This window comes from Diospyros lotus, chromosome 8 (genome assembly GCF_014633365.1).
Source record: "Diospyros lotus cultivar Yz01 chromosome 8, ASM1463336v1, whole genome shotgun sequence".
Lineage (NCBI taxonomy): Eukaryota > Viridiplantae > Streptophyta > Magnoliopsida > Ericales > Ebenaceae > Diospyros > Diospyros lotus.
This window is the reverse complement of record NC_068345.1, coordinates 3,760,025-3,821,196: the sequence shown is the minus strand read 5'-3', so window position 1 is coordinate 3,821,196 and position 61,172 is coordinate 3,760,025. Positions and strand designations below refer to the sequence as shown.

General features: G+C 37.2%; 3 protein-coding genes, 1 non-coding gene and 1 pseudogene across 6 annotated transcripts; 3 read left to right on the top strand and 2 right to left on the bottom strand.

Moving 5' to 3' along the window:
- Positions 1–3,116: 3,116 nt before the first annotated feature.
- On the top strand, positions 3,117–5,644 carry LOC127807421 (60S ribosomal protein L3-1-like; annotated as a pseudogene).
- Positions 5,645–7,076: 1,432 nt separating this feature from the next.
- Positions 7,077–11,052, top strand: LOC127807419 (60S ribosomal protein L3-like). Of its 2 annotated transcripts, none has more exons than XM_052345256.1 (6): positions 7,077–7,142; positions 7,497–7,594; positions 8,246–8,356; positions 8,932–9,236; positions 9,970–10,379; positions 10,515–11,052. In XM_052345256.1, exons 2-6 carry the CDS (start codon positions 7,510–7,512, stop codon positions 10,771–10,773), a joined length of 1,170 nt encoding a protein of 389 aa, XP_052201216.1. In that variant the 5' UTR covers positions 7,077–7,142; positions 7,497–7,509; the 3' UTR covers positions 10,774–11,052. The 2 variants fall into 2 exon arrangements, with proteins under 2 accessions (XP_052201216.1, XP_052201217.1); XM_052345257.1 differs by having other exon boundaries at positions 7,084–7,150.
- Positions 11,053–11,918: 866 nt separating this feature from the next.
- On the top strand, positions 11,919–18,969 carry LOC127807420 (5-formyltetrahydrofolate cyclo-ligase-like protein COG0212). 2 transcript variants are annotated; one of them, XM_052345258.1, is made up of 6 exons: positions 11,922–12,449; positions 12,520–12,610; positions 15,309–15,535; positions 17,342–17,417; positions 18,007–18,132; positions 18,563–18,969. In XM_052345258.1, exons 1-6 carry the CDS (start codon positions 12,051–12,053, stop codon positions 18,709–18,711), a joined length of 1,068 nt encoding a protein of 355 aa, XP_052201218.1. In that variant the 5' UTR covers positions 11,922–12,050; the 3' UTR covers positions 18,712–18,969. The 2 variants fall into 2 exon arrangements, with proteins under 2 accessions (XP_052201219.1, XP_052201218.1); XM_052345259.1 differs by lacking the exon at positions 17,342–17,417 and having other exon boundaries at positions 11,919–12,449; positions 15,309–15,530.
- A 403-nt stretch (positions 18,970–19,372) lies between these two features.
- TRNAN-GUU (transfer RNA asparagine (anticodon GUU)) lies at positions 19,373–19,446 on the bottom strand. Its single transcript has one exon. It is a non-coding gene; the product is annotated as a tRNA-Asn (tRNA).
- A 712-nt stretch (positions 19,447–20,158) lies between these two features.
- Positions 20,159–56,687, bottom strand: LOC127807828 (protein LIKE COV 2-like). Its single transcript, XM_052345956.1, has 7 exons — positions 56,490–56,687; positions 30,690–30,742; positions 30,496–30,605; positions 28,291–28,458; positions 21,911–22,008; positions 20,894–21,020; positions 20,159–20,608 (listed from the first exon to the last, which is right to left on the bottom strand). The coding sequence occupies exons 1-7, from the start codon at positions 56,607–56,609 to the stop codon at positions 20,508–20,510; spliced, it is 777 nt and encodes a 258-aa protein (XP_052201916.1). The 5' UTR covers positions 56,610–56,687; the 3' UTR covers positions 20,159–20,507.
- Positions 56,688–61,172: the final 4,485 nt, after the last annotated feature.

Sequence of the window (61,172 nt, the reverse complement as noted above, 5' to 3'; positions counted from 1 at the left end):
TTTTTGTTTTGGTAGTTTATTTTTAGAAAATAAAAAATACGTTCTCTTTGTCATTTTAAAAAATTATTTCTCAAAATAAAAAACTAGAAAATGCATTCTCTTTGAAATTTTGAAAATAAATTTTTAATGACATTTTATTAAATGAATTTAATTATCACAAAAATTAAAATTATTTAATTTTAAATAAATTAATTAATTAAATTGAAAAAAATAACAAGTGTGATCATAATGTGATTATAAATAAGAAGTATTAAAATAAAAAATAAAGATGTGAACTAATATTACATAATGTGATTATAAATGATAAGATAAGATTGCATCATTAGAAAACGCGTTTATTGATAAAAATTATTTTATAATATTTTATTTAAAAAATTTAATTATTAAATGATAAAATTAATTTTTTAATAAAATTTTACTATTAAAATAAAATAATAAATTTTTTACATCTAAGTGATAATTTATATTAAATATTATTATATATAATATGTGTAATATACTTAATAATATACTATATGTTATCCTATATTTTTAATTATAATATAAATATACTATATTTTTTAAATTTATAAATATATAATTTTATATTTAAAATTTAAGAATAAATTATTTTTTCCTTTTTTTTTCTTTTTTTCCCTTTTCTTTTTTAGAGCTAAAACATGAAAAATAGATTGTGTTTTCCATGTTTTGGATTTAGAAATTGTTTTGTTAAAAACAACCAAAACAACATTTTGAGTTTTTTTTTTATAATTTTTTTTCTTATTTTCGAAAATACATTTTTGAAAATGACAAAGTAAAAATATTTCCATTATTTTAAAAAACTGAAAAGTAAAAACTAAAAATAGTCTGAAAACAACAAAGAGAACGCAACCTTAAGTTTTGAAGAGCACTAAGGTATTTCAATTTTACCTAAATAATCTAATTTAATTTAAATAGTTAATAATCGAAATTTAATTATTTATGCAATGATAATTAACCACACAAGTCAAATTTTTACTTTCGTTCCCATTATATTCTTATGGTGTTTATTATTTAGATCAAGTTATAGATTTTTCCTTTTATCTAAATCTATATCAACATATCAATAAAATATTAGTCAAGTATTTGATAGCATTAAGCACAATAATAAACACTTGCATAAATAAAGAAAATCAATTTATGAAAATCAAATTATCATATTTAAGTTACATCAAAACACCCTGGTTATAAAGTTTAGTTCATATTATAAATGATAAAATTCATAACAAAATAAATGAACATAAATATAGAATTTAAAGGAAATGGAAGAATAGAATAAACTCTTTTAATGTGTAGGATTTCTTTCTCCAAAAATGTTGTCATCAATTCTTGAAGAAAATACAAAAAATCTTCCGTCAAGAATGCTCTAATTTTCCAATCAAGCTTTCTCACTTCCAACTCTCATATTTTTCCAGCCTTTCTTCTCAATTTATGCTCATCAATTTCTTTTTTTCCTTAATTTTCTCTTTAAAATATGGGTCGAATCATACCCTACCTTCATAATTTCCTCCTCAATGTTTTACTCTCTAATTTTCTCCATCATATTTCATGTCACCCATGCCCACTCAAACTTTTAAGTCCCACACTCCAAGAAAAATATAAAATAATCCCTCATAATATCAAGAATTACAATTTAGAAATTTTTGTAATATATAAGCTTAATTTGATTAGACTTTTAGGCTAGATTATTTTTTGGTCAATTTGGACCTAATTCTTCATGAAATAAACAACCCAAATAACCCTTAAAAACCTCTTAATCCATCTACAAATCAGCCTAACTTTGAGAAAATAGAATGAAAAATTTGTAGGTAATGTTGATTTTTTGATAGTTTTGACTTTTTGTCACTCCAACAGTCATAACTTTCTGTAAAAAAATTCAGATTTACGCATCGTTTGAAGCATAGAAAAGTAAGCATATAGAGTTTTCACATATATTTTTTTCAAAATTTTTTGAAATTCCAATTGGTCTAGTTTTTATTTTTAATCAGACCCTTGAGCAGCGAAAATCCATGACTTTTGCTCTTTTTTCTCTCTTTTCCTTCAAATCCTATTAACATAATAAATTTAAAATTAATATAGAAAACATATAAAAATATGAGAATTAAGCACAAAGTTAAGTAAGAATGATATAAAAAAATTAAACATCAATAATTAATATTAATTTAACACAAATACATAACTTCTCATTTTATTAAACATGCATTCACCATTGATTTGGATAAATAATTATTTAATTTGTCTTATTTCAATTAAATAAGAGTAGGTGAATTTGTAATTTGCACAATCTTCAGGGGTAGTTCATGCTAATATAACCACTATGTGAAAAAGTTTAGAATGTGAAAGGTAAAGCCAAAGGCTTTATTAATTTGCCTTTTTAATCTACATATTTCATTCTTTTTATATTAATTAAATATATTTTCTATATTACGATAAATTAATTAAAAATTCGTAAAGACATGATGATTCTATAATTTAAACGATCTTCATATTAGCTTGGGCTAGTACAACTACTATGCTAGGATTTTGCCAACCTTGTTGAAAGGCCGCTTATCGCTCGAGGACTCGGGTTTCTGTCTCTCTCTCTCTCTCCTCCCCCCCCCCCCCCCCCCCCCCCCCCCCCTTTCTCTCCTTTATACCTGAGTATGTTTGTAAAATTAAAGTTTGTTTTTGCACCTTTATGTTTAATGGACCTTTGTTGTGTTGATGTGGAGTTGAAGTTTGAATAACTAACGTGTATTTCATATATATACATGCATTCGTTTGACCTGAACAAGTTATACGAATTTATTTGCAGATTTCTGGTTAAGACCTAAGAAATAGGAATAATGCTTATGAATTTATAAATCCATGATTATGTTTGAGAATGTTTGATGATCTATTTGATTGTCGAAACGTTTGATGAGATTTCAACGTTTGCTATATTCTATTGTTGTTGTAGTCACATGTATCTAAGGTTTTATTTATAATTTGTTACATCTTTAAGGTTTCTTTTGATTTTTTTCATGTGGAGTTGATTGCGACGATCTTTATTGTTGGTTTTTGAGTGATGATTTTTTTTTTTTTGCCTATTCATTTAATTGTGAAGGAGAAGGAGAAGGATGTCTCATACGAAGTTCGCGCATCCCATGCACGGTTCCCTTGGATTCCTCCCAAGGAAGGGAGCATCTCGCCACAGAGGAAAAGGTATGCCTGGTTTCTGTGGTCATTGTTATTGAATTAGCAAATAGGTTGTTTTCCTGCAGAGCATCATGTTGTTATTGTTTGTCGAGGCAATGTTGAATGTGATATTTGCAAACAAGTCTCATTTTGGATTAACATGTCACAATATGCACTCATGATGAGAGAATTGCACTTTGAAAATGGAGCAAGATACTAGTGGTGACAATTTTGGAAACACAGATGTTGGGGTATACAAGATGATAATGTAAAATGCTGATATGGTTATTTTCATACACGATCACTATCTGCCAAATAGAAACCATATCTGTGTTTTGTGTTCTTAGGCAAACACAATGAGTTCTCATTCATATATCTTTTCGGATTATTGAGAAGTACCCAAAAATTTAAAATTCTTTCTTTATTCGATTTTTTCCCGAACAAATGTTTTAGTTTGTTTATTGCTCATAACACATGCTGTCGTCTTCTCCATCTGATTGCATTATTTCTTAAATACATTCCTATGAATTGTATGCAGTGTAAAGGGTAATAATTGGTAATGCTAATTCGGTTGTCATTGTCCTCTGCTTATACAGTGAAGGCTTTTTCTAATGATGATCCATGCAAGCCTTGCAAGCTTACTGCCTTTCTTGGTTGTAAGGCTGGGATGACCCATATTGTCAGGGATGTTGAAAAGCCTGGTTCAAGTAAGGAACTTTCTTTCTATGTATACTGGTTGTATCATCTGCTAGAGATAGTTTCGCAACAACATTTTGACTCTAATTTGATGATTGGTTTTTGTTAATACGGAAAACCTTCATTTCTACTGTAAAATCGTTGTTAAGGCACTTGAGAATTATGCTCTTATTTGTAGTAGAAAGACTAAATTTTAAGTCGTGTAAACATTTGGTGATGCCATATATGTGTTGCTTGGATTAATGTACTATGTTTAAATTTTGACTAATATGTTTGGTTGGCTTTATTGTTATGTTATATTTTGAGACCTTTCTATTTTGTGGGACATAGAATCAAGTTGAGGTCCTTGTATGATGTTGTTCGAGCTGCCTGTATGATGAAAAACTCTTATTTTCTCCAATTTTCATGGTTTATTATAAATGTTAATTCTAATTATGTGTATTCTTGTAGAGCTTCACAAGAAGCAGACATGTGAGGCTGGAACAATTGTTGAGACTCCACCCATGGTGGTTGTTGGAGCGGTTGGTTATGTGAAAACCCCATGTGGTATGTGTCGTTCATTGAACATTGTGTGTGCCCAGCATCTGAGTTAGTAGGTGAGAATGTAGTTCTACAAGAACTGGTGCAAGTCCAAGAAGAAGGCTTTTACGAAATACTCCAAAAAGTATGAAAGTGATGAAGGGAAGAAAGATATTCATGCACAGCTTGAGAAAATGAAGAAGTATGCAACTGTTATAAGGGTTTTGGCTCACACTCAGGTTCAAAATTGTGATGCATAAATTTGTTACTACTATGCTATTGTTAATGTTGGCAGTTTGATTTGCTTGATTTCTTATTCCTTTGCACCTTTTGCTGTAAAAGATGATGCAGTCCTGGCTAACTAAATATAAATTTAGCAAAAAGATAGAAAAAAAGAATCTAAATTTGCAGTGTCAATTGGGTGTCCACTAGCATTGTAATTATACTAGATGCATCACCTATGTAAGAAAATGCATTTAACTCTCACAAGGTTTTTGGTCTCATGTGATATAGTGCAGGATCTCGTGATTAATTATTAAGTTAATGAGGTATTTATGCCTGTAGGGCTGTGCCAAGATTTAAAATTATTAGTCAATAGGGGTGTTTGAGAGCCTATTGAACCTACTTACTAGTTTTTGAGCTATAAAGTGGCATTTGCCTTGATCATAACATGATTTGTTACTACACCTCCTTTTAGATAAGGAAAATGAAAGGACTGGAGCAGAAGAAGGCATACCTGATAGAGATCTAAGTTAATGGTGGGACTATTACTCAGAAAGTGGACTATGCTTATAGTTTCTTTGAGAAACAAATTCCTATTGATGCTGTTTTCCAGAAGGATGAGATGATTGACATCATTGGTGTGACAAAGGGTAAAGGTTATGAAGGTGTTGTCACGCGATAGGGTGTGACCCGTCTTCCACGTAAGACTCAAAAGGGGTATGAGGAAAGTGCATGTATCGATGTCTGGCACCCTGCTTGAGTTTCATTCACTATTGCCAGGGCTGGTCAGAATGGTAGAAAAATATTATTGATATATCTTTGTGTATATCTTGAGCTATACAAAGGTATATCAATGACAAAAAAATTCATTGTGAGGCACATAGAGACGCATGGAAACGAGTGATATTTTGATCATAATATCCCTTTATGTAGTTCAAAATGTACAAAAATGATGTACAAGTTATATGATTCGAATGGATATCACCACCAAACTAAAATAAACAAGAAAATCTACAAGCTAGGTAAGGGTTGACAGAAAAGTCACATGTCAGTTTGTTGACATGTGATAATATTATTGGTTAAATTACATATTTTGTCATAAGGTTTGAAAAAGGATGAATAAGGGGAATTAAGTATTATCATATGTGAATTAAGGGGTCAAATTACAAATGAAACAAGTTTAAGTTATCTTTTTGTGAATTTTTTTAAAATTTAAACACCAAATCTACATCATGTTTAAAGAAGTAACTATCCAAATATAAGGTTAATGCCACATTTGAAATGTTTACACATGCAATATAAAATTAATCTCAAACTAATTTATTTTGTATTAATAAGACAAAATTACATCCCATGGTCATGAATAAATTAGGTTGGGCTAGAGGATTAAAATGTGAAACACGTGAACAATTTTCTTACAAATTACATATGGCATCCCTTCTTTTCTTTGCCCTTTCTCCATTTTCTCGTCAAATATATCTTTTTTCTTTATCTCTCATATTTTCACTAGTAGCATCTTTACTCTCTTGTCATCTACGTTGAGACACTATGATCTTTCAACACCAACATATATGTAGCATCCTTGCTCTCTCGTCATTTACGTTGAGACACTACGATCATTCAACACCAACTATACATATGTATATGCTCACGCAAACATTCATGTTTATTAGTTTGTTGAAACTTAGCATTGGGGTTTTATAGCTCCAACCACACTAATAATTTTTTTTATTATTTTAATATAATTAAGATGTATATAATTATGTTTGAATATAATCTAAAAGCATAATTATATATGTAAATATATAAAAATATAATTATATGACAAGTGGCTAGTTTAGTCATTTATCATTTAACATCATGTAATGCCTCCTTAACATTTTCAAACATAAAACATAATATAATAGTTATAATCTCAAGTAATATATCATTTACTAAACGTGAAATAATATTATTTAATTTAATCATTATTTTATTTTGTTCTTAATTTAATATATAAATTGTTTTTGTGTATTATTGATAACTTAGGATAATATATTTTGTAATTTATAGTTTGTATATATTTTATAACTTTTGATTTGTCAATGTTTTAAGACAATAAAAATAGTTTTGAGGTATTGCTCAATACAAAAAAATTATATTATATAATAATTTTAACATTATCTAAAAACATTATGTAATATTAAGAATGATATTATTAATTAATAAAAAAATAGAATGATTTTAATAAAATGAAAAGTTAATAGAACATTACTTTTTAATTTTGTTAAAAATAATTCAAACAAGTTGGCCTAGCGGGCCGGGCCAGCATGGGTCGTAGGTTGTCCGGGCTGTTTGGGTGGGCTGATAGGTTGGAATTGGATCAGACACAGACGCCTTTAGTTAAAAATTCGTAAAGGCGGGTGATTCTGTAATTTCAACGATCTTCAGGGGGAGCTTGTACTAATACAGAAACTATATAACAAGGGGTGCTAGGGTTTTCTCAGACCTGTTGGAAGGCGAGGGCCGACTGCCGCCAGAGGAGTGCTTTGGTAGTTTGGTTTGCTTCTCTCTCTCTCTCTCTCTCTCTCTCTCTCAATCTGAGTTTGATTCTAAGACACGTACATATATATATATGTATATACACGTTCATTAGAACCAAAACTGTTTATTCGAATTTACATCTGCACATTCCTGGTTAAGCTCTAAGCGTAAGAAATAGGATTAACGTTTATGAATATGTAATCGCATGATTATGATTAATAACGTTTTGGTGATCTGTATGGTTGCTAAAACTACTGATGAGATTTCAGCGTTTATGTACATGAGGTTTTATTTGGATTCTGTTGCAATGTTCTTTACTTTTGTTTTGTTGAGTAATGATTTTTTCCCCCCACCCATTTAAGGAGGAGGAGAAGGATGTCTCACAGGAAGTTCGAGCATCCCAGGCATGGTTCCCTTGGATTCCTCCCGAGGAAGCGTGCATCCCGCCACAGAGGAAAAGGTACGCTTTGTTCCCTAGTTATTGTTATTGAATTAGCAAATGGGCTGTAGAGCTTCATTTTGTAGTTATCATTTATTGATAACCATATGATATCTGCAAACCATTCACACGGTAGATTATCTTTGCAAGATATGCACTCGTGATGTGAGATTTGCACTTTGAGAATATTGGAAATATTAACGGTTGGATGGGGCGGGCAATTTTGGAAATATTGTGGTATTGGATATGCTGAAATAATTAAATCTAACTCTTTTTTTTTTGTTTTTTTTTCTTTGCATACTTGTAGCAACTAGCAACTGTGCCTTGGTTTCTTAGGATCAGTAATTCATGATCATTTTCTGCCAAATAGAAGCCATTTCTGGTGTTTTTTGTGACTTGTGCAAATATAATGTTTTCCCTTTCATATAGCCTCTTGGGTTAGGGATAAGTAGCCAACTTTTTGACCTGTTTCTGATTAATTTATCCTACAAATGCTGTAGCTTATGTTATTGGTCGTTCTATGTGATGCTAGGATTACTGATACCACCAAATTCTACAATAATCCATGATAGATCTCATTACTTCTTGAATACGTTGCTACTAGTTGTATGCAGTGTAAATTGTATAAATTGGTCATACTAATGTGATGGTCATCCTCCTGTGCTTATGCAGTTAAGGCTTTTCCCAAGGATGAACCAAGCAAGCCTTGCAAGCTTACTGCATTTCTCGGTTATAAGGCTGGGATGACCCATATTGTCAGGGATGTTGAAAAGCCTGGCTCAAGTAAGGAGCTTTCTTTCTATATATGCTGGTTTTATCTTCTGCTAGAAAAAGAAAACAGCATTTTGATTTTAATCTGATCGTTGGTTTATTAAAATGGAAAACATCATTTGTACTGTAAAAGCACTATTGATGTACTTTTTTCAGATGCACTGTTAGCGGAACTTGAGAAGTATAAATTCTTATTTTTGGTAAAAGACTAAAGTTTAAGTCATTGAAACATTTGGGATATCAAGCACGTGTTGCTCGGATTTAATTTGCTATGTTTAAATTTCGGCTGATATGTTTGTTAGACTTTATTCTTATACTATATTTTGAAACCTTGCTATTTTATGGGACTTGGCATTAGGCTGAGATCCTTGTATGATGATGTTGGTTGATCTCCGTGCATGATGAAAATTTTAATTTAGCTATATGTTTTTATGATTAGTGACTTTTAGAGTACTACTCTTATGGGTCTTCTAGTTGAAGTAAAATTTGTTCTTGGTTAGCTTGTAGAGTGTCCTGTTTTGCAGTTATTGCCATTAGAATCTTATCTTCCCCAATTCTCCAATACTAATTATGTTTAATTTCCCTAGAACTTCACAAGAAGGAGACATGTGAGGCAGTAACAATTATTGAGACTCCACCCATGGTGGTTGTTGGAGTGGTTGGTTATGTGAAGACCCCACGTGGTCTGCGTTCATTGAACACTGTATGGGCCCAACATCTGAGTGAGGAGGTGAGAAGGAGGTTCTACAAGAACTGGTGCAAGTCGAAGAAGAAGGCTTTTACGAAATACTCCAAAAAGTATGAAAGTGATGAAGGGAAGAAAGATATTCATGCACAGCTTGAGAAAATGAAGAAGTATGCATCTGTTATAAGGGTTTTGGCTCACACTCAGGTGCAAAATTGTGATGTTGGAATTTGATACTAGTATTTTATCCCAAACTCTGTTATGCCTTATTTTTGTTGATGTTGGTAGTTTCATATCCTTGATTTCTTAACACCTACTGCTGCAAAAGATGATGCATTATAAGTTCAACAAAAAGAAAGGAAAAGAACTTCAAATTTTCAGTGTCAATTAGTTGTCAATTAGTATTGTAATATGTATTAGATGCATCCACCTCTTCAAGAATATGTTGTGTCTTTAAATAGAAAAAGAAATAAAGAGAAGATGATATACATTTAACTCTGACAAAGTTTTTGGTCTCATTTGATGTTATTGGTCAGGATCTCATGATTATTGGTCAGCAAACTTTTTGCCCCTAGAGGGCTGTTTAATTTTGACAAAATTTCTAGATTTGAAATTTGTCAACATGTTTTTGAGAGCTGCTTGGACCTACTTTCTAGTTTTTGAGCTTTGATAGAACTCTTTCCTTGCAGCTTATGGCTTGAATCTGATGCTTCTTTTTTTTTCTTTTTTTTTCTTTTTTTTTTGGGGGGGGGGGGTGTCTCTTGCTGGTGCTAGTTTTTTTTTTTTCGGGGGGGTGGGGGGTCCGTGTTGTAGAGGTGTGTGCGCATGCGTCTCCCTTTTTGTTCCTAGTGAAATTTTAAGACTCTACGTGTTCATTCTGCATATTCCATTTTGGCGTCTGCCTTTAGATTATAACATGGTTTATTACTGAACCTTTTAGATCAAGAAAATGAAAGGACTGAAGCAGAAGAAGGCACACCTTATGGAGATCCAGGTTAATGGTGGGACTGTTGCTCAGAAAGTGGATTATGCTTATAGCTTCTTTGAGAAGCAAATTCCTATTGATGCTGTTTTCCAGAAGGATGAGATGATTGACATCATTGGCGTGACAAAGGGTAAAGGTTATGAAGGTGTTGTCACGCGATGGGGTGTGACTCGCCTTCCACGTAAGACTCACAGGGGTCTGAGGAAAGTGGCATGTATCGGTGCGTGGCACCCTGCCCGGGTTTCATTCACTGTTGCCAGGGCTGGTCAGAATGGATATCACCACCGAACTGAAATGAACAAGAAAGTTTACAAGCTTGGCAAAGCTGGGCAGGAAGGCCACACCGCCATCACTGAGTTTGACAGGTCAGTACTCGTTATGTTAGTTAGACATCCTTTTGGTGCTCCTGTTTTGTTTTGTTCTCATTTCTGTTTTTTTTTTTTTTTTTTTTTTGTGTTTCCGCCTGTAACATGGACTAATTTTTGTTCACTTAAAATCAGAACCGAGAAAGATGTGACGCCCATGGGTGGCTTCCCGCACTATGGTGTAGTGAAGGATGATTATTTGATGGTAAAGGGATGCTGCGTTGGGCCGAAGAAGAGGGTAGTTACGCTTCGTCAGTCGCTGCTCGCACAGACTTCTCGTTTGGCCCTTGAGGAGATCAAGCTTAAGTTCATTGACACATCTTCGAAGTTCGGACATGGACGTTTCCAGACCACACAAGAGAAGCAGAAGTACTATGGACGCCTGAAAGCATAATATTCCTGGTTAGTGAAATGGGGCTTCTTCTTGACGTCTCCAAAGGCATGCATTTATTTGGACCAGAAATGTCTTTTTGGATATTATTGAACTGCCTTGATGCAAGTTTTGTTTCGTTAAAGAGATTTTGAGTTTTGAATATTTTGGATGGTAATTTTTATATTTACTGTTGCTTGCCAGTTTGTTCGCCAGAATGATCGTAATTTTTGGTCCATATTGGTGAGAGGTGATTTGGAATGTTAGTATATGATATTGAGGAACTCGTAGGTTTCTTCTTAATTCTCTGCCTGTTGCTGATGCTGATGCGCGTTGTGTGGGTGTGGAAAATAGGAATGGAAGTAAATAAAAAAGAAAAGAAAAATAGGAACGATCGACCAAATACAGTCATTTTTTCAGCCAGCAGAGTATGTAAATGAGGAGGAAAAGCAGACTGTATTTCCCCTACTACTTCTCTAACACTATTGGTGTGCTGCTGCTTGGAGTGTTCATCATTCTTTTCAGTCGGATTTTATAGTAATCTAAACTGAGACAAATACTAAATAAGTTGTAAAATTGACCGATTCGGTCCTTAAATAAAACCAAACTAACCCAACTCAACTAATTTCGGTTAGATCTCGGTTTCAATTTTATTTGAACTGTCACTTTTTTTGGCTTCTAATTTTACCTTAAGACAATTTAATTATGATGTGCTTTGGTAACTTCACATTTCTTAACTTGTAGAAAAATACAAAAAGAAAAGGTTTTTTTATACGTACAATAATACACTCTTTTTTATTATATTTATATATATATCATATTTTTTGCTTTATAAATAGTGTTATTTAAATCTTAATCAAATTAAATTAAGCTAAGTTGTTACAATTTTAATATTTTACGTATGAATGGGGATTTTAAATCTTTTATTTAGAAATCCTCTATGTATTTATTCATTATTACTACTACTTTTATCTGTCTTTTGGTTTCAACCCACGGGTTTTGTATTTTTTTATTAAATTTAATTTAATTTAATTGTAAATGAAGTATCAGTGCAAAAAATATAAATTTTTATACAAGTTATTAAAATCACAAAAAAAATATAAGCGAGTTGCCATTATTATATATGATAGCGCTTGAAAACAAAATCTTCAAAAATATGCGAGCAAAAATAGAGTGCTTGCCGGCCAATCAGAATAATAGTGCAACCGTAATCAGAGCCGTCGATTCCTTATCTCCTTCCGGGTCAAATTGCCCGCAGATGGCGGTCGCGACGCTTTCCCTCCAATCTCTGTGCTGTGCCTATGGACGCCATCGCAATTCGAGCTTCGCCGACCCTATTCACCGCCAAAACCCACAGATCCCTCTCCCTCTCTTCACTCTCTCTCTCTAGAAACCAATTAACATTCAAGGTGCAGGGCAAAGGGCGAGGAGACGACGTCGTATTCAACTCCGCAGCTTACGAGGCCGAGAGGCTCCGACTCGACGACGAGGCCCGGCGGTCCATGGCCGAGACGTCAGCGAAAGCGAGAGAGGTCGCAAACGGGGACGACCCGGACCCGAACCCGAACCAAAGTGTTTGGAAGTGGGCGATCCGGAACCGGGTTTGGGACGCTATGGAGGCCCGGAACATTGCCCAGTTCCCTCGGCCTGTCCACCACCGCATTCCCAACTTCGTTGGTGCCTCGGTCGCTGCTGATAAGGCACGTATAGTTGTGTAATCGAGTGGGGATTTTCTGGTTTGTGTTTGTTTGATGGGAAAATTTTTGGCAGTTGAGTGGGTTGGAGGTGTTCCGGGAGGCCAAGTGCGTGAAGGTGAACCCGGATTCGCCGCAGAAGCAAGTCAGATTCCTCACACTAAACGGTCAGTTATAGTTGTGTTATATACATTCTGCTCATTTGATTACCCTAAACAACTCTAGTTGGTCCATGACAAAGACGATTATTGATGCTTGAAGTAGAAAAACTTGGTGTGTGTTTGTTTTTTAATTTATTTGCGTAGAAAGCTGAAAGTATTTAGAAGGTAACTCAAAAGCTTTTTGAATCAAGAGAGAATAAAAAGCTCGTAAAATAAACACCACAACACACGGGTTAATTATATTGACTACCCCTGAGTTTTGGTCTAAAAATAGGGAGTATTATCGCGCTTCAAAGATTATATTGACCATCATATTTTTACAAAGTTGTAGGTTTCCTACCGGAGTGTGCTTTTTTTTTTGGGGGGGGGGGGGGGGGGGGGGGGAGGGGGGGATGGTATGGCAATGGGTAGGACAGTTATCCCCGTTTTGTAAAGGCACTAATAATGGAGTGGAATGGGATGAAAATGGATAGATGGAAACCCTTTCTGTCTGTTCTTCTTGGAAGCCCTATTTTTCTCTTTTCTGAATTGGGAATGAGTGGAAGGAATGAAAATTGATGGAAAACTTTAGTTTTATGTTTTAGCAACATCAGGCTTAATTATTGTATTTAAGTTACTTTTCCCTTGACAAAACGTTATCTTTCTATTAAGATGGCATTAATTATTATCTGTTGTTTAGTATTTTTTCCACTTCATCCATTTCACAGTAGGATAACGTTTTTTATATTACTTTCTGTTCCCCGTTCTTTCAAACAAGAAAAAATATTTTACATTCCATTTTACTCCAGTGCATTCCATTCAATTTCATTGCTAACTTTCTCCCAAACAAAGTCGTATTAGATTTTTTTTCAAAGAGCATAACGCCCTCCAATGTTCAAATTGCCAAAATAAATTACTTACATTATTTGATAAACCTTCTTTCTTTCTTGGTTACCCAACCACCTTTTCATTTTTGGTTGGAACTCATGGTTCTTTTTCTTCAAATTTCAAATTTCAAGTATATTGGTATAAAAGGAGAAGAAACTGTACATTTATAATTTTATTGACATTGTTAACTTGAGGGCACTGAGTTAAAAGAAGCAAAAAGAAAAAGGGCCATGTTTGTACATTTTTAAGGATCTAAAGGATGTAATAGTCAGCAAACTCATTTTAAGAACTTTTTTATCTATGCAACTCATATTTTGTTCATGTGACCAAGTTCAAATTAATTCTAGGAACTATCCTCTAGCTCTAAAGGAAACTTTATACAATTTTCAAGAAACAAGAGTGGTTTTTGTTCATGAGGGATACTTTTTATTTATAGGCTAAACTCCACAGATGGTTTGTGTAATCTTCCAAAAGCACAAAAAGTAATGCTTTTTTTTGCCTTTTGCCACTATAATAAAAGAGGTAAGGTATATTTTGCATTTTTATATAATTTGTTTTTCAAGATAGAGCTAAAAGGGAAGTTTTATCGAATGGCTATAAAACCATCTTCGTTGTATGGCTTAGGATATTGTGCTGTTAAATGTCAACGTGTGAGTGCAACTGAGAAGGTGAAAAATGTTATAATTTTATTTTTTACTTGAATTTAGATTCTAATTTGGTTGAATTTAGATTCTAAATGTTATAATTTTATTGGAATATATATATATTTCATCCCACAACTGTAAGAATTATATTGAATACAGATTATTGGAGCGTTATTCCCAATTTTTCACTCTCTCTCTAGTTTTCTCTGTTCTCTAATTCTTATATCTTTTCAACCTCATTGTTCCAATTCTTTGTTTCTTCTCTGAGGTTTCTTCTACTTCTGTTTTCTGTGTTTCACTCCCCCTTCCCCTGTCTGTCATGTCCAGCACTATCAGATTCTACACCTCCAATCTGAGATGCTTGAACCCCCTTTTCTGGGATGCTTGCAATCGGTTATCCTGGTACCTCTATCTGTACTTGTGGCCTTAAATGCACCCATCACCAAGTTGTTAAACAATCAGTTTCCTATTGCCTTAGGTGCGTGCAACCCCAACAGGTTCCAATGAATTCCTTCTTTTGCTACAACCTTCACTATTTTTTATTTTCTCTTTCCATATATGTGTACTGTCCAGACGATTTTGATTAATGGGATTTGATAGGCAGGTTCTAATATCATGTATTGGGATGTTCAAGATGATGATCCCATGAATGCAATGGAAACAAATAAACAAGCATAATAAAGATAGAGAGAGAAACAAAAAGTAGACAGTATTTAGATAATTCTTTTGTGATGGTCTTTCACCAACCCAATTAAGTCTTCAAAATGTGTGATAACTGTTATTAATGATGGTAGTCTACCAATGTGGGTTGGATCCCACATAATAATCTGCATCTGGAGTTGATAACATTCTGACTGGACCCAACTATACTCATTATTCTTTTGTCCTGGTATTTCACCAACCCAATTAAGTCTCCAAAATATATGATAACTGTTATTAATGATGGTAGTCTACCAATGTGGGTTGGATCCCACATAATAATCTGCATCTGGAGTTGATAACATTCTGACTGGACCTGACTATACTCATTATTCTTTTGTCATGGTCTTTCACCAACCCAATTAAGTCCCCAAAATATATGATAACTGTTATTAATGATGGTAGTCTACCAATGTGGGTTGGATCCCACATAATAATCTGCATCTGGTGTTGATAACATTCTGATTGGACCTGACTACACTCATTTTGTGTAGGTGGGAAGAAGTTATTAACCCCTCAACCGCGTCTAAGGACAGGGTTTTTCTCTGTACTTGAATCCAGTATGTTATCTCCTATTACCATCAATGAGGCATGCACCTCAGTTGGTGTTGCCAAGTATGGAAGACCAATTGGATTGGATGAAAAGATAAAGGTAGATATAATTGTCATTGGCTCAGTGGCTGTTGACCCAAAGACGGGTGCTCGACTTGGCAAGGGTGAGGTACATCTGATTCCTACTTGTATATTTGTGCACATTCACATTTGGAATGATTCAGCATTTAACCTCCTTTGGAGGATTTGTGCTTCTGACTGGTCAAACAATTGGGTTTGTTTTGCTTACCAATTAAATTGTTTACAGTTTGTAGAATATTTCTGCAGCTAATATAGTTTCATGAAGTTCTTGTTCAAATATCATTCATACAATAAGGAAATACCTTTTATTCTTCCGTGGGTAGGAATCTTGTAAAAGTATCCTCAAATGGGAGATTTTTATGTCTTTACCTTTTAGGTTTAAGAATCTGTTCGTGTTACTATAAGGATTCTACTTTTGTCATGATTATTATTCATTGAGATAGAATCTTTAGGGAAACTTCTCATGTTAGTACATTTTAAAAATGGTCATGACTTCACAGAACAAGGTTTGATCTGTCAAACGACAACAGACCAAGCCTTATTCCTACTAGTAGGGTTGGCTACATGAATTCTAGTTTACCAATTTTTTTTTTTAATATATATGATTGTATCTTATGTAAATTGTGTTTATATGTTGTACAAGTTAATTTCACGATATCAACCATGTAATGGAACACGATCATTTCAATTCTCTTCATTCACTACAATCTCATGAAACTTTTTCATATAAATATGGTTTTGGAACTTTATCTTATCATTCTCTCACTAGAGAGTTGTGCCAAGAAAGGCATCCGGCATAATATTTTGCCACATTGTTCTGTTGTGTAGATTTGTATTGTCAATATGACTTTTAGAAGTCAATTGATATTATGAATGTTGTGCCACCAACTCTTAACTTTATTAGGATGAGGTGCAGTTGATGTTGATAAATTGATGATCATATTTTTTGTAAGTCCATTATATCCCAAGTCATGTATAAGAGTTTCTCACCAAGTTTTGCTTGGTCTTCTTCCCTCACCCTTTTGCTACCAATTTTTTTCATTCTATCTACTCTCCTTATATAAGCTTCTACTAGTTTTCTTCTTACATGCTCAAACCATCTTTAATCACATTTTTTGCATCTTATCCTAAATAAGAGTCATTCTAATCTTTTTACTGATAACATTATTTCTAATTCTATCTTTTCTTATATGGTCACCATGCACTGTAATATCCCCATCTCAATTGTGCTCTTATTTTGGACATGTTGGTGTTTATCCCCAACATCACATGATGTAAAATAGATCTGGTCATATTGTTGTTTGATAAATTTTCCCTATTAGCTTTAAAGGGATTTTACACTCGCATAAATCAATCAAAATATTTGTTTTAAAATCATCTTGCATTGATTTTGTCAGGAACATCCTCAATAATCTTCTTATCTTTTTTGGATAATGGATCCTTGATCCTTTTACTGTTTTTTTCTTAGAATGACTTAATTTTTAAGTCTTATTATAACATCACCTACACCTCTATATTTACTAAATTTACATTCCGTATATTTTGGTTTTCAATTTACTCATCTTCAAGCCTTTGGATTCTAAAGGCATTCCGTTGTACCTCAAGTTTAATAGCCATGCCTTGTTTGGTCTCATCTACCAGTACAATATCCTCTGCAAATAACACACCAAAATTGGGGTTATATCGGGTGAGCTCATTAGTCACATATACCAAAAAAAGAGAAAAACAAAACGAAAGCTGATATCGATTTGTAAAAGTCCATGGGAATCATTAGACTATGTTTGTTTTGGGAGTTGGTCACACCGGCCCTCTACAAAAGGTGTAAGGTACAGTACCATGTTTTGGAGTCTGGGACATTATTTAGGTTCTTTTCTAAAGCAAAAGAGATCTGCAGGGATTTGCAGAATTGGAGTATGGAATGCTGAGGTACATGGGTGCTATTGATGACCTGACACCAGTTGTCACATCTGGTGAGCACCAGTTTCTTTTGCTTTCAGAAAGCATGCCTTATGATGATTTAAACATGGTTTAAAATGGTATGTTCCATGATTCTCCATATTTGAGCAAATAGATGATGGGAAACTAAAATTTGAACGCTACCTTAAAAAGTTTTCCACATGAACTATCACAAAAACTCTTTTTGTGCTCTTATGAGCACATATTTTATTTTGAGGTGGTATTCACCATGGTAGGACATTATAGGCCTTAGAGTTTGATAATTAATGCAAAACATTACTGGTAAAACTGTAAACAGGATCACGAGGATCATGCCTGAGCAATGGTTTATCAATTGTACTAAGAAAACAAGCCAATTGGTCTAGCACCACTCTTTATGTGTGCTATGCATTTGAGGAGTCTGTCAGCAAGAGGAGAACATAAATTTGAGTTAGTGGTTTGGCCACTATTCCATTATGGATTTCAGGATATTCAACCTTGTCTTCTCCATTGCTTTCCATTCTATTTGATCATGACTGTAACTGTTTGTGTATTTTCTTTCTGTATTCACATTTCCATTGTTGCTCTTTCTAGATTGTTTGAATGTGTGAACTGCATTCGCAGTGCATGACGAACAACTGGTAGATGATATTCCAGTTGAGAATCTATTAATCCATGACGTACCAGTTGACATCATCTGCACTCCAACACAAGTAATCTTCACCAACACATCGATTCCAAAGCCTCAAGGTAACCACAACTCTGCATTCGTCACTTCATTTTGCTGCCCTCAGAATTTTTGTTTCAGTCTGTTAAGAAAGGACAGACCTGGCCCATGACAGATTTTCATAGAAGATAAGGTCACAAATAAAAAAGACTAGCGAGTTAGAATTCAACCTGTCGATCCCACATAATAGAAATAAGGCTCGATATGTTGGGTATATTTCTTCCTTTGCTTCTACAAATCTTAGCTGCAAACATAGCAGGTGATTTTTTAAGAGGAACTTCATGACGAACTTTCTTTAGTCGACTTAATCCAGATAGAATAAGATTCAATTAGAACGTTCTTATTCGCTACATAAGCCTGTCTGACTCCAACCTGTTATCTTTGTCAGTAATCTACGCTTGAGATTGATAATGAAATCTTCTCTTTGTTTTTTTTTTTTTATGGTTTTACTAGGAATTTATTGGGACAAATTGTCGCCGGAGAAACTGGGCCAAATTCGAATACTCCGAGAGCTGAAGAACAAAGTTGAAAGGGAAACTGGACAGAAGCTTCCTTGTGGCCCGCCGGAGAAACTCCCCCCTGTTGCTCAACGCCGGTCCTAGATTTTGTTCTTTTCCTGAAGGAGAAGTAGTTGGACAAGTTGGTAGTTTTGAATTTCATGTGTGTGCCACTATAGTTTGTAACCGAGTGATAAGAGGAGATAACACTCACGAGCTCAAAATTCTTAGTTCGAATTTTAGGAGTCTCAACCATTCTGAAATTAGATTTTTAGTGTATAATTCTACTTATCGAGAAAATGAATTTCATGTATATTTGATTAAAACAAAGAGTAGAAGAAAATGTGAGCTGATTTTTAGTGACGCAGGTGATTTGGGAGAGGTTCTAGTTCTATTAAAGCCAACAAGAACACAATTAGAGTTGAGCTTTTATGTTTGATTGGATGTTTCTGTTTTAGAAAATATTGAACATCTGTTTAACGAAAAGGGGACAAGAAGTGTTTTTACAAATTTAATTTTGTTTCAAGTTTTTGGAATACCGTGACACACATGTGAAGGGAAAATTGATTGAATTTTGGTTTTTTGACTTTGATATTTTTTGAATTTTAAAATTTTAAGTCACGAACTTTTGAAAATTAGTTACAATACTCTATTTAAAAGGTTAAAGTTTTGCCAGTATTACGATTAATTTTAAAAAGTATAGAAATAATTAGATAAATTTAAGAATTTAATGGTTATTCAGTCCAAATGAGGAAAGGTAGGACGACGCTAGAGGAAGGGCTTGAACCTTCGACCTTGTGGTTAACAGCCACACGCTCTAACCAACTGAGCTACTCCAGCTTGGCTGTTTACGCTTTCTTGATTGTTTACTTTAAAGTTTTTACTGCGGCCAAGTGCAGGGGCTTTATCCATTGGTCTCATTGAACTCATTTCATGTCTTCCATGCCCTAGACAGAGAGGTCTTGGATGACTGGACGCTTATTTGTTGCCACGTAATCATCTAGATTCTAGTTGGCTATTATTTGATGTCATTTTAATATTTTAAATGGCACAAATTGAGGATGACAATGTTATTATACAATTAAAGTCTAAAAGTAAGTTGGGTACATTACTAAAACAATTAAAAAGTTTAATATTTATTTATTTTTGATAATTTACCAAAAAAATGCAGTCACTTTGAAAGTAGAAAGCAGAAAGCTTATGGTAAGATCTTAATCACTATTGTATGCTGAACTCATCAATAGAGTTTGAGATTTTGGATTTTAGCCATTTTGAACTCTTCCAAGTCATATGATTAATGAATGTAAGTGAGAATGACAACTGATGATGATGATGTTATTAAAGATGGTCAGTAACATAATTAAGAATAAGTAAGGTACAGCATTTGAAAGGAATAAGAAAACCCCAAAGCTCATTAATTGTTGGTAGAGCGATCTAGCTAATGTTATATCTAGATGTTGAACTCAGGGAGAGAAATATTGAAGGGCAATAAAATTCAATCAAAAATTCACTCATGCTATTTCTATGCTTCTTACCAATTAACAAACCCAAAGGCCAAAATAGACTACCCATGGATCTTGTATAAAAGGATCTTGAAAGATTAATAACAACATTTTAGCTCTCTAACACAACAACAACAACATACCGACCCGATTACCGATACGTGATACCGGGGCTACATGACCAAAATAAATAAATAAATATGTAAGAAAATCTAAGGAAAATGCACAAGATTGTGATCTAAACATGTAATGGTTCAGCCATATTAAACTAGACAAGCACTGAAACCAGCTATCCTTTAGACAGACAATTCCTTTCAATATTACATGTCAATCTACAAGGTTGTGACAAAGCTAGGTACGGTATCACCAGTTCTGCATGCCCTAAACAAATTCGGCTTCTTATATCATTCTGTTCAGATGGATCCTATCGTTCTCGCAAGGAGTCCTTTCTATTGGAGCGATGACCTGAGGCATTGTCATACCCACAGAAACTATAATCTCTGTAAGATGACAAGGTGCAAAAGGAAAGGAAGGAAGAGGTTAATAAGAGATCACCAAAATGCAAAAAGAATTGTACCATTGTTTTGGTAGAGAAGAAAATATTATTCTCAGCCAAAACTTCAAATATTGGGATTATATGTATCATTCGGCTAATTGCTGAATGTTAAGCAGATGGATACTTTATGGGTTAAGCACCAAACCTTACCTTGTAGGCCTCATGGGTAACAGGAGATGCATACATATAATATGTGTAACGGTAAATGTACGTGAAGCAGCGAACTCACCTATTCCTTCTCGAATAGACAAGTTTGGTCTAATGATCTCCTTAGAATTAACCAGAAATATGTCGCCAATGTATAAATGGTTTGTTGGGACATAAACACTGCATAATTCTTCATCCTCGTCATCTTTCTGCAATAGAGCAATCAACAATCTTATTACATTGGATCAAGCATAACACCAGAAGATACAGTCTCCATCATGAGCTGATCAACGGGCAACATGTTTATCCTGTAAGAGTACAAACTTTTAATTGCTACCCCAAGTACTATACTAGCAGCCAAGCATGATTTCCGACTAACAAAGGTACATGAGTATTGCACCAGCAGAGTGATATGATTACTGATGAAGATAAGAGGTACCTTTTTCTAACCATGGAAAAAAATTCTAGTAGCCAAGCTTAGGTAGTCCTTTTTTCTGTTCTGTTTTCTTAGATCAGTAAAAAGTCCACAAAAAACTGCAACATGGGGGCAGAAACCATTCAATATACCCCAACTGAAACAAAAACTTGCCCTTAAATCTCTTGAGAAACTAGCAAAAAGGACCACGTTGAAATGATGACCTTACTAATAACTGACAACTAGCAACTGATTGCTTCAACTGGTAAAACCAGGCTAGATTGCTTTAAGGACCTTACAGTGTTGCACTCAACACAATAAACAGATGTGCAGCATGACTAACAATGGAAGGTACTGTAATCCCAGGGCAGAAAATGCATTTCTGCAACAAGAGGTGATAAACATAGTTTCCCACCTTGTACAAACAGTAGTTTAGACCGCAATCAACATTAATTTTCTCATGATCTATAAAACCTGTTGGCAAGAGAGACAACAACCACCACTTCACATGTAAACCAACCCTCTGCCCTCCATGGCTCCACTATCAGAGAGCATGTGGAATGGCCACCATGGCCCCAAAAGCACAAAAACGATAGCTTGTTGTACATAACAATGATAATTGAAAAAAAAAAAAGACATGCTGTTCCTGAAGTAGGAACTGGCAATGAATGAAAGAAAAAATACCTGAAGAACAACAGATGATGTGATAAAACCAAATGCATATTCACCAATACGAGGATGGCGTATAATTGCAACCTCTTTAAAAGCAGTGGTATTCTGGTCTGTAAACAAAAGATGGCACACATTACAGTGTCAACTAGAATGTTGAAGTTCTTTTTCTTTTCAATGTTTAAAACAAGCAAAGTTCAACCAGAAAAAGTCTTTGAAAGCTAGGAATTCGAAGAAAAGGACAAATTTCAAATTTTCAGCCTCATATAAGAGCATGAAGACATATATACAGGCACATAGTTAAGGACCACAAGAAGCTTTTGTTCAGTTCAAATGCTCAAACTACCTAACAATTAAATAATTTCGTTGTTGAGAACTATCTTCTCCTTTTTGTTGTTATAACAAAAACAACTAAAAGCTTAGGCTCCTTTGACTAACCAACGGTTGCGGATCAATCTGCTCTGTGAAAAAATAAGAGCAAGTCCAACAAAAGGTATAAAATGAGAAGCTGACAATTAAGCTGAATGAATGCACTAATTTGATTTGTTCACTAGTAGTTAAATAATTCACAAATTTCCATTGTTTTCATCAGCAGGCACAAGTAGCGTAATAGTAATGTGTTGGAACAGAAATTCTCCCCTACAATATCCCAAGGAGATGAAAAAGATCCATCTCAATCAATGACCCAAACACACTGTTTGGAGGAGGGTTAAGCAATAAACAAGAAGCATTTAATACAGAATCCCATGATTCCTTGGCTCTAGGAAGAACTACCAGGAGATGAGTTTTCATTTTTATTTTATTTTATTTTTTTTGCTCAGCTGCTGGAGATAAGTTTTCATGAGTAGTTTCTTTGTCCAGTATAATGTCATAAGGTTTCAACAGTAAATGACTAGGCTACAGGTAAAACATCTGAAATATCCCAACATCTCAATAAAAAGATTGTCACGAAAGAAGGATAATGGAATTCTTCCTTATCATCTTATTCACCTCCAAAGAGGCTGATTTGATTTATACACCAGCTTCCTATTAGAATTAGGAAGTTGCCAAAAACATTTAAAGAAAGATTCTAAAACCTAGATTAGGAAACCTACACAACTTTAGGATACAGCAACTTATAGAAACAAGTAATCTAAATCTACAAGATACACAAGATACATTCCTTATAAATAAATCAATCAATCAATCATAATCTATAGAATTGGAAACCATATCTGCTGATACTCCCCCTCAAGATTGGAAGTAGATATGCTTCATCCCAATCTTGCTTGTCATCTTCTTGAACATGGCTGCTGGAAGGCCCTTGGCTTGCATATGTGCAAGCTGATCTCTGAGGAGATACAGGGCGTACAAATCATCCCACTATCCAACTTCTCTTTTATAAAATGTCTATTCACTTCAACATGCTTTGTTCTATCATGTTGAACTGGATTATGTGCGATACTAATGGTTGATTTGTTATCACAATAGAGTCTTATTGGTGTTGTCCACTCAACCTTGAGATCCTCCAATAATATTTTTAACCATAATAGCTCACACATACCTAGGGCCATGGATCGAAACTCGGCTTTAGCACTTGATTGAGCAACCACATTCTGTTTCTTGCTCCTCCATGTGACCAAATTACCCCCCAGTAAGGTACAATAGCCAGAGGTTGACCTTCTATCCACCATGGATCTGTAGCTGTCAGCATCTGTGTATGCTTCTAGTAACATAACTTCACATTTTTTAAATAGAATGCCCTTCCTAGGTGTGCCCTTCAGATAGTGTATGTAGGATTCTATAGACAACTTTCAGATGAGATTCCCTTGGGGTATGCATGAATTGGCTGATAACTCCCACGGCATATGCTATGTCTGGCCGAGCACCCAACTAGCCTTTTGTAGGCCTCTTTATCAACCAAATCATCCTCTAATGCCTCACTTAGCTTATGGTTTGGATTGATGGGGTTTTCCATTGCTTTACAACCAAGAAGCCCTGTTTCTCTTAGGAGATCCACTACATATTTTTGTTGAGAGATAAAAATACCTTTTTTGGAATGAGCCACCTCTATTTCCAAAAAAGATTTCAACCTCCCCAAATCTTTAATTTCAAACTCTTTCACCAAACATTCCTGTAGCTGTTGTATGCCCTCTTCATTGTTACCTGTGACTACTATGTCATCCACGTAAACGAGCAGAACTGTGACTTCCCCTGTGGCTGAGTGGTGGAAGAAAAGAGTGTAATCGCCTTGACTTTGTTGGTACCCCATACGAAGCATCACATTGGTAAACCTCCCAAACCATGCCCTTTGTGACTATTTTAAGTCATAGAGGGCTTTCTTGAGGCGACAAACAACAGGTTCTTTTGTTGTAGCAGAATACCCTGGTGGCACTTCCATGTAGACTTCTTCCTTGAGTGTACCATGCAAAATCTTTACATCAAATTGATGTAAAGACCAATCTAGGTTAGCTGCCAACGAAAAAATCACCCTAACTGTGTTGAGCTTAGCTACGGGAGCAAAGGTGTCTAAGTAATCCACTCCATACACCTGTGTATATTCCTTAGCCACCAATCTTTCCTTGTATCAGTCTAAGGTCCCATCAGATTTGTATTTCACTATATAAACCCACTTACACCCCACCGATGCTTCCCCTTAGGCAATGAGACTAAATCCCACGTCCGATTTTTGTCAAGGGAAACCATCTCAGTTTCCATGGCATCCTTCCAATGCTTATCCCTCTTATGGCTTCAAAAAAAGTTTTTGGAATGGTAACGGTATGAAGATTGCTAAGAAAAGTTTTATGGGCTGAGGAGAGTTTAGAATATGAGAGGAAGAGATGTAGGGGATGTTTAGTGTAGGTTCTTGTCCCTTTTCGAAGAGCAATAGGCCAATCAAGATCACTATGAGATGTATTAGTTGTGGAAATAGGTTCAACTGACTTCTCAAAATTATCAAAAACATAAACATATGAGGAGTTAGAGATGGAATTACTTGGAGAGGATTTCAAAAAAGAGACTAAGTTGTTAGTGCCTTTCTCGCCTGTAAGTGGAGCAGAGCTAGGAGTGGATGTTGAGGCTCGCATAGGACTAGGTTCTGGCCTCTGCCTCCTTGAGTATACTTGTAGTGGTCTAGGAGAATTTGGGGACTTTTCTCCCGATGTCAGTCCTAAAGAGTCCTGCAGGTTAGTAGGTGGTTGAAGAGATGATAGCACATCCTGGTTTGAGAGAATGAAAGGATACTCCTCAATGGACAGATTGAAATTTTGTTCTTGACTAGTAGAATTTTTAAAGTAAGGCTCATTCTCAGCAAATGTCACATCAACAAACACAAAAAACTTTATGGTAGGGGGATGATAGCCGCGATACCCTTTCTGGGTTGGAGAATACCCAGTGAACACACATTTTAGGGCACTAGGGTCCAACTTCCCTCTATTGACAGCAGGTATATGGACATAGGCTGTGCACCCGAATATCTTGGGTTGCCAATGACTAGTTGTGTGAAAATCAAGAAAATAATCAATCAGGAGTTGAATTGGACTACGAGATGCTAGGGTTTTTGAAGGAAGCCAATTAATGAGTAGTGGCAATAAGTGTTGCTTCCCCCTAATAGTATTTAGGGACACGGTGATGAAAAAGAAGGGCTCTAACCACAGTTAATAGGTGTCCATTTTTCCTCTTTGCTACCCCATTCTGTTGGGGAGTGTAGGGACAAGAGGATTCATGTATAATACCTTTTTTCTGGAAAAACAGCATGAGGGATTGATTAAAAAAGTCTTTAGCATTGTCAAATCGAAATCTCTTTATCCCTACACCAAATTGGTTTTGAATCATGTTATAGAATGTTGGAAAAATTTGGCTAACTTCAGATTTTGTTTTCAACAAATAGAGCCAAACAACCCTAGTACAATCATCAACAAATATGACAAACCATCTTGCCCCAGAAATGTTGGGGACATTTGATGAACCCCAAATATCACTATGGATTAGAGAGAACGGAGAATCAGATTTTTTATTTGACAAGGGAAAAGACACTCTTTTATGTTTTGCAAACTCACACACAGCACAGTGAAAGTTTTTTATTTCTAGATTTCTAGCTAAATCAAGAAACATCAACTTAAGGGTATGAAAATAAGGATGACCAAGCCTATAATGGTGCAACCAAAACTAATCTGAATCAGACTGAACCAGGCATGACACCCGAGAGAAAAATCTTTGTTTGTCCTGCCCATCAGGTTCCTCAAGATAGTAGAGTCCTTCTCTAGCCCTAGCAAGCCCAATCATCCTCTTCTTGCCTTGCTCCTGAATCTCATAGATATTTGAATGAAACAAGACATGACAGTTAGTATCCTCAATGAGTTTTTGGATAGATATTAGGTTGGTGAACAGCTTGGGGACATGAAGAACATTTTTTAAAGTAAGCTCTTTATTAAGGAAAATATCCCCTTGGCCTGCAACAGTGGTGAGAGAACCACTTGCCATTGTAATTTTTCTAGAACTAGGACATGGGTAATAGGAGATAAACAGATGAGGAAAAGAAGTCACGTGGTCCAAAACACCAGAATCTAAGACCCAAGAATTTTGGTGCATAATTTCTAAAGCTTGTAGGGAATAAGAAGAAGAAATATTATCTGTGATAGCAAGAGAATAGGTGCCTTTGTCAGTCTTCTTGTCAAGGGATCCCAAGAAACTTCTCAGCCGGTCAATTTCTGATTTTTTTAGCTCCTGGACCTCTCTTTGTTCTAAATCTCTTGGTTCAGGTGATTGGGAATTGGCCATGTACCCCTGTCCCTGCATTGAACTTCTTATCGATCCTCCCTTAGGTTGTTTCCCATGTAGCTTCCAGCATTTGTCTATAGTATGCCTAGGTTTTTTGCAGAAAGTACACCACAAAGAGTCCTTATCTACTAATTTCTTTTCTTCTCTAGGCCCTCTACCAGGATTATTAGCCTTCAAGGAGACTAGAGCAGAACCTTCTCCAAAAGGGGTTTCTAGCATGACACCCCTTCTTCTGCTCTAATCAAAGATATAACTTCATTCAAGGAAAGCAAATCCTCCTTACCAAGGATTTGTACTCTTACCGCATCAAATTCGAAGTTGAGGCCGGCTAGAAAATCATAGATCCTCTCTTTCTCCACAAATCGTTTGTGTAGGGCTGCATCCTCACTACACTTCATCTTCAAGCATTGGTAGTGGTCAAGTTCCTGCCATAGTGTTTGCAGCAGGTTAGCATACATACTCGGTGATGGTCCTTGTTCGCTATTTGGTTGTTGTTGCCTTCGCTCTTATTTCATAGATCTGGGCTGCATCACGGACTTTAGAGTAGGTGAGATTTATTGCATCCCAAATATCCTTAGCCGTAGTCAAGAACATAACCTGTGTCATTGATCTCTGGAACCATTGAGTTCCAGAGTCAAGACTAATCCAAGGAGTCTTTTTCATCCCATGCTCCAAATGCTGGATCAGTCTCTTTAGGACCTGTTCCCAACAAGTGGTTGAGTTTCCCTTTAAGAAATGTGCGGATTAGCTGGGACCACTTTAAGTAATTTTTACCGTTCAATCGATAAGCTACTCGAAGGTTTTTTTAATTCCCCCCCCCCCCCCCCCCCCCCCCCATACCACTGCCATGAGTCCCAGCAAATTGAGTTTCAGTAGATGGAACCTCAGTCGCATGGCTGGAATCTCCAGATTTGGGTATAGGATCATGCATAACAGACATGATGACGAGAAGGAGAAGGAAGAGGGACAATCTGACAAAGGAAGATTGAAAGAACAGGCAATGATCGAAGCTGAATTAGTGCTTCTTTGGCTCTGATACCATGTCACGAAAGAAGGATAATGGAATTCTTCCTTATCGTCTTATTCATCTCCAAAGAGGCAAATTTGATTTATACACCAGCTTCCTATTAGAATTAGGAAGTTGCCAAAAACATTTAAAGAAAGATTCTAAAACCTAGATTAGGAAACCTACACAACTTTAGGATACAACTTATAGAAACAATTAATCTAAATCTACAAGATACACAAGATACATTCCTTATAAATAAATAAATCAATCAATCATAATCTATAGGATTGGAAACCATATTTGCTGACAAAGATGACCCTAGAAGTTTTCTACACCAAATGAAGGACCCTGTCAACTAACTAAAACTACAGCTAAGGTTTTCACCTTTATGTGAATTGCTAACTTAACCTATTGGAATAAATGCCTGAGGCAAACAGTGAGGATTACAAACATGTTGAACGGTATTAACATCCATTTTACATTTTTGGGGCAAAGTCAACAGGATGAATTCCAAACATTTCCCCTGTAACAATGATTCAAATAAGGGCAGATGCAAGAAACAACTACCAGACATTTGCATGCATTATAATATAATCATTGGACAAAAAACTAAATCAGCGGAGACTACCTGGGGAAATAGCAGCACTAATTTGCTTGGAGGCAGAGTAAATGTGTTTTACAAAGGGCATTCGTTTTATGAACCATTCCCCGAGCCAGAAAACAGTGCCACCCACCCATGATGAGGCAAATATACCAACAAAGAATATAAAAACTAGTGATGTTAAAAATCCAAGGCCTGCATAGTGCACAGGAAAAGCATGGTTATAGAAACAATAAGACAAACAACTGGAAACAGAAAGAGAAAAGATGTTTTGCTAAATAATTCATACAAGTAAATATTAATGAAACCATCAATCATCAAAATAAATCATTACTGATTAATATAGGAAATCCTCCCATAAAGTTCAATTCAAGCTCATCCCAAAAAAAAGGGAAAAGAAAATTAAGAAACAAGATTGCCCAGTAATCTATCAAAACCATAATTACTAAGATCCTTGGCAATTGAAAAATCAAAGCTTTCAAAGTTCAAACTTGGTGCAAGAGAGTGATAGAGCCCAAACAGAATAATAGAACCAGTTTTGATGATATCATTGTAATCCAAAGAGCAACAGCGGTAGTGACAGTGAAGCTCTTGCCTTTTTGTATGTACCATTGGACACAAAGCTATCAACTACTTGAGTTTTCCAATAGAAACAACAGCTAATACATGCCCTTTAATATCAAATGGCATCAAAAGTTAGTAGATGAAAAAAAGTCACTAGTACTAAGAAAAAAAAAAAAAAAGCCACTAGTTCAAAGTCATCTGGTGCCATGGGCTAACTTTACAGCTCAAAAGACCTACTGCATAATTAAAGTAGCAAACTTAAAAGTATGACAACATCTCACCATACCCTAGATTCCCCCGATTCTTCATATTTGGAATTGTATTTTGTGGTCACTTGCATCACTATGAGCTATCAAGCACCATCAGTGATCCAAGTGAGCAACTTCACAAGCTCTACTTCTAAGGTAGTAGTAACCCATGCTTGCTGAATTGAATCAATTTTGAGAAGCCCCTCTTGGTTTGGCCACAAGACTTCTCTCACCCAATACTACCCACTCTATAAATATGCTCACAGTGCCCATTAGCTCAGGTGTAAAAATTTTATGCTCGGGCACCTTACTAATTGCCACTGGGAGCTCCTTGAAATACAATCCCCAAGCATACTTCATGGCTTCTACAGGCTGCCCACATGCCACTCCTACACTCCATAGGCCGCTCCTGCATACATGTTATAAGCAGCCCCATTGGTTCCTATGTCTTTCAATCACTCCCAACAGACTTGACAGTTCCGACAACCAAGGCTAAGGCAATGTTTAGGGTTTTCTTGAAGTGGGACCTTGAGGGCTTTGTGAAATGGAAGCTTGAATTATGGGTTTGTCAAGGATAGATCCTTTGACCCAAAGGGTCAGTTCAAAGGGAGAGAGAACTGAAAAGATGAAGAACGTGCACAAACCATGTATGGCCTAGATCACAGTTGCATGATCTCATGACCTTGCCCCTTTGATGTCAGCTCTTTGGCTTGATTCCTCCACTAAAAATATGGGGTTCAATCCTTCATTGATGATTGATTGAAAATAGACCTAAAGAAATCCCAGTCACTCCAGCTCAAATTCTCCACTGCTGCTCTCTCTTCTTAAATTGCTTTTAACTCTCCCCCTTCTAAACTCCATCAATTCCACACCAGCTCATCACTCATTATAGTTCCTAGAAAGCCATCAATGGACCTCGCCTCCCTGACAGACTCCCTCAGATTTTTAAAGCTATTACCATTGAGAGAAAAAATAAAAACATGAATAGTTAAAAATAGAACAGAACCCATCTCACTTTGAAGAAGGATATTCATGATTTAGACCATGCTTCATGACTTTTAGATATAACCTTTAAACCTAGAACTCCTCAATCATCAGACAGAATCTAGAAGATTTGATGACAAATTTATTCCTGTGCAGTAGAAAATGCAAGTTTTATCCTAAACTTTTCATTTTTCCTTGTTTATATTGCCCTCATACCAATTTCCTTTTGAGTCCACAGCCCATAAGTTTACCACCTCGAACATATTAAGAAAATGGCATCTTACATCTTTGCCACTAATGCCTGTGTAGCAGTTCAATTTCATTTTTAGGTCATTCTGACATGACATACAATTTGAAGCTGAGAACAAAAAGTAAAAGTTTCGTTGTGTCCCAAAAAACATGGAAGGATGAACACAAACCATGTGTGATGACTTACCAAAAATGTCGAAGCCAAGCCTTTCATATATGGGACTGAAGAAACCATCAACAAACTGAATAAACCACCATGTAATGAAAAATGTAACAGCTACAGGAAAGAGAACCATGCTGCCATTTCACAATTTAAAACCATAGTTACAATAAAAGAAAAGGTAAATATAACAAAAAATTATGATTGTTAATGTTGATTACCATCCAGTCATGAACTTCTTTGAAACCCAACTCTGGAGAACGGCATAGCAAGCCTGATCAAGTATTTACAGTCAATACCATATGAAATGCATAAAAAGTCCATTTTCACAGTATAGCTACATGGATGAGAAACAGATAACCAAATCCTTTTACTATTTGGCTTAATGCATGCTTATCCAGTACCACACTTTACATTATATGTATGGGAGAATGGAAACATCAAGATAGGAGGGAAAAAAACAAGAAAAACAACAGCAGCAGCAACAACAACGTACCAATCCTTTATCCCACTATGTGAGGTCAGCTACATGAATTCTACCTTTCCATCCATTTTAAAAACAGAAAGGAAAGAAAAAAACAAAGGTGGCCATTTTAGGTTATCCCTTTAGCAAAGCCACAGATCTGCTAAAAGAGACACTTGTATCTCGTTCTTCTAACCTAGCATTTAATCCGAAGTCCGAGCACATAATTAACCTAAAAGAAACAAAAAGTCTAATATGACCTAACATGGGATCCAGCATAGTTCTGAAAGACGCGAGGCGCACCTTTGCGAAACGAAGCGCACCTTTTAGAAAAAAAACTCAAAATCTTGTAAAATCATAAAAAACTATCAAATTATCAATAATAACACATGCATATCATTAATGATTCATTATCTTCAGATTCTAAACTAACATCATCAAAGTTGATTCATTCATCATGCAAAATTCTAAACTAGAAACATCATCAAAGTTCAAACTTAAAGTCTCAAACTCAAACAAGTACCAATCATCATGCAAAGTTCTAAACAAACATATAAACACTACAAGTCCACAATCAATAAAGAAGTTTTAATCAATCATCATCAAGGAGATCATCAACATCAAAGTCAATATCTTCATCATCCCCTTCAATCAAGAAAATGTTTTTTATTTTGAAAAATACTATTTTTCTAAGTCTGGAAGATTAGCACATTATAAGGAGACATATAAGAAAATGTTTTCATTTTGAAAAACTATCTCCTGATATTTTGATAGCTAATATTCATTGTTGTTAAAATAATTTTTAATGAATTTTTCAAGAAATAGTAGGTATGTATTTTGGGAATAGTAAAATCGTTAAATCCTGAGTTTGTACTAAAACCAAAATTCTATTTTCTTATTGTTATGGATTTTGATTTTTTAGATATTTTTATTAAATCCAAATGAGAGGTACTTTCTTATTTACATTTATGTATTAAAGTAAATGGAAGATAAATATAAATAAAAGAAAATGTGGACATTTACTTAAAATAAAGAAATTTAAATATGTTATAATGTGTACATGTTGGAATTGAGAAGAGAGGAGGAATTGGACTACCTAGGTTTTAATTAAAACCTAGGTTTCATTAAGGTTTCATGAGGCGCGCCTCTCGCCTCGGTGCCTCATCGTGTAAGGCGTGCGCCTCACTGAAATCGCCTCGCCTCGGCCCAGGCGAGGCGCTGAACTGGCGCCTTGCGCCTTTAACAACTATGATCCAAACAAACTAACAATAGATAGCAACAAAATTACTATGTCACAAAGAAAAGCCAAAAAAGGCTGAGCATTGGTGGCAATGGTTAGGTTGCTCTTTTGTGAATGGAAGTGTCATGAGAAGAACCCCAGCTTACCCAAAATTTTAATTTCTTTATGGTGGTAACTTTTGTTATTTCTTTACTGTTGTAATTTGTTAGTTTCTCTTGCTGTCATTCTTTGTTAAGAATTAATTTAGCCTATAGGGCCCACGTGTAATGGCTGGAAAAGGACAAAAAAGTTGGTTGCAACAGAAAGAAGGAATAGGATTTGTTGCAGCGGGCCTACCCTTCCACCGTCGAGTGTATATTCTCTCCAAGGCTCTCTTGGGAGAACCATCGTGGAATTGAATTCTAAATTTATCCCTACTTCTAATCTCTCTCTCTTGTTTCTCTCTTCTCTTTCTCTGCTCTTGTTTTGTTCTTGAATCTTCCTAATTCACATTGAAATTAGGAGGGCGACTTTATCAATGCCAGCCTATGACAATTTGGTATCAGAACCACCATCCTCGACCGAGCATTGGGATAAAGACGATGGCGGAGGGAACTCGCATGAAGGCCTTAGAAATCGCAATTGCATCAGTTCAACTTGACTATGGTCGACACACAAAATCGGATAGAGCAATTGGAGTTAGGATGACGCAGCGTATAGCGCGAGTGTGAAGAAAACACACCAAAATAAACCCTTGAAAGAGCAAACTTCAATGACCGAAGCTTGGCTTTTAAGAAGACGAAAAAACAAGACTGTTTTGCTAAGAAAACCCAAATAGGTTGCTGAAATTTGATTAAAAAAAACTTGATTACAAACTCTAGATTCGAGGCATATTTATAGTATTTAGCTAATCCAAATCCATCTAATACTTGGAAAACAAAATCCAACTAGAATCCAAATAGAAAAAAATCCTAATCCAATATGAAGTAGAATCCTAAATCAAGTAGAAACATGAAATTGAAATCTAAATCAAATAGAATTCTAAAAACTTAAGAAGTATTAAAATAACATAAAGTAGAATCCTAAACCAAATAGAATTCTAAAACTTAAGAAGTATTAAAATATTGTTCCGACATGGTCGGGTCGGCTTTGAGCCGGGTCTTGATTGGTGACCGCATCATTCACCTCCACTTGAGAAGAATTCGTCCTCGAATTATGATCTGGGTATGATAACTCAACGTCCGGCAAATACAAAGAAATATCAGCAACATTGAATGTTTTGGAAATACCCATATGATTTGGCAAATCCACAACATAAGCATTATCATTGATCTTCTTTGTAATCTTGTAAGGACCATACTTCTTTGGCTTGAGCTTGTTCTGTTGTCCTGTAGGAATCCGTTCCTTCTTCAAGAATATCATGACTTCATCTCCAACCGTAAATACCTTGTGCTTCCTATGCTTGTCAACTGCTGCCTTGTACTTCTTATTCGCCTCATACAACTTTTGCTTGACATCTTCCTGAACTGCTTGAACGTGTTCGGCTAAGTCACTAGCTGCAACACTGAAACCTGGTACCTTTGGTAATTTTACCAAATCCAATGCATGATTAAGAACTTTCATGTATACGATAGAGAATGGTGATCTTCCTGTTGAGCTATGCATGGCATTGTTGTAGGCAAATTCCGCTTGAGCTATGACGAGGTCCCATTGTCTTGGCTTGTCTTTGCAAACACTACGAATCAGATTTCCTAAGGTACGATTCACCACCTCTGTCTGTCCATCAGTCTGGGGATGTGTTGTGCTACTGAAATTCAAAGATGAATCGAACATTCTCCACAAGGTAATCCAGAAGTGACTAAAAAACCTTGTATCACGATCCGAAGTAATAGTTTTAGGGACTCCATGTAGTCTAACAATCTCCTTGAAAAACAGTTTGGCTGTAGCTACTGCATCTGCCGTCTTCTTGCATGGGAGAAAGTGCGCCATCTTGGAAAACCTGTCAACCACTACAAAAACAGAATCCATACCTCGTTGGGTTCGCGGTAGACCCAACACAAAGTCCATAGGCAAATCTTCCCAAATAGCATTGGGAACAGGCAATGGCATGTAGAGACTGGCATTAGAAGAGTGCCCCTTAGCTGTTTGACATATATAACACCTCGCCACAATAATAGAAACATCTCTCCTTGCTCTTGGCCAATAATACCTTCCCATAACAGCTTCAATAGTCTTGTCTCTACCAAGATGCCCTGCTAAGCCACCACCATGCAAATCCCGAATAATTTTCTCACAAAGAGATGTGCAAGGGATGCACAGCTAATTTCCCTTCATGAGAAACCCATCATGCACATAGAAATCTCCTGATGGTTGCTGAGACATGCATTGTTTCCACACATGTTTGAAATCCTCGTTTGTCGCATATAATTCTTTCAAGCACTCAAACCCAACAATCTCAACACTAAGGGTCCTGATCAAATCCACACGCCTACTCAAAGCGTCTGCCACTCGATTATGCTGTCCCGACTTATGTACAATTTTATTTGAAAATTTATCAATAAAAGCAGACCATCTAGCATGTATATCACTCCTCAATTGCCTTTGGCTACTCAAGTACTTAAGAGCTTGATGATCCGTGTAAAGAACAAATTCTTTGGCAATCAAGTAATGTTCCCATATCTTAAGAGCCCTCACTACTGCATAAAACTCCTTATCATAAGTAGACCACTTTCTTCTGGCTTCACACAACTTCTCACTGAAAAATGCAATTGGTCTCTTCTCTTGGGACAACACAGCACCTATACCCACTCCACTCGCATCACACTCAACCTCAAACAATTTGTCAAAGCTTGGCAAAGCTAAGACAGGAGCGGTACATAATTTATCTTTTATCAAGGTAAAACTTTGCTCTTGTTCTTCACCCCAATGGAACTTTCCTTTCTTTAAACACTCAATAATTGGAGCCACAATACTACTAAAGTGTTTGATAAACCGCCTATAGAAAGTTGCTAACCCATGGAAACTTCGCACATCACTGACATTTTTAGGAGTTGGCCACTCTCTAATAGCTCGCACTTTTTCCTCATCTACCTTGTTAACCTTAGGACTCTTAGGTTACAACCTTAGGCGAGAAAACCCTCACATAAACCCTCTCAAACACTCTCGGATGCAATGAAAGAATAGAAACAGAATATATGGACAACAGAAAAGGAAATAACAGAATAAAAAGATCAAACCAAACAGCATTAGGCGCAGATTTTATCCTGGTTCGGAATGCCTTTGGCAATCCTACATCCAGCCTTCAAACACCCACCAAGAGCAGCCTTTTATTAGGATGAAACTGATCAGTACAAAACCCAACCTCTCTCTCAATCCTATCGCTCAAGTACAGCCCTTGTTCACTCCAAGAAAACTCAAGAACACAATACATATGCCTCACTTTCTCTAGAACAAAGAATACTCACAATAGAAGAAGAGAACTTGGCAAGAGAGAGGAAGATGTTAGACTGCCGCCTTGCCCTCTTATTTATAGAGGAGGCAGAACCCCCATATAACTAATGACTATAGGGAAATTACAGTTAGACCCCCAAAGTTTACATTAATTACACTTTGGCTTAAAAAACCCTAACTATTTAATAACTTCCAGCCAATAATCTTCCATACTTTACCGATCTTCTACCGCACAAACTCTAGGCAAACTTCAACATACCTTTACGCCCTCTTTACTTATAACAAAGCCCAAGAACAACAAGCTCTCTCTCATAAAAGTACACTTCTTCAAATTAGCATAAAGTTTGTTTTCCCTCGACACCTCTCGAATATGCCCCTCATGCTCATTAATAGACTTACTGTATATCAAAATATCATCAAAATACACCACAACGAATTTACCAATGAAATGGCGTAATACTTGGTTCATTAGTCTCATGAAAGTGCTTGGTGCATTGGTTAGTCCAAAGGGCATGACTAACCACTCAAACAACCCATCTCTCGTCTTGAAAGCTGTCTTCCACTCATCTCCAGGTCGAATTCTGATTTGATGATAACCACTTCTAAGATCAATTTTGGTAAAAATCACAGCCCCATCAAGTTGATCAAGCATGTCGTCGAGCCTAGGAATTGGAAATTTGTACCCAATAGTAATTTTGTTGATGGCTCTACTGTCAACACACATCCTCCAACTCCCATCTTTCTTTGGTGTCAATAATGCTGGCACTGCACATGGACTCATGCTAGTCTGAATGTGCCCTTTTCTCAACAATTCCTCTACCTGCTCACGCAAAATCTCATTCTCCCTAGGACTCATCCTGTAGTGTGGTAGGTTAGGCAAGCTAGCACCAGGAACCAAGTCAATGTGGTGTTGAATATCTCTCATAGGAGATAGCTCATTAGGCAACTCCTCAAGAACCACATCATGAAATTCCTCCAACAATCCCTGCACCTCCACTGGAATTTGATTCACCTTCAGTAGCTCACTCACACTCTCTCCCTTGATAACCAATAAGTGAACCTCTCGAGTATCCTTACACTCCCTCACAAACTCAATGTGTTTATGTGTAATGGTAAGAAAATTTCGCCCCTCCACTTTAGAAGCTTTGGTTTGATTCTTTTCCACTATGGGTAACAAAGTATAACACACACCTTTTTTCTCAAGCTAATATGTGTTCTTCCTACCCGAGTGCTTAGCATCCACATTAAATTGCCAAGGCCTCCCAAATAAAATATGGCAAGCATCCATATCAACAATATCACAATAGACTTCGTCGGAGTACTTACTAATAGAGAAAGGCACCCTGCAACGTTCATCCACGTATATGCCACCAACTTCTTTGATCCATCCAATCATGTAAGGGCTTGGATGTTTTTCAGGAGTTAACTGCATCTTTGCCACCACGTCTCTTCCTATGATGTTCTCCTGACTTCCACTATCAATAATCAACTCAAAGATTTTTCCTTTCATCGTATACCTCGTGCGAAAAAGCTTATACCGTTGAGTAGTATCTTCATTCTTTTGAGATAGCATTAACTTCCTCACTACACAGGTATATTGCCCATGTCCATAATCTTCTTCGTCATCCTCCCCATCAGGCCCGCAATATACTTCCTCTTCAGCAACATCTTCCTCTTCCTTTTCTACAATGTTAACTGTTTTCCTCCTTGGACAATCACTAGATCGATGCCCAACCTCATTGCACTTGAAACATTTTAAAAGAATAGGCTTTGCATAAGGATTAGGGGATTTTGGAAGATTAGAAGTAGTACCTCGAATGTTTCCCCCCGTTGTAGCCTTATTAGGGTTGACTGTATGGGGTGGATTGGAGGGTTGCGCTCCTTGAACCGACTTGCCTTTATCAAAAGCTGGTTGTTTATTTTCATTCCCACTATACCGACGATAGTTGTCATTATGAGATCTCTCACTCAACATTAACTCAGCCTTTAAAGCTAAGTTCCTTGCTTCTTGCATACTCAGAACCATCTAAACCTCAATTTTATCACGAATAGCAGCAAACTTCAATCCATTCAAGTAACGAGCTGCTTGTTGATTGTCACTTTCTGACAATTGGTTTCTCTTCGCTAATCATAAAAACTCAGAGGTATATTCATTCACACTATTCATTCCTTGTGCACATCTTTGATAAGCTTCAAACATATATTGTTCATAGTCAAGGGGCCAAAACCTACCTCTTAACAGTTGTTTCATTCGTCTCCATGTCTGAACTGGCTGTCGGCCTTCCCTCAATCTCGTTTCTCTTAATCGCTCCCACCAAACAGATGCACCGCCCTTCAACTTGTAAGCCACTAACTTTACTTGTCGTTCATCTGGGATCTCCATGTATTCGAAAAAACGATCAACCTCAGTGATCCAATCCAGGAACCCCTCAATATCAAGATCTCCACTAAAGGTGGAAATATCAACTTTTAGTTTATACTCATCGTTGCCCCAGTGGTTGTGCTGATGCGCATTCCTCCTAACCCCTCTACCACCAGGGTTAGCTATTGCTCGACCAAAATCATCCTCTTCATCGTTATCTTCAATCACTGGTCTTCTATGATTAACAAGGACATGATTAATGGGTGGTCTTCCCGCTCCGGCTTGATTCACCCCATTATTCAGGTTCCTATCATCATCAACTCGTAATAAGGTGCCCAATTGGTTGCTATGTTGCTCCAATCGTTGCTGGATAGTATGAGTTACTTCCCGCTGTTCTTCGATTGCTCTTCAAACTGCAGACAACCCCTGATCACCGTCACGAGGCTGGTTGCTACCGTTACCTTCAAGATTGGCCATCTGATTGGTTGATTAACCGCTCTAATACCACCTGACGCAGCGTGTAGCGTGAGTGTGAAGAAAACACACCAAAATAAACCCTTGAAAGAGCAAACTTCAATGGCTGAAGCTTAGCTTTCAAGAAGACGCAAAAACAAGACTGTTCTACTAAGAAAACCCAAATAGGTTGCTGAAATTTGATTAAGAAAAACTTGATTACAAACTCTAGATTCTAGGCATATTTATAGTATTTGGCTAATCCAAATCCATCTAATATTTGGAAAACAAAGTTCAACTAGAATCCAAATAGAAATAAATCCTAATCCAACATGAAGTAGAATCCTAAATCAAGTAGAAACATGAAATTGAATCTTAAATCAAATAGAATTCTAAAAACTTAAGAAGTATTAAAATAACATAAAGTAGAATCCTAAACCAAGTAGAATCCTAAAACTTAAGAAGTATTAAAATATTGTTCCGGCATGGTCGGGTCGACTTTGGGCCGAGTCTTGATTGGTGACCGCATCATAGGAGCCAACCGGAATCATGAAGTGATTGTGGCGATGGATCGTAAGGTAGAGAGTTCCATGGAAGGGCTAGAACGAAGATTAGAATGCTCCATAATACGGGTGAGAGAGGATTTGGCAGCCCAAATGCAGCAGTTTATGGTAATGTTTGGCCGCCAGAACAAGGTAAGTTTATCTCCCGAATTTCCTCCTAGAGAGAGAACATAACCAATTCTACAAGGGATAGGGAACAAGGTACCTCGGAGGTTACCTAGAGGAGGAGTTGGAAGGATTACTGAACCAGGGAAGGAATGGTCCAATTAATCCCCACCACCTGGGATTTCCCATGCCCCAGGTGGAAATTCTTACATTCGAGGGAGTGAATCCAGGCTAGTGGCTAAGAAAATGTGAAAGGATGTTTGATTGGTATAATATTCCTGAAGGGCAGAAGGTGTCATTGGCATCAACCTACTTCAAAGAGGTGTTTGATGCCTGGTATCAAAGGTGCATAAGACTAAGGAGGAATTGTACTTGGGAGGGGTTCTCGGAGAAATTGTGTGAAAGATTTGGAGAAAAGAGCATGGTGGATATCATAGAAGAGTTCAATAAACTCAAACAGGCTGGGAGTGTAGAATCCTATTAGACACATTTTGAGGAGCTACGGTCTCTCATGATCCAACACAATCCTCATCTGTTAGAAACTTACTCTGTGTCTAGCTATTTAAGTGGACTCAATAAGGAGCTTAGGCCGATGGTTAAGGTGTTGAGACCTCAAACTGTAGAAGAAGCAACAGTGAGTGCTCGTCTACAGAAACTGGTGGTGGAGGCCCTATTAAAAAAACAGAGGCAACGGACAAAGGGAATGGTGACTGGAGCCTCTAACGGGGGGGGGGGAATGGGATACGGTAGAGAACCAGTGAAGGTAAACAATGGTAGTAGAAGTGGAGTGGGCTCAAGTTCAATATCGTTTGGGGATCAATTGAGGGAACATAGGAGGTTAGCTGGCCTCTGTTTCCGTAGTGGGGATAAATACCACACCGGGCATCAGTGCAAAAGACAAATTCTTCTACCAGAAGGGAATGAAGAAAAGGAAGTAGAAGAGACAAAGGAAGTGGATTGTGAGGATATAGAAGAGGAAGATAATGGGGAGATCTCCATTCACACCTTGAAAGGAGTAGCTAACAACAAAATCATTAAGGTGGAGGGACAAGTCAAGGAAGGCAACCTCATGATCCTAATCAACAGTGGGAGTACCCATAGCTTTCTTGATGAAAGCACGGCTAAATGGATGAAGTGTCCACTTTCAGGGACACCCCCTTTGAGTGTGACAGTGGCTAATGGCCAAAAGGTGTTGAGTAGGTCATCCTGCAACGGCTTTTGCTAGGAGATGCAAAGAGAGAAGTTTGAGGTAGATTTGAGATTGCTACAGTTGGGGGGTTGTGATGTTGTTCTTAGGGTGGATTGGATGAAAGGGGTAAGCCCCATCAGCTTTGATTTTAACAAGATGGAGGTATCCTTTGAGAAGGAAGGGAGGAGGATGATATTATTTGGGGATAAAGAGACTGGAACTTGTAAGATGATCTCTGAAAAAAGGCTGCAGAGAGTGTTCAAGTGAAGGTGGAGTCAGCTGGCACAATTTTTCTCAATGGTAGCCATCGAGGAAGGATCAGAAAATCAAATGATGTAGGGTGAGATCGGCCTTACTATCAGCACACCCCAAGGGAGTCCAGGCCAGGTACACTACTTAGAGATCATTAATAAACTGTTGGTAGAATATGAGGATCTCTTCGTTGAACCTAAATCCTTACCCTCAACCAGATTGTTTGACCATTCAATCCATTTAAAACCCAATATGGAACCTGTTAACAGTAGATCCTATCACTACCCCCCAGTTCAAAAGAATGAGATTGAGAAAATGGTTAGGGACATGCTTCAACAATCCATTATTCGACCTAGCCAAAGCCCTTTTATTTCTCCAATCCTATTAGTTAAAAAAAAAGATGGCTAATGGCGATTTTGTGTGGACTATCACCAACTTAATGCCATGACCATCAAGGATAAATTTCCTATACCCTTGGTAGAGGACCTTTTGGACGAACTTCATCATGCTCAATACTTCTCTAAGCTGGATTTGCGTTCGGGTTATCACCAAATTAGGATGAAATCCGAAGATATCTATAAAACAGCTTTTAGGACCCACCACGGGCACTTCGAATTCTTGGTGATGCCATTTGGGTTCACCAACGCCCTAGCTACTTTTTAATCCCTCATGAATAGAATTTTTGAACCCCATCTTCAAAAATTTATACTTGTATTCTTTGATAACATACTTATCTATAGCCCCACCTTTGATTAACACTTGATTCATCTTAGAACCACCCTTGATATCTTCAAATCTAACCAGCTCTTTATTAAGAAATCTAAGTGTGCATTTGGTCAAGGATAAGTGGAGTATTTGGGGCATATTATATCAAATGAAGGAGTTAGTACCAACCCAAAGAAGGTAGAAGCTATGGTAAATTGGCCAAGGCCAACATCTGTGAGGGCCCTAAGGGGATTCCTAGGATTAACCGGATACTACTGCCGGTTTGTACAGAACTATGGAACCATTAGCAAACATTTAACTGATTTGCTGAAGAAATGGGGGTTCAGCTAGGGTACTACAACAGAAGAGGCTTTTGCGAGGTTGAAGAAGCCATGAACAAGGTGCCAGTATTGGGACTGCCAGATTTCACAAAACCCTTTGTGCTGGAAACGGATGCAAGTGGGACTGGTATTGGGGTAGTATTGGTACAAGAGGGAAGACTGTTGGCATCCTTGAGCCAGGTCTTGAGCCCTAAACATCAAGGGCTCAAAATATATGAGAATGAATTCATAACAGTATTAATGGCAGTGGACAGATGGAGGCATTATGTAACGCCCTGCCTCTTCAAGGCATTGTGTTTCATTGTCACGGTCAAGGGCAAGAGCGCCTGCTACTCGAAGGGTAATGTAGTAATAATGGGTAGAGGCGATTGGTGCTGGGAAATATGTAGAAGCTGGTAGTTAGCTGATTGTAATAATTCAAATGTTGGCGCCTTCTTGAGGAGGGTATATAAGCCAGCTTATGGGCCTTTAGCGGGCATCTGATAATACAAATTGAATCACATTTTCCTCACTCATCTCTCTCTCAATTCTCTCTCTTACTCTTTCCCTATCTCTCTCCTCCTAATCTCTCTACCTTTGGGTTCTCATTCGCGCGCAATTCTATCGGAGTTGCGGAGGAAATCTTTGTCAGATCTGAGATCTGACAATTTGGTATCAGAGCACGATCGTGGGCGATCAGAAGGGCTATGGCAGATAGCACTCGAATGAAACATATGGAGGCGCAGCTCCAGCAGGTGACTACATCGGTTTCGGAGATGCAGAATCGGATGGATACGTTTGAAAGTTCGGTGGAAAGAATGATCGATGGAGCGGTGAATGTGTGGCGGGAGGAGAGTCGAACACAGATTGCTCGATTGGAGGAGCAAATGAGAGAACAGAACCAGACTCTCCGAGATCACATGCATCAGTTTATGTTAATGTTGTCACGCCAAACTCAGGTACGAATATCTCCAGAGTTTCCTCTGAGGGAACATTCGGAACCGATCCTAAACGATCTAGGGGGAAATGGTAGATCGGAGGGATTTGCGGAATTGGAAGCAGAGCACCCAATGATGGAGGAAATCGCGGGAGTTAGGAGATCTGGCATAGCGCACGGATCGAACCAGAGCGGGACGTTGATGCCGCGTATGGAGATCCCTTTGTTTGATGGCCAGAATCCGCGATGGTGGGTGAGGCGTTGTGAGAGAGTGTTTCGTCTCTACAACGTGGCCGAGCAACAGAAGGTAACAATTGCGGCAGCCTACCTCAATGATGTGGGGGATGCGTGGTACTAGGGGTGGATGGGAGTGAAAGATGAGTGTTCTTGGGAAGAATTTGTGGAAGGAATGTGTGGAAGGTTTGGGGAGAAAGGAATGTTAGACGTAGTAGAAGAATTCAATAAATTGAAACAAGGAGGAGCTGTGCAAGTCTACCAACAAAAGTTTGAGGAGTTGAAGGCGCTCATGTTAATTTCCAATCCCACACTTACCGAAGGTTACTTCGTGTCAAGCTTCATCAGTGGCTTGAACGAAGAAATCCACCCCATAGTGAAAATGTTTCAAACCTAAAACTGTACAACAGGCTATTGAGTGCGCTAAGCTGCAAGAATTAGCAGTGGAGGCCTTATCGAAGAAACAGAGAGGGGTCAGTAGAGGTTGGCAGGCGCCGAATCAACAGAGTAACCGGGGGTGGAACAAGGAAGGAGGAACAGGGGGATCCAACGGAAAGGCGTTAGCTCTACCGACCCCAACCCCATCGTTTGGGAACAATTTGAGGGAACAGAGGAGATTAGCTGGGCTCTGTTTCAGGTGTGGAGACAAATACACACCCGGCCATCAATGCAAATGCCAATTGTTGTTGCTAGAAGGTACAGAGGATGGAGAAGAAGAAGAAATAGAAGAAGCAGAGACCCAAGGGACTAAAGGAGACGAAGAGAAAATGGAGATTTCTCTCCATGCACTAAGGGGAGTATCCACAAGTAAAATCATAAAGGTAGATGGTAAAGCGCAAAAGGATGACCTGTCGATACTCATTGACAGCGGAAGCACACATAGCTTCTTGGATGAACGGGTGGCTAAGAGGCTCCAGTGTCGACTTACCGGAACAATACCATTGTCGGTTACAGTGGCTAATGGACAAAAGCTGATCTGTAAGTCTGCTTGCATGGGATTCTGTTGGCAGATGCAGGTGGAGGACTTCGAAGCTGACCTAAGGCTTCTCCGGTTAGGAGGTTGCGATATGGTCTTAGGCGTGGATTGGATGAGGGAGGTAAGTCCTATTTGCTTTGATTTCAAGAAAATGGAAGTTACTTTCGAAAAAGGGGGAAAACAAATGACTATCACCGGCGGGGCGGAGAGAGGGACTTGCAAACTGATTTCAGGTAAAAGACTCCACAAGCTGTTTAAAAGCAAGTGGACGTAAGTGGCCCAATTGTTCTCGCTACAAACTATTGAGCAGGAAGATGGAGAGCTGGATTTTGGTGGACAAATCAAGCTGGAAGCAACGAAGAACAACTCACTTCCTTGGGAGGTAACTCAACTGGACTTACTTGATGAACTCTTAGATGAATTTAAGGATTTGTTTGAGGAACCGAAAGCTCTACCTCCCCCCAGACAACTAGACCACACCATAACCTTGAAACCCAATTCCGAACCGGTTAATATTCGTTCCTACCGGTATCCTCCGAAACAAAAGGCTGAGATTGAACGCATGGTTAAGGAAATGCTTCAGCAATCAGTCATTCAACCCAGCCTTAGCCCCTATGCCTCCCCTCTTCTCCTAGTCAAAAAGAAGGACGGCAGTTGGCGGTTTTGCATAGACTACCGCCAACTCAGTTCCATGACCATAAAGAATAAGTTTCCCATTCCTATCATAGAGGACCTACTGGACGAGTTATATGGAGCCAAAGTTTTCTCCAAACTCGACCTCCGCTCTGGATATCATCAAATCCGTATGAATCCCCACGATATCAACAAAACAACCTTTAGGACCCACCAAGGACACTATGAGTTCTTAGTTATGCCTTTCGGTTTAACTAATGCACCCGCAACCTTCCAAGCCCTCATGAACCAAATATTTGAACCTTATCTTCGCCAATTCATTCTGGTTTTCTTTGATGATATCCTAATTTACAGCCCCAATTTCCTTACACACATAGAACACTTGCAGTTAACCTTGCAAATCCTTCGATTCAATAAGCTGTTCATCAAGAAGTCCAAGTGTGCCTTTGCACAAACCCAAGTGGAATATTTGGGCCATGTTATATCAGAGAAAGGGGTGAGCACTGATCCCCAAAAGATTGCAGCTATGAATAACTGGCCAAGGCCAACAACCGTGAAGAGTTTGCGGGGATTCTTGGGTCTCACGGGTTATTACAGGCAGTTTGTTCAAAATTACAGCATCATCAACAAGCCACTCACTGTGTTGCTCAAAAAAGACGGATTTCATTGGGATGAAGCAACTGAAGCTACCTTTGAGATGCTGAAGAAAGCCATGTGTGAGGTTCCCACACTGGCCCTTCCTGATTTTAATCAACTGTTTGTTTTGGAAACGGATGCCAGCAACTATGGAGTGGGAGCCGTGTTGGCTCAGGAAGGTCGGCCTATAGCCTTCATCAGCCAGGCGTTAGCACCAAAGCACCTCAGCCTTAGTGTGTATAAGAAGGAACTGCTAGCGGTATTGATAGCAGTAGACAAATGGCGGCATTATTTGGAAGGGAGTCAGATGGTTGTTCGCACTGACCATGAAAGCTTGAAATTCTTATTGCAACAGAAGTTACACACCCACCTCCAACGGAAAGGTATGTCTAAACTCATGGGGCTTGATTATACTATTCAATACAGGAAATGACTCGAGAACAAGGCTGCTGATGCCCTCTCCCGCTGTATGGAGGAAGGAACAACGGCAGCCATGACCTCTATCATACCGGAATGGCACTTAGAGGTAGCCGCCAGTTATGAGAAAACAGAATGAACCAAGGATCTGCTGGAGCAATTGACATTAGACCCCACGAGCAAACCGGGGTACTCGCTAAGGAATGGATTGCTACGATATAAAGAGAAGCTGGTCATTGGAGATGACGAACTGCTACGTAGAAAGATCCTAACCGCCTTGCATGACTCACCCGTAGGGGGCCATTCGGGGGTCCAAAGCACATATAACCGCATACAACATTGGCCGGGGTTGAAGAAGGCCGTACAGACTTATATCAAGAATTGTGACATTTGCAGCCGTTGTAAACATGAGAACATTCACCCTTCAGGGCTGCTGCAGCCATTGCCTCAACCGGAGCAAGCTTGGGCCAACATCAGTATGGACTTTGTGGAAGGATTACCCAAGTCAGAGGGAAAAGACTGTATATTGGTAATTGTGGACCGACTCACCAAATACAGCCACTTCCTAAGTCTAACTCACCCGTTCACAGCCCAAGAAGTGGCACGAGTGTTCCTTGATCAAGTTGGAAAATTACACGGCTTGCTGTGAGTCACTGTATCCAATCGCGACAAAGTCTTTACCAACTTACTATGGAAGGAGCTTATGATATCACTGGGTACCAAGCTCCACATGTCCTCGGCATATCATCCGGAAACGGATGGACAAACGGAATGCGTAAATCAATGCCTGGAGACCTACCTTTGGTGTGTGTGCTTGGTGCAATCCGCCGAGTGGCACAAGTGGCTACCCTTGGCGCAATGGTGGTACAACACCAACTACCACTCGTCCTTGAAGATGACCCCGTTTGAAGCTTTATTCGAGTACAAACCGCCCTTGTTACCGAGTAGTGGTGGACCCAACTTGGTAGCCACAATGGACGATTATCTTACCCAACGACAGCAAGTGATGCAGACCTTAAAGCATGAATGGGCTAACGCCCAAAACCGTATGAAACAACACGCTGACAAAAAGCAGAGTGAACGCACCTTCGCAGTGGGGGACCGGGTTTATCTGAAACTATGGCTTGAACAATTGAAGACTATTTCCCCAGCGGCAGTCTCCAAACTGAGTCCTAAATTCTATGGGCTATATGAAGTGTTAGCTCGAGTGGGCAACACGGCCTACCGTTTACAGCTTCCAGCAGCACCACGTCTCTCTCCTCAAACCATCTCCTGGTAACAACCCGGTGAGCGCATCTCTACCCCCGACTACTCCAGCAGCACCACCGACAACTGAACTTGTCGCTATCGTGGACAAACGTGTGATATACAAACAGCATCTACCCCTCACTCAGGTGCTCGTTCGCTAGTCCAACCTCCATCCGGAAAATAACACCTGGGAGTATCTCCCCGACTTACTCCAGCAATTTTCGAGGGCTATCGGACTCCTCTAAACTCTTCTTGAGGACAAGAAGCACCTGAAGGGGAGGGGAATTGTCACGGTCAAGGGCAAGAGCGCCTGCTACTCGAAGGGTAATGTAGTAATAATGGGTAGAGGCAATTGGTGCTGGGAAATATGTAGAAGCTGGTAGTTAGCTGATTGTAATAATTCAAATGTTGGCGCCTTCTTGAGGAGGGTATATAAGCCAGCTTATGGGCCTTTAGCGGGCATCTGATAATACAAATTGAATCACCTTTTCCTCACTCATCTCTCTCTCAATTCTCTCTCTTACTCTTTCCCTATCTCTCTCCTCCTAATCTCTCTACCTTCGGGTTCTCATTCGCGCGCAATTCTATCGGAGTTGCAGAGGAAATCTTTGTCAGATCTGAGATCTGACATTCATATATGCTAGGATTATATATATATATATATACATACGAATCATGCTAAAATCCTCAACATATCATATAAGAATAACACTCCCAAGATAGAACTAAGGAAATGAAATACTTAAACATAAGCAGAAGTAAGATCAGAACCTTAAGAAGCCTCAAAAAGCATAACATACATAAGTTCATACATATTGTTCGCCCAACATCATATTACAATAATAATTTTAAAAAAAACCATACGATGACAGGTACAAACTAAAATACAAAGTCATCTGATACAGGGTCCTGGCCCTGGCATAAGGCCCACAAAACCTCCATCATACTCATGCCTCGATCACCCCTTTGCCCTTCTGACTGCTAGTCTCGCCTGGAACGTGAAATATTCTAGGAACAAATGTCCAACATTAAAAGATAAATCTTCTAAGAGAGGGTTAAAATAATCGTGAATGAGTGATGCATGGACATGAACAAAAATATGCCCTAGTGTAACTTCCCTGACCCACCAGCCTGGCATGAAACCCTAGACAGAATCTCGACCTACTTTCAGAATAATCCTAATGTTGTTCCATCAATTGTCCTTGAGGAATTACGACTACACTATCAGGACGACATCCCATCCCAACACAAGTATCGATATGCCAATAATATCATGCCAACGAAATATTACGAATAACGATGCAACGATACATGCATAGGTATGACAAAATGCTCATATAACTTAGCCACTTTCCTGACTATCATGCTCAACATAGGCAATTCATATCATATATAAGCTTTTAGGGAAAACCACTCACCTTCAAATTAAGATTCAAAATACCTCGAAAAGCGTGCACTGCCTCAATTTACATGCTAAGCCTCGAAAGTCGCACAATCACTCAGTTTTAAATCACAAAGCACCATATTCATCATATTTATTCAAATAAATATTAAACCCTATTTTTCCTCAATTTATTTCTATTTTTCTCCAACTTTTCTTCACTAATATTCCAAAATAAATACCTACTTAAACATTTTCCCAAATATTTTTCCACAATAATTCTTAAAATAAAATTAGAAAAAATATAAAAAAAAATTCAGAATTACCTAATAGGCCACGCGCGCTCACGCGCCTAAGCGAGTGGGTTGCGCGTGATGACTGGCGCGTGTAACCCTCACGCTAATCATCTTCTCCGGCGCCAACGATGAAACCAGCCACACAACCTTGAAACTCTTTTCAAGTCGATCCCAATGCACTATCTTGAAGCTCGAAAGGACGATCGAGGTACCTCAACCAGGGTTTTAAAGCCTCAGCCGACACACTCGCCTCACTTTCCGACGACCCCTCAAAACCCCATCAAACCTACACGAAAACTCTCCAAAACTTCTAGAATTACTCTACCACTCTCAAGGATTGAAAGCCCCTTATCCTTGTTGCTCGAATTACCCTCTAACGTGCTCGATTTCAATCTTCAAATTTGAAGAACTCTCGGCCAATCAACCTCTATTTATAGCCAGCCTCTAAACGACCCTCCCTATGGAATCCAAGGCCACTAACGTCTTATCTTGCCCTAGATCAATCCAAAAACCCTCGAAAATGGCCCCCAAAACTCGATTACAGTGGCCAAAATTTCAGCCACCTTTGACCGTAATTCTAGCCACTTTGCTCCCTTTTGTCGGCCACGGATCGGTCTAAGCCAAGCCCTGAGGCCCCTTAACCTACTTCCTCGAGTCTCCCATGGCAGAAAGTGGTGATGGGATGGGTTGGTTGGCCATGGCTGTTGGAGGTTTTTTTTTTGCTAATTTTCACTTTTGCCCCCTCTCAACTTTAGAAATTTCATTTCATCCCTTACCACGAAGTCCCTAGTCTTTTCATCACTTTCATTAAAACCCTCACGTTCTAAACTTCTCATTTGACCCCCAAAGTTTCAAAAATAATGTCGTTTCGACCTCTCTCGAAAATTTTCAAAAATTACACTTTGGCCAGGAATTATGCCTTGATTGCGAAACCTCCTTGTTTTATCCCGAAACCATTTAAGGGTTGCTTATCAGGCCGAATTTGACTCTTTCAAGGGTTCCGTTGACTTTTCGGAAGCCCTTTACGATAATTCAATTTTTCAGCCTGATTCGAATCTGTACCGAAAACTGTCTCTGATCCAATTTCTTTCAATGTTAAAAATCATTTTTCGAGATACTCATTGGGGACATGCCTATTTCCTTAGGTATCTAAGTCCCCGGGCATTCCCTCTGGCTGATTCGGTCATTTTCTCGGGCTATTTTGATATCGATTCCTTTGAATCTTCATATTTCTTATTTTAAAAGTAACCCAAAAGTTTTGGGTATTACACATTACCTAGAAGGAGGCGGGTTTGTAATCAAGACCGATCACGAAAATTTGACGTTTCTACTGCAACAAAAAATTCAAACTCAATTGCAGAAGAATGGGATGGCCAAGTTAATGGGTATGGATTACTCAATTCAGTATAAGAAGGGTAAAGAAAATAAGACAGCGGATGCACTATCGAGGTGTCATGAAGAAGGAAGTAATGTAACTATGACTGCTGTAATTCCAGATTGGTGCCTGGAGGTAATACACAGCTATGAATGGGATGAAAAGGTGAAGGAGGTGTTGGAAAGATTGGTTGTGGGGCCTAAGGAATTGGAGGGGTACACATTGGTGGATGGATTACTAAGGTATGAAGGCAGGATTGTGATTGGTAATAGTACCAGCCTCAAGAGAAAGATTTTGCAAGCCCTGCATGAATCTCCAATAGGGGGACATTTTGGGATTCAAAACACATATCTACAGGTGAAACAATTATTCCATTGACCGAGACTAAAGACAGAAGTAAAAGAGTTTGTGCTAGCCTGTGACACTTACAAGAGAAGCAAGTATGAAAATGTAGCTTAGCCGGGACTATTGCAACCTCTGCCAATACCCGAACTGGCTTGGTCTAGTGCATCAATGGATTTTATTGAAGGTTTGCCAAAATCGGAAGGAAAGGACAGCATTTTGGTAATCGTTAACTGGTTAACCAAGTTTGCCCATTTTATAGGGCTTGTCCATCCCTACACAGCCAAAGAGGTGGCAAGGGTTTTCTTAGATCAGGTGGTGGTGTTACATGTTGTTCCTAAGATGACAATTTCAAATCATGATAAGATTTTCACAAGCCTTTTGTGGCAAGAACACATGAAGGCCCTGGGGATTAAACTGAATATGTAAACATCTTATCATCCTCAATCGGATGGGCAAAATGAGAAGGTGAATCAGAGTTTGGAAACATATTTGAGGTGTGTGTGTATCCTACAACCTAAAGGCTAGTATAGGTGGCTGTCTTTAGCTCAATGGTGGTATAACTCTAACCACCACTCCTCCCTAAAAATGTCACCTTTCGAGGCTTTCTTTGGGTATAAACCGCCCCTCCTACCAACTATAGGAGATCATACCTCTACAGCCTCGGTTGAGGAGTATTTACAATAGAGGATAGGAGTACTACGATAGTTGAAACAAGAATTGGCATCCGCTCATAACTGAATGAAGCAGGTGGCTGATCGAAGAAGGAGTGATAGAGAGTTTACAGTGGGGAAGAAGGTGTATTTGAGGCTGAAGTACTCCCATCTGAAGTCAATCACATGAGGGCAGGTATCTAAGCTCAGTCCCTGATATTATGGGCCCTTTACTATATTAGCAAGGTGGGGAAGGTGGCCTACCGATTGCAACTTCCTGAAGAGTCCCAAATTCACCCAATTTTTCACGTCTCTCTCTTAAAGAGGGCAGTGGGTACTGAACTGGTGAATCCAGCATTGTCCACACTTCCTAAGGAAGGGAATAGAATGGAAGAGTTGGAGGCTATACTGGACAGGAGGGTAATTTACAGTCAGGGAGCCCCACTCATTCATGTGTTAGTAAAATGGAAGGAAGGATCAACGAAGAACAACTCTTGGGAGTACTTGCCTGATTTACTTAGACAGTTCCTGAGATCAGCCAGCCGGACAAGAAATTTGTTAAGAGGGAAGAATTGTCACGAGAAAAACCCCAGCTTACCTAAAATTTTAATTTCTTTATGGCTGTAACTTTTGTTATTTCTTTACTGCTGTAATTTGTTAGTTTCTCTTGTTGTCATTCTCTGTTAAGAATTAGTTTAGCCTATAGGGCCCACGTGTAATGGCTAGAAAAGGACAAAAATGTTGGTTGCAATAGAAAGAAGGAATAGGATCTGCTGCAGCGAGCCTACCCTTCCACTGTCGAGTGTATATTCTCTCCAAGACTCTCTTGGGAGAACCATCGTGGGATTGAATTTTGAATTTCTCCCTACTTCTAATCTCTCTCTCTCTCTCTCTCTCCTCTCTCTCTCTCGTTTCTCTCTTTCTCTGCTCTTGTTCTGTTCTTGAATCTTCCTAATTCACATCGAAATTAGGAGGACGACTTTATCATGTCCAGCCCGTGACAGGAAGGTCATGGGTTTGAGTGTAGGCAGCCTCTTTGCAAATGTACGGCTACACCCAAAAAAAAAAAAAATGACCCTTCCCTATACCTTACAAAGTGGAGAACTTTGTGCACTAGGGATGCTCTTTTTTAGAGAAAAGCGAAAAGATAAAATAGAATCAGATAACAAAGTTGTAGATGGGTAACCATGGGTAGAATCAACCTGGATTTCAATTCTAAGAGATGGTAGGAGTTATTGTAGTTCTTTTGTTGAAAAAGTCCCCACAAAGATGTCCAAAATACTCCAAAGAAACAAAGAGATTGTGCAGGTGATAGAGGTGCATAAGGCATAAATGCAAACTTACCCAAATATGCATGTTAAAAAAAAGGCCATAAGACTTTTTTTCACGCACTATAAGGGCCTTACAAATATAAGGCTATAGATAGAAATGATTGGTGAGATAGATTCATGTAGCTGACCCCGCATACACATAATGGGATTAAGGCTTGATAAGTTGTTGCATGAACCCATAATATATGCATGCATCCATTGAAATAATTGTACAGGCACAATTATACACCATAAAGGGAAGACATAACTACCAATCATAATTGGATCCAAGTCCTACCCAGTTCCATCATGAAGCATCTTCACGCCAAGTTCTAGACAAATATGGTCAATATAATTTTGGCAAATTATTATACTTGCTCAACAGCAAGACTTATGTCATTGCTTAAAATTAGCTCAAAGAGTGCTTAACATGGTTAATATACACTTGTCAAAGCAACTTGTGAAAAATATTCACTCCTTTCAATGGGAGAAAAAGCCTTCTTATTTTTCCTCTTTGGATTAAAATGTGTTTAATTACTTTTCATTTAATCTCAAGACAACTACAAATGCACACACATATATAGATGTATTTCCAATTCTAGTTTGATTTGGGAAAAGCTTGTATCTCCAATTCTATACGTGCAACAAATGAAACATGGCACCTTTTGTAACTTGAAAAGGTTAACACCTTATAATGAGTTTGGCAAAGAGGTATGGAATGGAAATAGATCAAAAAGGATTCTCTTGGTTTGAGGAGACAATGGTAATGGGTGGATGAAATGGCCGAATCTACTTCCCATCCATTTTGCTCCAAAACTCTACTGTTTGGGATGTCTCACCTTAATTAGGAGAGAATGGATAGAATGAAAATTGATTTTGTGTGTTGGTAACATTAATAGTTTTTTAAAAGTTCAAATTTCTTCTTGACCTAATCATACTTTATCTTTTTATTAAAAGGGTATAATGGTCATTTAATATTCACTATTCATTTCTCCCATTCCATCCAATTTCAATGCTCTCTGAAAGAAGGAAAAATATTTTCCGTTCTTTTCCATTCCTACTCTCCCAAGTGAGGAGAAAATATTTCACATCCATTCCACTCATATCCATTCCATCACTAAATCTCTCCCAAACAAAACCTTAGTAAACTATTAATTGGAGCACATACTTTAAAACATTATATACTTTCAAAACTGTGACTTTAACTATCAAGCTTTTATTTCCAAAAATTTTTCCTGTTTGTTTCCTTAACTCCATGTCTAGAATTAGGACTTATAGAGGAAAAAGAAAATGGAAGAAAAATAGTAGGAAAAGAAAATATCCTTTCAAATACTTCTGATTTTTTAATAAAAATAATAAATTTAGGTTCTATTCTCCCTCAAATATATATGTGCTATCCGGCAAAAAAGGACTTTAAGCTAAATTATTTTTATTGAAAAATGAGAAGTAAATCAAAGGATATTTGAGTAATCACTTTTTTATTTGATTAGCTATAAAAGCAAAATATTTCATACACAATTTCATTCTTTTTTGCCTTAATAAATCCTAGTTTCATACACAGTATACATCTTTTCTTGCTTATTCAAAAGGACTCTATTAGGCGGTATAATGCACTATATTGCTTGGGATCAGATTGCATAAATAACAAAATAAAAAGAAATAAAGAACACAGGAATTTAACATGGTTCAGCCTTGATGCTTGTGTCCACTATCCCACATCTATGGGGTAATCCACTCAATGTGTAGTTTTGCATGGACAAACTACAAACCATCCCAATCATCAATCAAAACTCCAAATAATCGGTCACTCACTTTGAGGACTCTAGTTATCAAGTTGTGGCATATTCCCCAAACACACATTCATATTAACCTGCCCGAAAGCACAAATCATGTTCTCAGATCACTGAGGTGTGGTCTTGGCACCTTGGCCCTCACATGAAGCCAATGACGCTCACCTTAGCAAACTTACAACAAGGGGTGGGGGTGCCTATTTATAGGTGATTCCCCAATATGAATGGCATTTCCCATCTGTTCATATTTTAACTAGATCTCCAGTGTGAATGGCATTTTCTGTCAGTTCAAACTTATTTAGGTTTATACCAGAATTTGAGGAGTAACCTAACAATTCCTCCCTTGACTCAAATTCTCTACTATTCACAATCGATCTCTAATCGCATGGGCCTGACAAAAATAGGTCAAATTACAATTTTGAAGATTTTGGCTTTGGGTTTGCAAATTTTTTAATTGACTTTGGCTTGTTGGGCGTGAAGAGAGAGAAAGAAGAAAATAGTGAGAAGAAGTATAATTATTGTGTCTAGGTAGTGTCAAGACCCCCAATGATCCCCAAGGATATAACAGGAGTTATGTATTATATATACTAGTTAGTGGTAGTTAGTGGATGTACTTTGCTGTTTCAATGATTGTACCTTTCAGTTGGAAGAGCATGTAAACAAGTTAGATTAGGTAGAGAATGTTCATAGTTGAATGATAAACAGAATTTCTGATTTCTCTCTCATCAATTCTCACTTGATCTCCCTCTGATTTCTCTCTAATCTCTCCTTCTTTTGCTGTTTTGTCTGAATATCTCCCCCTATTCTTCTGATATCTCCCTCATTTCTTCTGATTTTCCCCCTTACTTCCTGTTCTATTTCCCTCTGATTCTTCCATCTTCCTATCAAAACCCTAGGTCAACCCTATGATCCTGATAAGTAGGAGGGACACAATTGTGGAATTTATTTTGGGTTTTGAATTTGGGGTGTCATGAGACTTGACCTACTTTTATGTCTGGCCTATGTAATTGAGAGAGAGATCGTGAATGATAGGGAATTTGAGTTGAGGAAGGAGTTGTTAAGTTACTCCTCAAATTCCAATATAAAACAGATAAGTGTGAATGAACAGATGGAAGATACTATTGATGCCAGAGATTTAAAATGTGAATAGATGGAAGATGCTGTTGGGTTTTTGCATGGAAGATTAGCTCTAGAAGTTGAAGAGAAGAACCTGTTAGAATGAAGACATTTTATTCTGACTGTATTTTTTCTTCTAAGTTAGATTAGATAACTTAGTTATTTTATTTTGGGGGGTATGTTGGTTTTTTGTAGAGGCCAAGTTTTAAAGCCGTTTGTAATTGCCGCCTCCCTAAAGTTTATAAATAGGAGGCGAGAGCTTGCAATCGGTCATAACATACTCAATCATTCTGATTGTTCTCTAGATGCAAGTGATGCTGTCAAGATAGCGAGAGAGAGAGTGAAAGGCTTAGAGATAAAATTAGTCCTTGTATTCTCTTGAGAGTGCAGCGAACTTGTGTGAGGGAGAGTAAAAAGGCTCTTGTATCTTGTTTCAACTGATTTCTAGTGAATTTATTCTCGGAGAGAAGGCTAGATGTAGGATTGCTTTAAAGCAGTCCGAACCAGGATAAATCTGTGCTTCTTGGATGATTTGATTGTTCTTATCTTTCATTTCCTTTCTGTTTTTCAATTGCTATTAAATATATTCTGTTGTTATCTTGATTTCCGGGTAAGGAGTGTAGAGAAATTGGCAAATCTAAGTCTTGAATCAGTTTCTAAGAGCTCCTAATCATAACAGATGCCATTCCCATTGGGGATGCCATGCGAGGGCCAAGCTGCCAAGAGTTGAAGACCACAACTCAATAATATGAGAACCAATATGAGAACCTAATGTGTGTTTCTGGGTAGGTTACTATGGTTGTGTGTCCAAGGAGTGTGCCACAACTTGATAACTAGAATCCTCAGAGTGTGAGTGATCAGTATTTGGAGTTGACTTGCAATGATTTGGATGGTTTGTAGTTTGTGTTTACTCGTGCAATGTTACACATTGACTGGATTATCTTGTAGTTGGGATTGTGGACGTGGGCATTGACGCAGAACCACATTAATTTCTATGTTCTTTATTTGTTTTGATTTTTATTATTTACACAATCTGATCATAAGCGGTATAGAGCATTGTACTGCCCAATAAACCAAAACATATACATTAATATTAATATAAAGCTTTTATTATGAGTAAGAAAAACACATAATGAACTAAAGTTTAGAAAGACTGTGTTGGCCTTTGTGACATTTTTTACTTGTCTAAGTTCTGTAGGTTGGGCACCATAAATTTGGGACGAATGAACAATTTCTTCCAATGCCACGTATTAGAACAGTTCGTACAGTAGGCAACACTGGAAAAGCCTAATCTCCGCAAAGCCAACCCATTTGATCCACTCAATTTATCTTATACAACAGAGGAACAGCAAATAAGAACACTAGTTAAGATTAACGCAGGAGATAAACATTTTCCCTAGTTCAATTACACGAAAGGCCTAAAAAAAAAAAAAAAAGACACTCCGAAACCGAACAGATCCATGACAACGGGACGCATTTGATGTCAAAACAAGTCCTACTGGAGTATACATGTAAAAATATACAAATTCGTTTCCGATTTCCCTACGTAGTGACCAAATATTTACACATATATACAGAGAGAGAATTGAAATTGACCTTGCGAGTGGAAGAACTAGGCGAATGAGGAGGAGATTTTGGGGGATCTTCGGGATCGTTTACGCCCTCGTCATCTTGACCGACCACTGCACTCGACGCGACTTCCCTATCTTCCGCCATTTTTGCTCTCCAAGTTGTGCAAACTGGAGAGAGAGAGAAAGAGAGTGTGGACTGGAAGACTTCAACGTCGATATATTCGATGTATTCTTCCCTGTGTTTTCCCTTCTGTTCTTAGCATCCTATTTTAGAGAATTACATTTTACCCCAACTGGTCCAGACTAATACGCAAACCAACCGTTTCTGTTTTTGAAATTACGCTTTACCCCAACTGATCTAGAGAAAATCACAAATGAGTCCTTGCTTGCTGCATTTTGTTTTCTGTTTTCAATTGAACAGAACACACAACCATTGGCCTCAACCGGTGTGTGATATTAGACTTAATTGCTTTGAGTAAATACTTATATTTTTTTATTGAATTACAATAAAGCCTTTATATGCTTTAAAATTAGCACTTAAAACTTAATTTGACTAAGTAGTGTTGATTAGGTAAATGTCAACTCATTAATTATCTTTGTTTACAACTATATTTTCAACAAGACTATTTTTCTTATATCGTGCTTAAAAGGTTTTTGCAATTTTTGTTGGGTACTTTTAAACTATATTTCTAAGGTTTGATTAAAAGAAATCGATTATCCTTACATTTTAAGAAATGTCATACACATTTTTTTATATTAATAGGCCAAATTAAATAACTATTTTGCCTTTGTCTTTCTTTTATTTTATCATTTTCTTTATTTCTCCACTCTATCACATTACTGATGATTAATGATCAATACCTGTTAGTGGGTCTAAGAGGTTATTAATATTTTATTTATGGAGATTGAAAAATTTTACCCTATTAAATTAAATGTTAAAAAATATTTTTATGTGACAAAATTTATGCAAATAAATTATGTATTAAATTAATGGATTGGGCTTTGGAAACTTGGGTTGAGCCTAATGAAAGATTTTGTATATTTTAATTGTTCTAATGTTGTGAAACTCATCAGACTTAAGGATATGTTGAGGGCCTTTAAGTGGCCTAATGGGAATGGGCCATTATATTTAATTGGGCCAATGAGTTGAGCTTACGCCCATGTATATAATAATGAGATATGGAATTAAATAAATAGAATTATATATATATATATTTTTGTATTTTGTGGATTAAAAGAAAAGAAGAAAGAAAATGTAAAATGCAAAGTGATTGTTCGTGATTTCATATAACCCACGAATAACATGCAAGTATACGCGGTCAAGACAAGTAAAGTGATGAATAAGATATCGTTCCCACGAAAATTGGTTACTAACCTTTTAAATACTAAAATTATTCACAATTAACTATATTCGGACAATTGATTAATTAAGAAAATTAATTAATATATAACTAACAATTAACTAAGAATTAAAAATCAATTGGTTAAGACCTAAGGTTTTCTAAATTCACCTAGCAAATCCACTTTATCAAATTACTTAAATTTTTGGTTGATTAGATTACAAATTATGTCAATAGAGCATTCTAATTTATTTGGAAGCCTATGTTTAGGTCTAACAAGTTTATTGAACTAACCTAACTCACTGTATGTCTATTTGAATTAGAATTAAAGAACACATTAAGAATAAATACTCATTATATGAAAATATTTATTACAAATATAATCACAGATTATACATGTAATCAAGTGAATGTCTTCCCCAATTAACATATGTTATTTTGTCCAAAGTTTATTTCTTATTTATCTATGTCTAGCATCATAAGAAATCTCAAATCATGTAATTGATGATCAAGCAATTACAAGCATTAAGTTTAGAACAAAATAAACATAGTTGATGTAACAATCACAACAAAAAATTAAGTAACAAATAAAGTTTCAATGCATAGGATCCTTTAAAAACCCTAGACAATTATTTAGCCACTCATAATAAATAAAATATTCTCAAAATCAACCAAGAGTTACTGTATAATTGAAATCCTAAACAATTAAAGAGAAGTAGAAAACAAAAACTCAAAAGAATGATGGAAAAAAAAAATCCCTTACCCAGATCTGAAACCAGATCTGATTAGGAGCAAAACCAACAAATCTGTCGTTTGCGTCCGTGTCTTGCTGCTTCCTTTACCAAGCCTTTTGACTTATTACACATACACGAGCGGCTGTTGTGCGGCATCCACTTCAATTTCCTCAATTCCCTCTTATTCTACTGCTACCTTCTTCATTTCTTAATTCCCTTGCGCCGTCTAAGTCCTCTGCCCTCCAAAATCAATCTCCCTATTATATATTATAATAATAATATATATATTCAATGCACATAGAGCCCTAGTCCTTTCTGCTCACACCATCTTCACACACACACACATATATATAATATACATAATATAATATAAACATAATATTTAATGTACTATTAATTATATTAATTTTAGTTATATTAAAATATTAATTATTTATAAAACTTATTTTTTATTTTTATTATAATATTAATTTATAGTATTAATTTTGAAATTAACTTTACAATTTTTTATTTTTATTTTTTAACCCAAACACCAAATAGTATTCCTGCAAAATAACAAAAATTACTAGAAATTAAATACATGTAAAGTATACTCAAAATATTAGACAATTTTAGATAAAACACATATAAAATACTAAAAACACTATTTAATTGGGACCAATGAATGTATGAATAAATTCTCACATTAAATACCCCCAAACTTGAATTATTGTTGGTCCTCGAGCAAAGAAAATAAGATACTAAAAAAAAAATAAACATTTTATTTTCACGTTAGGCCAAAATCAAGAAATCCAACAATATATCAATGCATAATTAATCACAACTTTGGTTACTATCCATATTATCATATCAACTCTAAATTCAAAAGCATTAATTGAAAGAATTAATCATGTAAAATCATCACTTTTGATGCCATTCATACTTCAAAATTAATTCATGAAACCTTGCAATTAACACAATTAAATCATGTAATAGTTTTCTTATAATAACTTCTCTCCACTACTACAAACATAAGGAGTAATAGGGATGTTTTTGTTTTTTTTTTTTAATATTTCCTAAGCATTACTTGGTTTTTGACGCGAATGTCGACATTTTGTGAAGAAGACACCCGGTTACTCCCCTAAATAATTGCTTAGAATGCGTTTGCATACTCATATTTTGAACCACCGTTTGACTTGAATGATGATGCAGGAGCACACTGTCAACCCCCAATTACTACTAAGCAGCTCAAAACATAAGAGTAGATAAATAACAATAACAATTTTTTTTTTTTTTATCATCCCATTTTACTTCAACTCTATTTAGGCCTAATTTCGAGAAATAATCACAATATTATTCTCACATAATCAATCATGCATGATCACAAAATCTTATGAATTTTGTCAATAAGCATATACTTCAACAATTATGATAATCTGGCATAATCAATTCATTTTCCTTAACACTGCTAAATTTAAAATCGATAATCAAATAGAACAATTCTCAATATTGAACTAACCATGCATTGACCAAAGTTAAACAAGAAACGTGAATTCGGCCTATACATGAAAATAAGACATTTTATTTTTAAAGGAATCATCAATCGCACATATTATTCTCTCACTTTTTTTTTTTCTTTTTCTTTTTCTTTCTCTCTCTCTCTGTCTCTCTTTTTTAAGTTTCAAACAAACAATCAAGAAAATAAAAAAAAATTCCCACCCCCACACTTAAATTAAACATTGTCCTCAATGTTTAAAAACAAGATAAGAGGAAAAGAAAAACAATACTCCCCTGATTGCGAATTTGAAACATGCGGCTCACGTGCTAAAGAGGAAAGACAATGGTGCACAGAGAGAGACATAAGTGTTGAACTTTCTAAAGAACAGCCTTGAATTTGACTCATAATCACCCTCCATGAAACTTGCAGACACTAGAGAACATAGCAACACTCGAAAAGAAAGAAAAAAAATAGCTAAAAAAATAAAAAATAAAATAAAGAAATCACGAAAGTAAAAAGTTAAGGAAAAAAAAAGAAATGATAGTTCTAATTTTGAGTCTTTAGCTTGACTTAACCACTTTCATTGGGGACTGGAAAGTGTAATTGTGGACACTTGACGATCAATAAGTTCACCAAAATAATGCTTCAACCGTTGTCCATTAACCTTGAAAGTCATATTAGTACCCAAATCTCGAATTTTCACTGCTCCATAAGGAGAAACATTAATAACCTCAAATGGACCTAACCATCTAGACTTCAATTTACTAGAAAAAAGCTTTAACCTAGAATTGAACAATAACACCAATTGGCCAGGTTCAAATTTCCTATTCAATATCTTTTTGTCATGCCACATCTTAGTTTTTTCTTTGTACAATTTGACATTCTCATATGCATCTAACCTAAATTCATCCATCTCATTTAATTGCAAAAGTCTCTTCTCACCTGCAACATACATATCAAAATTTAAATGCTTGATAGCCCAATATGCATGGTGTTCAAGTTCAACAGGCAAATGACATGCTTTACCAAATACAAGTCTATAAGAGGACATTCCAATAGGAGATTTAAATGCAGTTCTATAGGCCCACAATGCATCATCAAGCTTTTGAGACTAATCTTTCCTAGACCCAATCACTGTCATTTCCAATATTCTTTTA

Coding starts and splice junctions, on each gene's coding strand:
- LOC127807419 (XM_052345256.1), top strand. CDS start 7,510: ATGTCTCACAGGAAGTTCGAGCATCCCAGGCATGGTTCCCTTGGATTC. Junction 8,357..8,931: donor TGTTGAAAAGCCTGGCTCAA/GTAAGGAGCTTT, acceptor TAATTTCCCTAG/AACTTCACAAGAAGGAGACA. Junction 10,380..10,514: donor GCCATCACTGAGTTTGACAG/GTCAGTACTCGT, acceptor ACTTAAAATCAG/AACCGAGAAAGATGTGACGC.
- LOC127807420 (XM_052345258.1), top strand. CDS start 12,051: ATGGACGCCATCGCAATTCGAGCTTCGCCGACCCTATTCACCGCCAAA. Junction 12,450..12,519: donor CCTCGGTCGCTGCTGATAAG/GCACGTATAGTT, acceptor AATTTTTGGCAG/TTGAGTGGGTTGGAGGTGTT. Junction 12,611..15,308: donor CAGATTCCTCACACTAAACG/GTCAGTTATAGT, acceptor CATTTTGTGTAG/GTGGGAAGAAGTTATTAACC.
- LOC127807828 (XM_052345956.1), bottom strand. CDS start 56,609: ATGGCGGAAGATAGGGAAGTCGCGTCGAGTGCAGTGGTCGGTCAAGAT. Junction 30,743..56,489: donor CTAGTTCTTCCACTCGCAAG/GTCAATTTCAAT, acceptor ATACTTGATCAG/GCTTGCTATGCCGTTCTCCA. Junction 22,009..28,290: donor TAGTGCTGCTATTTCCCCAG/GTAGTCTCCGCT, acceptor TTTTGTTTACAG/ACCAGAATACCACTGCTTTT.